Source organism: Vitis riparia, chromosome 9 (genome assembly GCF_004353265.1).
Source record: "Vitis riparia cultivar Riparia Gloire de Montpellier isolate 1030 chromosome 9, EGFV_Vit.rip_1.0, whole genome shotgun sequence".
Taxonomy (NCBI): domain Eukaryota; kingdom Viridiplantae; phylum Streptophyta; class Magnoliopsida; order Vitales; family Vitaceae; genus Vitis; species Vitis riparia.
Genome location: NC_048439.1, coordinates 9,323,509 through 9,395,597, shown reverse-complemented (window position 1 = coordinate 9,395,597; position 72,089 = coordinate 9,323,509). Strand labels below are relative to the sequence as shown.

The 72,089-nt window shown below is 35.3% G+C and overlaps 3 protein-coding genes and 1 non-coding gene across 7 annotated transcripts in view; 2 read left to right on the top strand and 2 right to left on the bottom strand.

Annotated features, from left to right (window-relative positions):
- Nucleotides 1-614, top strand: part of LOC117921983 (putative disease resistance protein RGA4) — a 3,439-nt gene extending 2,825 nt beyond the window's left edge. The window contains exons 1-2 of the mRNA XM_034839930.1: nt 1-67; nt 413-614. The exon at nt 1-67 is cut by the window's left edge and continues 2,825 nt beyond it. Of these exons, the coding sequence (XP_034695821.1) occupies nt 1-22 (22 nt within the window). The 3' untranslated portion in view covers nt 23-67; nt 413-614. The remainder of the gene's footprint in view (nt 68-412) is intronic.
- A 7,399-nt stretch (nt 615-8,013) lies between these two features.
- Nucleotides 8,014-8,120, bottom strand: LOC117922802. The gene has a single exon (XR_004652560.1). It is a non-coding gene; the product is annotated as a small nucleolar RNA R71 (small nucleolar RNA).
- Nucleotides 8,121-24,420: 16,300 nt separating this feature from the next.
- LOC117921456 (putative disease resistance protein RGA3) lies at nt 24,421-28,481 on the top strand. The gene is made up of 2 exons (XM_034839320.1): nt 24,421-27,282; nt 28,171-28,481. The coding sequence occupies exon 1, from the start codon at nt 24,487-24,489 to the stop codon at nt 27,241-27,243; it is 2,757 nt and encodes a 918-aa protein (XP_034695211.1). The 5' UTR covers nt 24,421-24,486; the 3' UTR covers nt 27,244-27,282; nt 28,171-28,481.
- A 4,109-nt stretch (nt 28,482-32,590) lies between these two features.
- LOC117921428 (F-box/LRR-repeat protein 14-like) lies at nt 32,591-71,197 on the bottom strand. Of its 4 annotated transcripts, XM_034839274.1 has the most exons (17): nt 71,122-71,136; nt 69,890-69,919; nt 68,935-69,167; nt 68,724-68,852; nt 68,398-68,605; nt 66,692-66,838; nt 62,899-62,973; nt 62,066-62,137; nt 53,284-53,355; nt 49,588-49,659; nt 49,330-49,401; nt 48,672-48,743; nt 46,241-46,312; nt 36,536-36,679; nt 34,980-35,051; nt 33,791-33,937; nt 32,591-33,111 (listed from the first exon to the last, which is right to left on the bottom strand). In XM_034839274.1, the coding sequence occupies exons 3-17, from the start codon at nt 69,130-69,132 to the stop codon at nt 32,927-32,929; spliced, it is 1,737 nt and encodes a 578-aa protein (XP_034695165.1). In that variant the 5' UTR covers nt 69,133-69,167; nt 69,890-69,919; nt 71,122-71,136; the 3' UTR covers nt 32,591-32,926. The 4 variants fall into 4 exon arrangements, with proteins under 4 accessions (XP_034695165.1, XP_034695163.1, XP_034695166.1 ...); XM_034839272.1 differs by lacking the exon at nt 69,890-69,919 and having other exon boundaries at nt 71,122-71,197; XM_034839275.1 differs by lacking the exon at nt 69,890-69,919 and having other exon boundaries at nt 68,724-68,771; nt 71,122-71,197.
- Nucleotides 71,198-72,089: the final 892 nt, after the last annotated feature.

Here is a 72,089-nt window from a genome sequence, read left to right as displayed (position 1 = left end):
AGTCAAATATGAAGGGGAGTGAAGATTGGTCATCACACTTCACTCTTGTCGCTCATGTTACATGCAGGTAATTCTATTTCTAACATAGCTTTCTCTTCTTTTCTATTGCATCCATAACCACACACATTAATCTATTGCAACAATTGCATGGTATTTTAATTCTCCTAATCATTTGTTTTTCTTTGTTCTACTCATTTACTTTTTTCCATTTCTCTTGCCTCCCACTATGCATTTGGTAAATTTGATCGATTACTTAATATACTAAATAGGTTAATTTAAATCCTAAACTTCAAAGTATATTCCATAAAATTATTATCTCCCATATATGTTCCACAATCAAACACAAGAATAACTCTTTATTACCATCCATAACTACAAGATTTATTCCTTTTGGCTTTGATAATTGGTGCAGTTTGATCATGCTTGGATTTATAGTAATGGGAAGCAAATTTTCTAGAACCAGAGCAAGTCTACCATCTCCGCCGGATTTTCTGCTGAATAAATGTAAGATGGTGATGTATGTATGTATAATAAGACTATTTTGACAATTGATTGTAATAAATGCTTTATGTAATCTTCTATGGCTGTCTAGAAATTTGAAGTTTTTCCCTTTATCTTGCATCTTTGTTTCATCACAAAATAATTCATGTTATGCAAGTTAATATGACTTAAAAACTTATTACTTGTTATGAATAGCTATTAATGGTGGATGACCACCACCATTAGTTTTGTAAATTAAAATATATACATTTACTTCATTATGAAGCAAAAAATTGTAACTTTAGGTTTAATTTGTGAATCTATAAATGATGGTTTCCCACCTTGCAAAAGAGAGATCAAATTTTGAAAAACATTCTTTCTTGTTACTCTCTCCTTTCTTCAGTACATGATTTATTTCTTTTATTGTTTGAATTTTATATTCTTTTATTATACATTATCAATATGAGTTGCTTTGAAGATAATTTGGTTTATTATTATGTCAAAGTTGTTAATATATATATATATATATATATATATATATATATATATATATATAATAGATGTCGCATATTTCTATTCATATTTACTTGGTTATATATATTCAAATGGTACAAGCAAATTATTTTACTTATTCATTTCCAGAAGCTATGCACAAATCTCATTTAATAATATCATTGCTAGATGTGTACAAGTTATTATATAGCCAAAAGCAATATAAAGATCACTTTTATAGCCAAAAAATATCTAGAAATAATTTTATATTTTTCTCATAACAAAAGCTTTGTAAAGAAAAAAAAATATAGCCTAAACTGCACAAAATTATTATTAGCTTAAGACTAAAGTAAAAAAAAAATGACAAATTAAGTCAATATCCCAATTACAAATACTCCAACATAGATTGATATCCCTACAAAATAATTAATAAATGAATCCAAGATATGCTTGAAATGTGATAAACTTATCAACTCAAAGAATCTAATTCCCCAAAAGAGGAAACTCATTTTGATCCTCATAGAAATCAATGTGAACTAAAAGTTTAAAGGATCATTTATTTGAAAAATCTTGCAAACTAATTTCCAAATGCATTCATTGATATAAAAAAAATGACAAATTAAGTCAATATCCCAATTACAAATACTCCAACATAGATTGATATCCCTACAAAATAATGAATAAATGAATCCAAGATATGCTTGAAATGTGATAAACTTATCAACTCAAAGAATCTAATTCCCCAAAAGAGGAAACTCATTTTGATCCTCATAGAAATCAATGTGAACTAAAAGTTTAAAAGATCATTTATTTGAAAAATCTTGCAAACCAATTTCCAAATGCATTCATTGATATAAAAAAAAATGACAAAGTCACATATCTCAATTGCAAATACTTCAATACAGATTGATATCCCCACAAATAATTAATAAATGAATCTAAGATATGCTTGAAAGTGACAAACATATCAGCTCAAGGAATGCAATTCCCTAGAAAAGGAAACATAAGGAAAAGTTGACACTCTCGAAGAGCCCAAAAAAAATGACACATTAATCTAAAATTAGTGAACTCATAGCCTCCCAAGAAGCACAAATAAATTAGATAACCCCTAAAAAGACACATTGAACAAGCCTTGAAGAGGTACAAATTGAATAAGTAGCCCCTAAAGAAGTATAGACACCTAAAAATAATGAGATCTCAATAAGTTATGTTCACATAGAGAAAAAAAAACAAAATCAAAATAATATTGTTATTAAATAATATTTTAGCTTTCCAATTGACATCATAAGAAATGATGAGGATCTTGAACAATAAAATGTAGAAGAATATTAACACAAAAATAATTGGTCAAAATGAAAAGAATTCATGTAGGCAAAATTAAACTCATTAATAAAACAAGAAGTGTGACTTGTAGTCCAAACACCTAAAGACATAAAGTTTATTAGGCACAAATGGGTATTAAAAGGAAAGCACAATAAGAAAAAAAATCATAAGATATAAGAACGATTAATAGCACAATGTTTCTCATAGAGATTTAGTATTAACTACAAGAAAACATATTATCCCATCATGAACGTAATCATACTTTAATTTTTAATTAATTTGACAGTAGGACTAGATATACATCTCATGGATATTTTTATAATATATTTATATAGATCTACTAAGAATGATGTATACATAACAATCCCTAAATGGTTTAAATTTCCTAAAGCCAATAATAGAAAGTCTTGTAGCATTTATTCAATCAACTTATAACAGTCCTTATATGAATTGAAGCAATCCAAATATATGTGGTATACAATCATCTTAGCAAATTACCTACTAAAAAAAGGGTATGTAAATAACTCTATATGTCATTATATTTTTATTAAAAAAAAATCAAAAATCATATTTGCAATTATTACAGTATATGTTGATAATTTAATCTTACTAGGATTCCTAAAGAGCTCACAAGAACTAAAAATTATTTAGAAAATGAATTTGAAGTAAAAGATCTTACAAAAACAAAATTTGTCTTGGCTTGCAGATTTAACATTCTTCAAATGGAGTTTTAGTACATCAATCAACATACATTGAGAAAATTCTAAAGCGTTTTCATATGGATGAAGCACATCCTTTAAGCTTTTCAATAGTTGTTTGATTACTTGAAGTGAAAAATAACCAATTTTGTCCTTGTGAAAATAATGAAGCATTACTTGGTCCTAAAGTATCATACCTTAGTAGTGCAAGTGGTACACTTATGTATCTTACCAATTGTACACACACATACTTTGTTTTTTCTTACAATTTACTAGCAAGACATAGTTTCCTTCAACTCAAAAACGTTAGAATGGTATCAAATATATATCACGCTATCTTTGGGGAACAATTAATACAAATCTATTTTATTTAAGAAAACCAAATCTACAATTACTTGGGTATGCATATGTAAGATACCTTTGAGAACCGCATAAAGGTAGGTTACAAATAGGGTATGTGTTTAATTGTGATGGTACTACTGTTTCATGGAGATTAGTCGAGCAAACAATGGTGGATATACCTTCAAAGAATTCAAAAATACTTGTAATTCATGAAGGAAGTTGTGAATATAACTGAAATTTATGATCCAATATATTTGGAAATTATGTGGGCTATCCTCGATCAAAGGCTACCCAATAATATTATATGAAGATAAATGTTATTTCTATTGCACAGACAAAGAGGGGTTAATGGATAGAACCAAGCACATTCTACAAAAGTTTTTTTTGTACATATAACTCCAAAACAATGGTGAAATTAATGTTCAATAAATTAGTTCAAGTGATAATATAGTAGATTTATTCATGAAGTCATTACCAACCTCAACATTCAAAAGATTAATACATAAAATTAAAATGTGTCAACTCAAGGATCTATCATTAGATTAGTATGAGGATATTAACATGAAAGGGAGCGTGTTTCTAAAAGAATGCCAATATATTATACTGTTTTTTTCTTTATTGAGATTTTATCTCATTAGTTTTTACTAACCAAGTTTTTAACTAGGTAATTCTAACAAACCAAGATCAACTTAAAAAAATTATAAAAATGTTGTACTCTTTTTCTTTTATTAGGTTTTTCTCAAAGAATTTTTTACTAATAAGGTTTTAATAGGCATATTCTTTTAATATGATGGACTGGTAAGAAAGAATACTATAAATGACCATTAATAGAGGATGATCGCCACCTTTAGTTTTGTAAATTAAAATATTTCCATTTACTTAATTTGTGAAGTGATAAAATTTTAATTCTAGGTTCCATTTGTGAAACTATAAAAGAGAGTATCTCACCCCATAAATGAGATATACCAATCTTGAGAAGCAATTTTCTTCCCTCTCTCTCCTTTATTCCTTTTATTATTCATTTCTTTTATTGTTTCAATTTTGTAATATACCAATCTATAAGGACTAGGAATGCTTTAAATTTAAAAAAAAATAATAATTTCTTTCATTTAATTGAAATATTAAGTTATTTTTTACTATACTTACAAAAAGTAATCCTAAGTGTCTCTTAACTTTCATTCTCTTCATTAAGAAGATTAGATCAAGATTAAATCCTTGATCTATCTCATCATTAAGTAAAATGTTAAAATGTTAAATTATCCTAGGAAACAGCAAAAGCTAGTAGATTGTAAATTTTCTTTGGTGGTGTAAGCTTGGAGCGTTTTTCAAAAAAAATTATATAATATTTATTTTAACAAAATTTTGTTTCTAAATTTGAAATATTCTCAATTTTTTTTTATGTTTTTTCATATTTTTTATAAATAAATTTTGTCTAAATGTTTTATTTTCAATCATTCTTTATATTTATATAATAATTTTTTAATAATCCCAAAAAAACAAATGAAATAAGATAAAAATAAAAACAATTAAAAATAATTAAAATATATTTTTAAAACCCTATTTTCAAAATAAGTTCTCAAAAAATAATTCTTTATAAAATAAAAATTATCAAAAGTATTTTTAAATTTAGAAAACTATTTTTTATTTTTAAAAATAAACAATCTATTTTAAAAAATAGTTGCTCCAACACATCTAAAGTGTAAGACTCTAGAAATGCCCCACAACATAAGGAACAATTGAACAACCTTATAACAAGGCTAAAACCACCATGAGCAGGCTGCAAAATCTAGCTCAATACATATAATAATTATAGTTGTTAACTCACAAAACGTATTATGTATCGTTTTTCTCTTTTTTCATACCATATATTGAAAGTTTTTTTATATAAAGAAAAATAAATAGAAAAATATGTACAGATGCAAATATCTAATAAAAATATGAAGTATAAAATATTATATATCCAATTTTATGCAAGATAATAGGATCTAAAGAGTTGATCTATATCATATTATATGAAAACACTGAATGTTAACGTTTTAATAAATTCAAATTAATGAACTATAATTTTAATATATAAATTCATCACATAATTCATAAAAATAAACTTTTTCAATTTTTAACTATGATTTTTAGTTCCAAATTCTAATATATATGTATGTATATATGTATTATGTATATATGTATATGTGTCATGTGTCTTTATTTGTTATCTACAAAGTTTCAACTTGTCTTACATGTTATCTTCAAATTCCTTTTCTACCAAAATAAAAAATAAAATAACACATTAATCACCATCATTTTTCATTGTCAACATTTTGATTACTACTCAAAAAGTGATATTTCATAGCTTTTAATTAACTCTTTTAAACACTTTTGAGTAGTAGTTATCACCTTTTAACTCAATTGGCATGTTAAGGACCCTTGCAATCAATTTTAATAAAAAATGTGTTAAGTTTTGGTGTTTTGATAGCTTTTTTATCACCAAAGCAATCTGAGATTGAGGAGAGTTCTTTGGAATCCATGCAAGGAGTATACCCGGACAGGGCATCCGGATACACCATCGGAGGGCATCCGGACAACATATCCGGATAAGATGCTATTGTTCATCCGGACAACATTCCACTCGGGTAGGATTTGTACCCGGCTATCGCCATTTACACCCGGATGCGCGCCGCCATTTTGCACTCGGCTGCCGCGCACTTTCCACCCAGATGTTCACATCCGAAATTCTGACGCCGGATGGGAGAGGAGGCGTTTCAACTTCTCCGGACGGACATATCCGGATCATCTGATAGCCGCTTACCCGGATGGGAGAGCAGCCATTCTACACAGTGCTGTTGTGTTCTCCTGAAGCTTCCTGATATTAGCCACCGATATTTTGGGATATTTTGAGATATTTTGTTTTAGATATTTGTTATCTAAGTTCCCAAAATCTCCTTGTAACCCGCCAATTATAGGATTCCTTAGCTATTAAGTTTGGAAAAAGGATAAATAACCTTTTTTATATTATTATTGTAATTTTTCCTTATATATATCTCCGGGGAGCCTGTTCTCAGGGGGAGAGAGGGGGGACGACGATCAATCTTTTGTACAGTTTTGCAAAGAAGTAAAATACAGAGCCTTTGCTCTACTTTACCTTCTCATTTTAATTATATTTTCTTGGAAGCTAAACAACCTCTGAGGATGTTTTCCCAGAGGATGAGAGGCTAAACCTTTGGTTTCCTGGAGTGAAGGAAGCTAGGTGAAAAGTCCAGATGCAAAAGTGGAAAACCCTCGTGCCTTAAATACAGGTAGTTGGAGTTCATAAATGACTTTTAAATCTAAAGTTTTGCTTTAAATCCCTTAGAATCACTTTGAATGGTCAATACATGGTAAGCTTTTAGGTCTCTATGGATACTTATTGTTAGATCCACATAAGACCATTAGTTATCATGTACGAGCCATTGGAAAGTGGCTCAAGGTGAAGACCCATAGTGTCTAAAGCCATTAATGGAACTTAACTACCATTTCTATTGACTTTTTATGGATTAAATCTTCATTGTTAAACCTATACCGGTTCGGGAAACAACCATCCTTTATGTTGTTGTCCCCAATACGAGGAGAAAAATCTGGAATTACCCATTTTGCATTCTGAACTTGATCCTAGCAACCTTTAGCTCCGGGAGACTTTCTTTCTTCCATTTTTACCTAGTTCTATGTTAGTTTAGTTTCAAACACCACTTTCAAAACAAATTTTATTTTCTTTTAAACTTTAAGTTTTTGACAAAGGAAATCACCAGATTCAATTTCTAATCTTGAGTCTATCACTGGTAGAGTGAAAACCCATCCCAGAGTTCGACCCTAGAGCTGCTATACTATAGTAGCTTTGCTACGCCAGTATAAGGTCATAGGAGTTATAAATATTTTTTATTAAAATACCCGACTGGGCACAAATCAAAATGGCGCCATTGCTGGGGATGGTGCCACGATACAGTGATACAACTTTTTAGAGGCTACTTGTGATTTCCATCACAAGTTTGGTGAATTCTTTTTTTACTAACTTCATTTCCTTTCTTTTAATTATAGAATTCCTTTTGTTAAGTTTACTTTCATTTTATTTTTTTTTCTAACCTTAACCTTCTTCTAGTTTTCTTTTGTTTTTGTTGTCTTTGTTTTGTTTTCAAGGAAGTTGTAACTTGTGCATGCCCTATTGGATTCGGGACCAAGAGGGAAGACTAGTAAGGATAGAGAATCCTCAAGACATAGAGTTGGATATCTGTGTAAACATCATGGACCCTCCACAAGAGGATCAGAATTCTCAACACGGTCAAGAGGATAATCCAAATGCATATCTATCCATGAGGGATAGAATTCACCCACCAAGGATGAGTGCACCCTCATGCATCGTACCTCCTCTTGAGCAGCTGATTATAAGGCCCCATATTGTGCCCCTCCTACCAATTTCCATGGAATGGAGAGTGAGAACCCATATGCCCACATCAAGGAGTTTGAGGAGGTGTGCAATACTTTTAGAGAGGGAGGAGCTTCAATAGACTTGATGAGACTCAAGCTATTCCCTTTTACTTTGAAGGACAAGGCAAAAATATGGCTTAACTCTTTAAGGCCAAGGAGCATAAGGAATTGGGTTGATCTTCAGGCCAAATTTTTGAAGAAATTTTTCCCCACCCATAGGACCAATGGGTTGAAGAGACAAATCTCAAACTTTTCTGCAAAAGAAAATGAGAAGTTCTATGAATGTTGGGAAAGGTATATGGAGGCCATCAATGCTTGTCCTCATCATGGCTTTGATACATGGCTCTTGGTGAGCTATTTTTATGATGGGATGTCTTCCTCCATGAAGCAAATTCTTGAAACCATGTGTGGGGGAGATTTTATGAGTAAGAATTCGGAAGAAGCCATGGACTTTTTAAGTTATGTATCTGAGGTATCAAGAGGATGGGATGAGCCCAACTCAAGAGAAATGGGAAGGATGAAATCTCCTGTAAATCCAAAGGGTGGAATGTACATGTTAAGTGAAGACACGGATATGAAATCTAAGGTGGCAACAATGGCAAGGAGGTTGGAAGAACTTGAGTTGAAAAAAATGCATGAAGTCCAAGCCATTTCCAAGACACAAGCCCATGTCATGCCATGCACCATTTGCCAATCATGTGATCATGTGGTAGATGAATGCCCAACCATCCCAGCTGTGAGGGAGATGTTAGGTGATCAAGCCAATGTTGTGGGGAAATTTAGGCCCAACAACAATGCACCTTATGGAAACACCTATAATTCAAGCTGGAGAAACCACCCAAATTTTTCTTGGAAACCAAGGCCACCTCCATACCAACCACAAGCCCAAACCCAAGCACCTCAACAAACCTCTTCAGTGGAGCAAGCCATTGTGAACCTAAGTAAAGTCATGGGTGACTTTATGGGTGAACAAAAGGCAATCAACTCCCAATTGCACAAAAAAATTGAAAATGTTGAGGGTTCTCAAATTAAGAGAATGGATAGGATGCAAAATGATCTATCTCAGAAGATAGATAATATTCAATACTCCATCTCTAGGCTTACCAACCTCAACACAGTGAATGAGAAAGGAAAGTTTCCCTCTCAATCAAGCCAAAATCCAAAGGGTATTCATGAAGTTGAAACCCAAGATGGGGAGTCTTCAAAGTTGAGGGAGGTCAAACCTGTGATCACCTTGAGGAGTGGGAAGGAGGTTGATCAACCCTTACCTAAGTTGAGGCAAGATGAAGAACTCATGTCAAGGAGAACCTTGGTTAAAGAGAGCAATAACCAAAAAGAAAAGAGTGGGAAGAAAAATGCATCTAATTCAAGCATTGAAGAAGAGTCACGGATAGTGATTAAAGAGGATATGATGAAGAAACATATGCCTCCCCCTTTTCCTCAAGCTTTACATGGAAAGAAGGGAATCAAGAATTCATCAGAAATTCTTGAAGTTTTGAGACAAGTGAAGGTGAATATACCCTTACTTGATATGATCAAGCAAGTCCCCACATATGCAAAATTTTTAAAGGACTTGTGCACGGGCAAGAGAGGGTTAATTGTGACAAAGAAGGCATTCCTCACTGAGCAAGTAAGTGCCATCATTCAGTGTAAGTCTCCAGTTAAGTACAAAGATCCAGGATGTCCCACCATTTCAGTCAACATTGGAAGGACACATGTGGAGAAGGCTTTACTAAACTTGGAGGCAAATGTGAATTTGCTTCCATACTCTGTGTATAAGCAACTGGGACTTGGAGAATTGAAGCCCACAGCCATCACTCTCTCCTTAGCTGATAGGTTAGTCAAAATCCCAAGGGGGGTGATAGAGGATGTTCTAGTTCAAGTGGACAAATTCTACTATCCCGTGGATTTTGTGGTGCTTGATATTGATCCCATTGTTATGGAAGCAAATTATGTGTCAATCATCCTTGGGAGACCTTTCTTAGCTACCTCCAATGCCATCATCAATTGTAGGAATGGGGTGATGCAGCTCACATTTGGAAACATGACCTTGGAACAAAACATATTCCACCTATGCAAGAGGCATCTTCACCCCGAAGAGGATGAAGGATTGGAGGAGGTGTGCTTGATCAACACTTTGGTTGAAGAGCATTGTGACAATAATTTAGAAGAGAACTTGAATGAAAGCCTTGGAGTGCTTGAAGAAGGGTTACCTGAACCCTCTGATGTGTTAGCCATCATGTCTCCTTGGAGGAGAAGGGAAGAGATCTTACTCTTGTTCAATGAGGAGGACTCACAAGGAGCAGCTAGGGAGGACCCTCCAAAGCTAGTTTTGAAGTCACTTCCTATTGATTTGAAGTATGCATATTTGGAGGAAGATGAGAAATGTCCAGTGGTGGTTTCTTCAACTCTCACAAGTGATCAAGAGGATAGTCTTTTGGGAGTCCTCAGAAAATGCAAAAAGGCCATTGGATGGCAAATTTCTGATCTGAAAGGGATTAGCCCTTTGGTATGCATCCATCATATCTACATGGAGGAAGATGCAAAACCAGTAAGGCAGCCCCAGAGAAGGTTGAATCCTCACATGCAAGAGGTGGTAAGGGGTGAAGTTCTGATGCTACTTCAAGCAGGGATCATATATCCCATTTCAGATAGCTTGTGAGTGAGCCCAACCCAAGTAGTCCCAAAGAAATCTGGAATTACTATGATCCAGAATGAGAAAGGGGAGGAAGTCTCTACACATCTTACCTCAGGATGGAGGGTGTGTATAGACTACAGGAGGTTGAATTCAGTGACTAGGAAGGACCATTTCCCATTGCCTTTCATGGACCAAGTCCTTGAGAGAGTCTCAGGGCATCCTTTCTACTGTTTTTTAGATGGTTACTCGGGGTACTTCCAAATAGAGATTGATTTGGAAGATCAAGAAAAGACAACCTTCACTTGCCCCTTTGGTACTTTTGCCTATAGGAGGATGCCCTTTGGTCTATGTAATGCACCAGCAACTTTCCAAAGATGTATGCTAAGCATCTTCAGTGATATGGTGGAGCGCATCATGGAAGTCTTCATGGATAACATCACTGTATATGGAGGTTCTTATAAGGAGTGTTTGTTGCATTTAGAAGTTGTTCTCCAAAGATGTATTGAGAAAGACCTAGTGCTAAATTGGGAAAAGTGTCATTTTATGGTACAACAAGGAATTGTCTTAGGACATATAATCTCCAAGAATGGCATTGAGGTAGATAAGGCAAATGTGGAGCTAATTGTTAAGTTGCCACCTCCCACAAATGTTAAAGGAATTAGGCAATTCCTAGGACATGTCGGGTTCTATAGGAGGTTTATTAAGGATTTCTCAAAAATCTCAAAACCTCTTTGTGAACTCTTGGTAAAGGATGCCAAGTTTGTGTGGGATGAGAAATGTCAGAAGAGTTTTGAGGAACTGAAGCAATTCCTCACAACTGCACCAATAGTGAGAGCCCCAAATTGGAAATTACCTTTTGAGGTAATGTGTGATGCAAGTGATTTTGCTATGGGGGCTGTTTTGGGGCAAAGAGAAGATGGAAAGCCCTATGTGATTTATTATGCAAGCAAAACTTTGAATGAGGCTCAAAGGAACTACACAACTACTGAGAAGGAATTGTTAGCAGTAGTTTTTGCCTTGGATAAGTTTCATGCCTATTTGGTAGGTCCTTTATAGTGGTGTTCACTGACCATTCTACTTTGAAGTACTTGCTAACCAAGCAAGATGCCAAGGCAAGATTGATAAGATGGATCCTTTTGCTTCAAGAATTCAATCTCCAAATCCAGGATAAAAAAGGAGTAGAAAATGTGGTAGCTGACCACTTGTCAAGACTTGTGATAGCACATGACTCACATGGTCTACCTATCAATGATGACTTCCCTGAGGATTTTCTCATGTCAATAGAGGTAGCTCCATGGTATTCTCACATTGCAAATTACTTGATTACTGGAGAAGTTCCAAGTGAGTGGAGTGCCCAAGACAAGAAGCATTTATTTGCTAAGATCCATGCCTATTATTGGGAGGAGCCTTTTCTCTTCAAATATTGTGCAGATCAAATCATAAGGAAATGTGTTCCTGAACAAGAGCAATCAGGAATTCTATCCCATTGTCATGATAGTGCATGTGGAGGTCATTTTGCTTCCCAGAAAACAGCCATGAGAGTGGTCCAATCAGGTTTTTGGTGGCCCTCTCTTTTCAAGGATGCCCACTCTATGCGCAAGGGATGTGATCGGTGTCAAAGGCTTGGGAAGCTAACACGCCGGAATATGATGCCCTTGAACCCCATCTTGATAGTGGATGTCTTTGATGTTTGGGGGATAGACTTCATGGGACCATTTCCAATGTCATTTGGACACTCCTACATTTTGGTGGGAGTGGATTATGTCTCTAAGTAGGTAGAAGCAATTCCATGTAGGAGCAATGATCATAAGGTGGTTCTCAAATTTCTCAAGGAGAACATCTTTTCAAGGTTTGGAGTGCCTAAGGCCATTATCAGTGATGGAGGAACCCACTTTTGCAACAAGCCTTTTGAGACTCTTCTAGCCAAATATGGGGTCAAGCACAAGGTAGATACACCTTATCACCCTCAAACAAGTGGCCAAGTTGAGTTAGCCAATCGGGAAATCAAGAATATACTGATGAAGGTGGTGAATGTGAATAGGAAGGATTGGTCTATTAAGCTCCTGGATTCATTATGGGCTTATAGGACCTCTTATAAGACCATTCTTGGAATATCTCCTAATCGCCTTGTTTATGGCAAAGCGTGCCATCTCCCAGTGGAGGTTGAATATAAAGCATGGTGGGCAATCAAGAAGCTCAACATGGATTTGACAAGAGCCGGGTTAAAGAGATGTTTGGATTTGAACGAATTGGAGGAAATGAGGAATGATGCTTACCTCAATTCAAAAATTGCAAAAAAGAGGTTGAAGAAATGGCATGATCAATTGGTAAATCAGAAGAATTTTACCAAGGGACAAAGAGTCTTGCTTTATGACTCTAAACTTCATCTTTTTCCGGAAAATTTGAAATCAAGGTGGACAGGTCCTTTCATAATTCATGACGTGCAATCAAATGGAGTAGTGGAACTACTCAACTTCAAGAGCACTCGAACTTTCAAAGTGAATGGGCATCGTCTCAAGCCCTATCTGGAATCATTTTCCCGAGACAAGGAGGAATTCATCCTCCTTAATCCACCTCTAACATGAAAACACTTAGTTCATGGTTGAACTTAGTCTCTTCAAAGACTAAACAGTTCATCCTCTTTTTGTTTCCTTTTGCATTGATTTTAGTTTAATCTAGTGTTTTTTCTTATGTATATGCATGTTTTGAATTTTATTTTTGACCTTAATTTCATTCTAATGTGGTTTGAATTGGTTTTTGTGTTAACATGCAGGTAGGAAAGCTTGAAGAATGAAGTCAAGGGGAAAACAGGAGATGTTAGCTATTCGTTCTCAGCAGGAGCAGATTTTGACCACCCAGACTCAGCACACTGCCATCCTGAGGCAGCTTCAGCACCATCTAGGTCTTCCATCAACTACTGAGCATCTCATTCCTACCACTACAGAGCCCCATGCCCTTCCTGAGCCGGCTAGTGAAGATGCAGAGACATCTGCCTGAGCCCTCAGCTTACCAACATCATCCTCCCCATTTCTGATCATTTACATACTTTACTTTATGTATTTCCTTTATGAAATCCCATCTTTTTGGTATTATTTAGTGGGATTGGTTGTATGTGAGCACACTTAGCATTATATTATTTTAATTCCTCTACTCATATCTTTTATTTTTTATTTTTAAACATGTGGTTTCTCCTACATGACTCAAACTCTATATCACTTAGGAGGTACCACTTCCTCCCTATTTTTCAATCGTTTTTGTCACATTGAGGACAATGTTCAGCTTGGTTGGGGGGAAAAGTTGAGGAAGGAAGTTTTTGTTATTAATGCTAAGTTATTTTGGTAAGCTAGTTGTTTTTTTTGCTTAATTTTATAATTTTCTACTCTCCATGGTTATTAAGAAAAAAAATTTCAGAAATGAAATGGGAGAAATTGAATTTTTGTCTTTTTACTTGACTTAGATTTTGTATTATGCTTACTAAAGTTAATGAATTGTTGAAATTTCTATTGAATTCAAGCTTATGTCTTCCACTTTAAGCTATTCACACACTGTGCACAATAGGTTCCGAGTATAAGATGAAAAACTATTTCCCTCTTGACTTAGGAAAAATTTAGACTTGGTACCTTTGACCTCATTTAATAATGTTGGGACACCTTGTAAAAGGCCAATGAGTCTTTTGAAAAAAAAAAAGAAAAAAAAAATGTTTGCTTGCCTTGAAACCCAAGCAAGGTCTGAGGGGTATATGGTGAAAATCTTTAAAACCTGGTGCCCTAAGCCTTCATTGGTTGGGAGTCACCGACCTCAATGCTCGTTACAAGGGTAAATAGGTGGAGTTTAACATACTGTAGGTGCTTGGGTATTAAAAATTCATTCTCAAAAGTCCGGGGTTAAATCTGAGGAGTTAGTGGTTGAAAAATCCTTAAAGCTTGATGCCCTAAACCTTAATTGGTTGGGAGTCATCGATGGACCCCCGTTACATGGACAATTTAGAAAATAATACCCTTAAGCCTTGTACTCCTACAATGAAAAAAAAAAAAAAACAAAAGAGGTGCATTCTTAGCCTATTGGAGGTTGACCAGTTTGCTAAGCTTTGAAAAAGAACTAGGTTGAGGGGAGAGATTAGTTCAACATACTATATTCGGAAGCTAATAAATAACACTTAGATTTTTGTGGAAGAGTAAGGTTTGGTCCTTTGGGAGTGGAAACTCTTTTAAAGCTTAAATTTGCATAATGTCTTCTCTTTAAGAATTGTGATTAGATAAGTTATTTGATAACTCTTGTTGAATTTTGAGTTCTATTTCTTTAATGTTCCATGTGAGAGTTAGATCATCATGCCACTTGGAAATTGTTTTTTGATCAAGCATGATCTTCCTTTACATCTTCTGGATTGACAGCACTCTCAATCCTAGCAAGGTTCCAACAGATGTTTGCTTACAACCCCAAATCACAAAAAGATGCCCAAAAAGCCAGAAAGATAGCAAAGTCTTCATGAAGCCAAACAATGAAGTACTCCATCTGTCAAGAGCATAGAACTGTTTCTTCTTTGTTGTTTCATTGTCTCTTTTTCATGGGCAGTAAATCCTAATGCAGAAGGTAAATAAAGGAGACCATAAGTAGACACAAAAAAGATAAACAAAACGAAAACAAGCACATAAACAAACAAACACTGACACCAGCAGAGGAACTAAAATAAAACAGTAAAATGTGAGGTCAAGCTACTTCTGCACAGAACAGACCAGAAATTAAAACCTACAAGGGAACTCTCTGGGCTACTGATGAGGATGAGATCCATAGAAATAAGGATTTGACTAGGCTATCCTTCTGCTTTGGTACTCGGTAGACTTCTCGGTCATGTTAACTCCTCAAAGCACTAAAACAAACATAAGAGAGAAACTCTCCAACCTTTTTTTTGGTTTTTCATTTTTTGATAGGCACTCTCCAATATTTACTCTCATTCTTTTTCAGGAACTTTCTTTGCCACCAACCAAGAACATTGTTACCAAGTCATGTTACACTCATATGGCCTGCTTCAATTGGCCATGGTAAGGATTTTAACCCAAGCTGCCTCTCACTCAAAAAATATTAATTTGGAAGGAACAGCTGCCAACCAAACCCTAAATAACATATTCCTGAAAAGCATACTAACAGAATCTTCTATCTATATTGAGCTTCCAACTGATAATATCTTTTCTGGCTCTGTAGTATCTTTTCTGGCTCTGCCCACCAACATCTCATATAGCAGACTCATAGACTCAACCAACTACTCTAGCTACCTGTCCTTAAAGCTCCAAATGATAACAAGGGACTAGTGATCACCAGTCCAGCCCTCACCAAATAATCACACATCATGTGTCCTCATTCGGCACAATACTAAACAAGTCCTGAAAAATATACATCAAGGTAGTATCCCCACATGAAAAATTACAACAGTATCTTGCTCTTCTCTCATCAACTATTCTGAACTGATTGAAACTGATATCTATCTACCTGCTCCTAATGCCCAGCCATCAAGAGGATAGAATATCAACTAAAACATCACTTCTATTCAAAACGTTAGGGAACAAGATAAAATAGAAGCTTATGTTCCAAGGGAACTTAATAAGGCCACGGAATAGAGTTCTTTCAAGCATCAACAAGCTACTAAAACTCTATAGAGGACAGAAAACAAAAACCAAATAATAAACAAGGTAGATCCCTTGTTTAGCCAAAATGGGATACCGCCGAAAAATATCCAAAATTGTTATGACATCCTACCAAATTCTTGAAAGAAGCTCCACCTTGGAGACACAAGTGAGCCCATTGGATGTAGTTGTCCAAGAGAGACGTGTTTTTGTTCCTTTCAAGCTCCCACCCCTGCCCAACAGCTTTTACCTTCTAGAGATCGGCACAAAACTATTCTGAGGAACAGAGTAACTAGAGTCTGCATCCATCTGCCAAATACATTGTAGATGAAAACGGCGTTAACCAACCTCACTTCTCACCATAATGCACAAATTTTAGATGACAAGCATCCCTTTTACCTTGTAGAAGGTTTGGTCAGCATCAACTATAAAATCAAAGTGACAAGATGATGCAATACCTTGAACCCTAATTTCTGGATTTCACGGTAAATTAATTACTTTGGGTTATGCTAATAATGAAGAATGTGCGTACTATGTAACTACGGGGCCATAAAGAAGGGGTTATTTCTACCCTGAATTATTCAACTTTATTACAGAAATTCTCTTAGATCAAGGCTAAGAATAAATTAAATAAAACTCAAGAGGTACTTTGGCAAATTTGTAGGAACGTATAGAAAACCTAAAATGAGCTTAAGCAAAAATAGGGTCTTTAACCTCCTTAAAGACAATTGTTCTGTGGAGAGAGAGAGAGAGAGAGAGCGAGAGACAGACAGACAGACAGACAGAGAGAACGCTTTCATAAATCTGTTCAGAAAAAGAGAACTCAATTTCCTTGAGCATTCCCAAAGGAATTTGAGACATGGTAAGTAAACTAATTCCTTTTTCATAATCCAGAGATCTAGAGGTCTTGGGTGGATGAAAGCAACCATAGAAAAAGGTAGGAAACTCATATGTCTAAAATGTAAGAAAATAAGTTGTATTCAGTCCCTAGACATAGGCCTCAAATCATTTATTCAGTGTTAATCCATGTTAATAAGACACCAAAATCTTTAGATATATATGTGAGATGAAAATAACTTGATTTTGGACACATGGGACAAGAAATCAGATACTTGGAATTGTAATTTGTTTGGTGATCTAGAATCTTGTCCAGTTCGATTGAATGGGATGATGACCTGATATCAAGGAAGAATTTCAATAGATTGAACCAATGCCTCGATCAATCGACATGGAAAAAATCCACCATTACCAAAATGAGTACCTGAGATCAGAAATTGTGAAAGCATTTGTGAACTAAATTAATTGTGTCTAACTTTAAGGGAAGGGTCGCCCAGAGATAAAAGAAAAGTTGCAACTACAGTGAAGGGTAAGGGGTTATAGTATAGCTTGTTATTTTGGTAAGAACTTTTCTCTGAGAACCCTGTGAAGGAAATCATATAGTTTAGCCCATTTTATTACATATGGACTTTTAATAACACTGAAAATGTACAACAAACTACTTCTTTGAGTATGCATTCTTGGTTTCTGAAAATATGTTTATTTGAACAAATAGTGTCAGAATCACTTGAATGTGCTGTGTGGATTACTTGTTTCACTTTAATGGGCGAGGGGAGAAAGGGGCGAGCTACCGACCTTTACATCTCTTAATGGGGGTTACCATACATTGTGCCTAACCAATAGGTGTAAATTATTGACCTAAGGCACCATGCCATGATCCGTTCAGGCACCATTTGTTATCAAACACTAAGCTAGTTACACTATTTGGTCCTAGCCAACAAGATGCTATTTTCTTGGCCTTTTACATCTGTTAGGACTCGATGAATTGTAGTTAAGACCTTTTTATGGGTATCTGTCTTAAAAACTCGAGAATTTGAGAAAACATGATTTTTGGAATTATATGAACTTTAAACTCACTAAGAATTTGTTAAATTGCCAAAATGCCTGTGACATATGTTTTGAAAATCCATATCTGGCTAACAAGTTCTACTTCTACAAAAGGGCGTGTCTTACTTTAGACACAATCTTTTTTTGATAGGTAATCAAAATCAATTAATAAAAAGTAACACCAGATAAAGCACTTCAAAGTACATAGGAAGTATACTAAGAAACACCTCAAAGTAACACAAAAACATAAAGAAATATCAACAACAACCCCCTTAACCCGAACCCATACACTCCACAAAATCTACAAAGGAATGATACCTAAGAACTATGTGCATCTTGCACCAAGCCTAAAGATTACAAGCAAATGAGGATTTCAACCCTTGAATTGACCAACCCTCATTATCAAACATCCTACTAAATTAAGGGTTTAGTAATTAAATTTTAAGTGAATAAAATAAGAGAGAGGAAAGGAAAAATTAGAAAAAGAAGAAAAAGAGAGAGAAGATAGAAATGTAGAACAAGATACACCTCCGAAGTTTGATTTGAAGGGTAGAAAGGGTGTGGCTGAAGCTCTGGATATTTTTTTTGGTGGATCAAAAGTCAATCTTCATCCAGTCAGCTAGAAAAGCCCACGCCCAAGCCCACTTTACTAACTTTGATAGTGGATCGATGGAGTCACCATCATGAAATAAGGCTTTGCTTTCTCTCAAACTAAGATGTGGGATTGCCTTCATGTACCACTCGAACATTGAACACAAAAGAGCAAGGCCCAAACCCGAGTGCTTGAATTTGCCGTAGGTTGCCTAGCCTATTGAATCATCTATAGATTTGTGTTAGATGTGCACTTAGTGTTATATCTATATATATATATATATATATAAATTAGTTGAAATAAAGTTATTGTAAATAATTAAATTTTAATTATCTTATTATATAGTGTGTAAACTAATTAAATACAAACCAAATATAAATTTATAAATAAAATATTAATATTTTTAAATAAAAAATACTTATATAAATATCATTATTTCTTTTTTATCTTACAATATATTCAAATTAAACATATTATCATTTTAATATTAATATGTTTTTGAATTAGCATGTTATTGACTAATGTTACGAATATATATATATATATATATATATATATATATATATATATATATTATTACTTATTTTATCATTTGCTTAAGTCTTTTTTCGATATTTTATAAGTTTTGATTAATTTTCATTTCACTGATATTTTGTATTTAAATATTCATAGATATTTCTCGATATATCCTAATATATCTAAAAAATTAAGTTATCGATATATTCGACGAAACCAATATTTTCATCCTTCTCTACAACACATCCAAAGTTGAAATCTCTAAAAAATAAATTGTATTGTGATGACGCAAAGTAGCCTAGTTGGATAACGAGGTCATCATTAATCCAATTGAAAAATCTTGTACTTAAGAATTGTGACAATTGTTTGTGTATGTCTTCATCGGGGGAATTACCTCTTGATGGGTGGTGAGTTTTTTGGAATCATTGTCAACAATTTTATTCACAAAGTTGAAGAGACTCGGGTTTCATCATATAAAAGTGTTGGAAAAGTGGAAGTAAAAGATATGGGAGTAAGAGGGTTGATGGAGAAACACAAACAATTACAAAGAATATAAAATTGGGAAGAATTAAAAATTTATTATATTCCGCCACTCTTTTTTTTTTTTTTTAGTTATCACATAATCTTTTATTTATATATACTCACACTTAATTAAATAGAAACTCCTAACAATAAAATATAGAAGCATTCTTAGTTTGATAATTCAAAAATAGAAACTAAAATAATAACTCAAAATAAAATATTTTCCCTTGACTTTTAGAGACTATATTTAATTCTAATAATTAGAAAGTTTCTAAATCAAGTTTAATTTTCCAACATGCTCCCTTAAACTTGACTTGTGACTCCAAGTAGCATCCTCAACTTTCTAAAATTTTCAAACTTAAGAGGCTTGATAAAAATATCCACAATTTGATCTTGAGATTTTGTAAAATTTTAATTACATTTCCTTATTCACAATGCACTATCTAATAAAATGATATATTAAATCGATGTGTTTGCTTTGATCATGGAAAACTAGATTTTTTTATAAATCAATTGTGATTTGTTATTCACCTAGTGGATGCTTTGTTGTTGCTTGTAGCCCTTAGCCACCAATCTTGTTTTATATTCCTCTACCTCCCCTCTTGCATTCTTCTTTAACACTCATTTTACTTCAACTGCGTTTTCTTTTGGAAGAGATTTGAATTTCCATATGTCATTCTTCCTTATTACTTTTATTTCCTCTTCCATGGTATCTTTTCATCTTTGGTCTTGAATTGCTTCTTCAAAACTTATTTTTCATCATGTGCAAAAAAAAAGAGGGTTAGATCATTTTGATTTTCTGTTACTTCATAGATATCTTGTAGACTTCTAAGACATGGTGTCCTTTTCACTTGAGCTTCCAAAAGAGGATGATGTTGTGGGAACTTCATAAGTTGATGGGGGTAGTGATGAAAGTGGAGTAGCAATCTCTTGCAAACTTTCTCTTGTTTGTTCTCCTTCTTCATAAAGGGGAGGAGTATTATAGTTACCTTGAGCATTCCAATCTCATGCTTCTTCTTCATTAAACTTGACACCTATATTAATAATGGGCTTTCCATTTTTTGGATTGTATAATTGTAACCTTTGGAGCTTGAGTCATGATTAATGAAAATATATTTTCCACTTTTGTCATCTAACTTTGATTACTTTTGATTTGGCATATGAGCATATATAATGCTTCCAAATACCCTCAAATGTGAAACTACCTAACTTTATTCCATTCTAAAATTCTTGTGATGTTTTATTCCATACACTTCAATTAGGAGAGTGATTTTACAAATAAATCAACAATCAACTGCTTCGGCCCAAAATTCTTTAGCCATCTTCTTACTTTTCAACATGTTTGAATCATGTCAAGAATAACTCTATTTTTTCTTTTAACTACACCATTTTTGTAATGAGAATATGGAGTTGTTAAAGGCGAATGAATCCCATAATTTTCACAATATTTTTCAAATTCTTTTGATGTGAATTCACGTCTTCTATTGAATCTCATTTCTTATATATTGTGGTCACTTTCCTCTTTAACCAATGCTTTAAACTTCTTAAAAGCACTAAATACTTTAGATTTTTCCTTCAAAAAATACACTCAACTTTTTCTACTAAAATCATCAATGAAAAGCAAAAAATATTTATTTTTACCAAAAGAGTTTGGATGAATTGGACTACATGTTAAGATGTGTGGAGCCTAATTATTATCCTAATACTAAGAGTATTTTAAGTTGGGAAATTTTGGGGATTTTACACATGTGATTTGGTTTAGGGTAGCCAACTTCATGGATGCTTAATCAAACATGGCTATTGGCAAAACTACTAAAAGGGAAAAAAAAACTTTGTAAAATAAATGGGTATATCGAATAAAGGAAGAACATGATGGTAGCAAGAGGTACAAAGCAAGACTTGTAGTAAAAGACTTTCAGCAAAAAGGAGGCATTATACAGAGATTTTCTCTCAAGTGGTCAAACTAACCATTATCAGAAGAGTACTTAGGTTAATGGAAAAAGAAGATCTACACTTACAGTAGATGGATGTAAAAATGACATTTCTTCATGGTGATTTAGAAGAAGAAATTCACATGCATAAGCTACAAGGGTTTCAAGTTTAGGGGAAAAAGAAAATGGTGTGTAAGTTACAAAAGAGTCTATATGACTCGAAAGAGGCTCCAAGACAATGGTATAAGAAGTTCGACAACTTCATGAGCAATAATAGTTTTTTGAGGTGTCAAGTAGATCATTGTTGCTATATCAAGAGGTTTGATGGCTCCCATATTATTTTATTGTTATATGTTGATGCTATGTTGATTTTGGGGGCTAGCATACATGAGATTAACAAACTAAAAAAGAAGTTATCAGATGAGTTTGCAATGAAGGATCTATGTGCTGCAAAATAAATCCTTAGGATGAGGATTACTAGGGATAAAGAGGTCTTGAAACTATCGCAGGAAGAGTATGTGAAGAAGGTCCTTAACATATTCAATATAATTGGAGTGAAGCTTGTGAGTACCCCTTTAGCTAGTCACTTCCGACTATTTAAAGATCAATCGCACTTAATTGAACAAGAATGGATTTACATGGCCAAAGTGTCTTATGTATTAGTAGTCTTATGTATGCTATTGTTTGTACTAGACTGAATATAGCACATGTAGTGGGATTTGTGAGTATATATATGAGTAGTTCGGGAAAATAACTCTAGGAGAGAGTGAAGTGGATTATCAAGTATTTGAGAGGCACTACAGAGTTGACTTTGTGTTTTAGGAAGTCAGATTTAGGTTTGTAGGGGTACGTAGATGTTGATATGACTGGTGATATAGATAGCAGAAAAAGTACTATAGGATATGTTTATACTCTAGGTGGTACTACAATCATTTGGGTATCAAAGTTGTAGAAGATAGTTGCACTTTCTACTATTAAGGTAGAGTATGTTGCAATGACAGAGGCTAGCAAAGACCTAATGTGGTTGTAGCCTTTCTTAGAAGAATTGGGTCACAAGTATAAGCGAAGTGTGTTACATTGTGACAGTCAAAGTGCCATCCATCTAGCAAAGAATCTTGTTTATCATGCTAGGACAAAGCACATACAGGTTTAGTATCACTTCATAAGATCAGCTTTGGAAGATACAGTTTTAACACTCGAGAAGATTTAGGGGAATTGAAATCTAGTTGATATGTTGACGAAGACCATAACAATTGAGAAACTAGAGTTGTGCGCAATTTCAATTGGACTTCTTAGCTGAGATAGAGAAGTCGTAGCCACTACAGGTGAAGACAGTTGATGATGGATTAGTCTCCAAGTGGGAGATTGTTGAGACGTGTGGAGCCTAATTATTATCCCAATAGTAATGGCATTTTAAGTTTGGGTATTTTGGGATTTTACATATTTGATTTGGTTATCTTATTTATATTATGTTTAGGGTAGCCAACTTAGAAAGAGTTTTATTTCTTTTAGGGTATTGAAGGAAATAGAAAAACGTAGAGAGAAAAACCTAGAGGGTGAAGTGTTTTAGGATTCTCTTGTACTCTATTTTTATCATAATGAAAATCTACAACAGCTACAAGTGGACGTAACTCTCAAATTGAGAGTGAACCACTATAAATTTCGTGTGTTTTTGTACTTTATTTTTCGCATTGGTTTATTATTGCTTTCAGAAAATAAGATTAGAGTGTTTTAATCCTAACACTAATGCATCCACATGAATAAGCTCTAGAGACTTCTTTTCTCTTGTAATGGTTTCTTTTGGAAAATTATTTCGGCATGTTTTCCAAGTAGGCATCATTCACATAATTGATCTGAATGATCTATAGAAAACAATCCTCTCACTATATTTTCCTTGTTCAATAATTTCAATCCTCCAAAATTAAGATGTTCAAATCTAAAGTGTCAAATCCATGACGAATCATTGATATAAGATTTTAGACATTTTACAACATTTTGAATGTTCAACAACAACATTCTATTTCTTATCATAGGCATATTATCAATTAAATTGACATATTGATCTTTTATTGAGAAACCTTAATTTTGCATATGAATATAATAGATTTTTTCAAAGAGTTGACTCAAACTTAACATATATATTATTTTTCATGTTGGGTAACTTAATTATTATGTAAAATAAAATAATGTTTAATTATTTTAGATTAAAATTTTGAAAAGTCAGTCACACTTTACAATATTTTAAGCTTATTGCATGTTATTCTAATTCTTTTTTATTTTGTCTTTTTATTAATTCTTGAAAGTTAAAAAAAAAAAAAGGAATAATTATTTAGATATACTTTTACTTTCTATAAATATTAAATAGGTTTGAGAAGTCTAATTTTATTTCTTAAAAATAAAAATATATTTTGTAATTATATAATAAGAAGAAAAAAAAGTATTTTTACAATATTCTTTATAATTATTTGCTAATTTTGAATAATTTTTTAATGTTTAGACAAGATAGGATTATTGTTAGTTTTGTGATGAGGTATGAAATAATAGTTTTGAATGAGTATTAATTTTCAAAATCATTTTAAAAATCTTAATTATGAAAACAAAAAAATAAAAATAAATAAAACTGGAACCAAACATGGTTAAGTAACAAAAATAGGTTGGCCCACAACTCCTTTTCCTTCATTTCCATTAGTCTTTATTTCACTAGAATTCTTAGTCTTTATGCGTTTTCTTACAATGTGATATTTGTCATAAAATTCCAAGCTTTTACGGGGAAGAAGACATCAATCTGACGGTGAAACCGAAGAGATCGACTAAAGCTCCAATGAGAATAACAAATGGAAAAAATAAGGTGGGCCTCATTTCCTCCGCACATAGTTGATAAGCCAAGGCTAAATAGTTGATATAGATGAAGTCAACTATTGGTGTTGTATGGCTGCGCCTCTTTACCAGTGAAATTAGATTACTAGCTCTCTCACTTGCCTTCATTCATCACCCCCTTATGGCTGACGCTCTCCTTTCTATCGTCTTGGAGCGCTTGGCTTCCGTTGTTGAGCAACAGATTCGTGATGAACTTACTCTGGTTCTGGGTGTTGAAGCAGAAATCCAAAGCCTCACAGATACACTCCGATCCGTCCGAGATGTTCTTGAGGATGCAGAGCGCAGACAAGTGAAGGAAAAATCCGTCCAAGGTTGGTTGGAGAGGCTGAAAGACATGGCTTACCAAATGGACGACGTGGTGGATGAGTGGAGCACTGCTATTCTCCAATTACAGATCAAGGGAGCTGAAAGTGCTTCCATGTCTAAGAAGAAGGTAAGCTCCTGCATTCCCTCCCCTTGCTTTTGTCTCAAGCAAGTTGCTTCTCGTCGTGATACTGCTCTTAAGATTAAGGGCATTAAACAACAACTAGATGTCATTGCTAGTCAAAGAAGCCAGTTCAATTTTATCTCCAGTTTGAGTGAGGAACCACAGCGATTTATAACTACCTCTCAACTTGATATTCCGGAGGTATATGGTCGGGATATGGATAAAAACACCATATTAGGCCATCTGTTGGGTGAGACTTGTCAAGAGACCGAATCTGGGCCCCACATCATCTCCATAGTTGGGACTGGAGGCATGGGCAAAACAACGCTTGCTCAACTAGCCTACAACCACCCGGAGGTGAAGGCCCATTTTGATGAAAGAATTTGGGTCTGTGTCTCCGATCCCTTTGACCCAAGCAGAATTTTTAGGGAGATTGTTGAAATCCTCCAAGGAGAATCTCCTAGTGTCCATAGTTTGGAAGCTTTACAACAAAAAATTCAAACACGTATTGCTGGAAAGAAGTTCCTTATTGTGCTAGATGATGTGTGGACTGAAAACCATCAATTGTGGGGACAACTGAAGAGCACTCTCAATTGCGGAGGTGTAGGGAGTAGAATTCTGGCGACCACACGTAAGGAGAGTGTTGTTAAGATGGTGGGAACTAAATACACGCATTCCTTAGAGGAATTGCCCCGGGAGCAAGCTCGGGCATTATTCCATCAAATAGCTTTCTTTGAAAAGAGCAGGGAGAAAGTGGAAGAATTGAAAGAAATTGGTGAGAAAATAGCAGACAAATGCAAGGGCTTGCCACTCGCTATAAAAACTTTAGGGAATCTCATGCGTTCAAAACATAATAGGGAAGAATGGGAGAATGTTTCGTGTAGTGAAGTATGGCAGCTGGATGAGTTTGAGAGAGATATTTCCCCTGCTTTGTTGTTGAGTTATTATGATCTGCCCCCTGCAATTAAACGCTGCTTCTCATTTTGTGCTGTTTTTCCAAAAGACTCGGTTATTGTGAGAGATGAGCTGATCAAGTTGTGGATGGCACAAAGCTATCTCAAATCTGATGGGAGTAAAGAGATGGAGATGGTTGGTAGAGAGTACTTCGAATATTTAGCTGCTCGGTCTTTCTTCCAAGATTTTGAAAAAGATGATGATGGTAATATAATAGGTTGTAAGATGCATGATATAGTGCATGATTTTGCTCAATTTTTGACTCAGAATGAATGCTTTATTGTGGAGGTTGACAACCAAAAAAAGGGGAGTATGGACTTATTCTTCCAAAAGATTCGTCATGCCACCTTAGTTGTCCGAGAGAGTGCCTCCACTTGTAACATGAAGAATCTTCACACCCTCTTGGCTAAGAAAGCATTCGATTCAAGAGTTCTTGAAGCCTTAGGGCATTTGACATGTCTCAGGGCATTGGATTTGAGCAGCAATCGGTTGATTGAGGAACTTCCTAAGGAGGTAGGAAAATTGATACATTTAAGATACCTTAATCTATCATGGAGTTATCGTTTGAGAGAGTTGCCTGAAACAATTTGTGGTTTATATAATTTGCAAACCTTAAATATTAAAAATTGTTCCGGTCTTCAGAAACTACCACAGGCAATGGGTAAACTAATTAATTTGAGGCATCTTGAAAATTATAATACTCAGAGTCTAAAGGGCTTGCCAAAAGGAATTGGAAGATTAAGCTCTCTTCAGACATTGGATGTTTTCATCGTGAGTAGTCATGGCAATGATGAATGCCAAATAGGAGACCTGAGAAACTTGAACAACCTAAGAGGAGATCTTTCCATTCAAGGGTTGGATGAAGTGAAAGATGCAAGGGAGGCAGAAAAAGTAGAATTGAAGAATAAGGTACACCTCCAAGATTTGTCATTGGAATTTGGTAGACAGAAGGGGACAAAGGGTGTGGCTGAAGCTCTACAACCCCATCCAAACTTGAAATCTCTAGATATATTCACTTACGGTGATAGAGAGTGGCCCAATTGGATGATGGGTTCATCATTAGCTCAACTGAAAATACTTCACCTCCGGTTTTGCATAAGATGTCCATGTTTGCCTCCTTTGGGGCAACTGCCTGTCCTTGAGAAGCTGTGGATACGGCGTATGGATGGTGTGCAATACATAGGTAGTGAGTTTTTGGGATCATCATCAATAGTATTCCCAAAGCTGAAGGAATTGGCTATTTCTGGTTTGGATGAATTGAAGCAATGGGAAATAAAAGAAAAAGAAGAGAGGTCAATAATGCCATGTCTCAATGACTTGACTATGCAAGACTGCTCAAAGCTGGAGGGACTGCCGGACCACGTGCTCCAGAGGACACCATTGCAGAAATTGGACATCAAATATTCTCGTATTCTGGAACGACGCTATCGAAAGGATATTGGAGAGGATGGGCACAAAATATCTCATATCCCAGAAGTCGCATATTCACAGGACTGAATGGTCATCACGCTTCACCTCATGTCGCTCTTGTTACAGGTAATTTGAATTTATCTTAGTTTTCATTTCCATTGCATCCATAATCGCACACATTAATGTATTTCATGAATATTCTTTTTCTGAAGCTTTCCATTTTGCATAACATTATTATCTTGTATCCATAGGTCCATTTTGGCACATCTACACTGTTACTAAAGTGTTTATCCTATAATATCTACACCTTGCAAAATAAGAGAAATAAAAATGAAAACCTTTTGTACAAAAAAACTTGAAACCTTTTCTATTCTAAAAGTGTTTTGTTACATGATCAAATACCTTGAAAAAGCTCCAACAACCGTGTAGAAGAGATTTTATGTGATCTTTAGACTCTATATGTACTATATAATGTTATATATTATCAAATTCCATTTTAGGGTACACTTTTCTTGGGCATGGGCCTAGCGTTCCCTCTTTTCTGGTGGAGCTGGGGGTTTTCGGCTTAGAGTAGACTTTTGTTGGGCCATGGGCCTAGTGTTTCCCCTTTTCTGGTGGTATGGGCGCAATGATTGATCAGGTTTCAGGCCCATGGGTATATATATAAATTGTAAAAATAATATTTCAAATACATTAATGAATGAGAAATGAAACAAATGAAAAACATGATCTAAATGTTAACTAATTAATATTTTAATAGCCTAACCTATTAGATTATTTGCTCAAAATATTGCAAAGAAAATTTCAAAACTTATCAATAAAAACCATCTTGATTCTTGTCTCAAAATTATATCCAAAGGCATCATTTATTATTATTATTTGTCATTTTTACTTGCAAGCTTTGATCTTTATTTTTGTCTTGACTTATTTTATTTGCTTCCTTATCTTTTTTCCATCTTAATTTTATTGGTTATGGGATGTGAAGGAGATTAACACTATTGTTTTTCGTTTCAGAGAAGCAAGTTCAAATAAAGAGGAGAAAATTCCCAGCACCTATGTATTGTGAAGTTGTCTATGAATCAATTTCAAATTGGTGATTTGTAAATTCTTTTTCTCTTTTTCTTTTCCCCTTTTATTGGTTTGCCTATATATGTAAGAATGTGTAAACTTCAACTTTATTGTTTGGATTTATTTCCTACAACATAAATGGTTTGCGAATGATGGGAACTTGCATGCATGCATGCATGATGTTTCTTCTGATTTGTTGTAAGGACATATCTATTGTTAACCTAATGGATGAAGTGGGTTACTTCTGATTTGTTTTAGCGGCTCGGTCTTTCTTCCAAGATTTTGAAAAAGATGGTGATGATGATATAATAAGATGTAAGATGCATGACATTGTGCATGATTTTGCTCAATTTTTGACTAAGAATGAATGCTTTATTATGAACGTTGAAAATGCAGAAGAAGGGAGAACAAAGACATCCTTCCAAAAAATTCGTCATGCCACCTTAATTGGCCAGCAGAGGTACCCGAATTTTGTCTCCACTTATAAAATGAAGAATCTACACACCCTCTTGCTTAAGTTTACATTCAGTTCAACCAGTGATGAAGCCCTGCCTAATTTATTCCAGCATTTGACATGCCTCAGGGCATTGAATTTGGCGCGGAATCCTTTGATTATGGAACTTCCAAAGGCAATAGGGAAATTGATACATTTAAAATACCTTAGTCTATCAGATTGTCATAAGTTGAGAGAATTACCTGAAACAATTTGTGATTTATATAATTTACAATCCTTAAATATTAGTCGGTGTTTTTCTCTCTGTAAAATTGTGGTGCTCTTGATCTAAAGTGCTTGCCAAAAGGAATTGCAAGATTAAACTCTCTTCAGACATTGGAGGAATTTGTTGTAAGCAGTGATGGTGATGCTGAATGCACAATAGGAGATTTGAGAAACTTGAACAACCTTAGGGGGGAACTTGAAATAAGAGGGTTACGGAAAGTGGAAGATGCAAAGGAGGTACAAAAAGCAGAATTGAAGAATAAGATACACATTCATCATTTGACATTGGTGTTTGATCTAAAGGAGGGGACCAAGGGTGTGGCTGAAGCTCTACATCCCCATCCAAACTTGAAATCTTTATGCATATGGGGTTATGGTGATATAGAATGGCATGATTGGATGATGAGATCATCATTAACTCAACTGAAAAATCTTGAACTCTCACACTGCATTGGTTGTCGGTGTCTGCCTCCGTTGGGGGAACTTCCTGTCCTAGAGAAGCTGAAAATAAAGGATATGGAGAGTGTGAAACACATTGGTGGCGAGTTTTTGGGATCATCATCAACAATTGCATTCCCAAATCTAAAGAAACTCACTTTTCACAATATGAAAGAGTGGGAAAAGTGGGAAATAAAAGAAGAAGAAGAAGAAGAGAGGTCAATAATGCCGTGTCTTAGTTACTTGGAAATCCAGAAATGCCCAAAGCTGGAGGGACTACCCGACCATGTCCTCAACTGGACACCGTTGCAGGAATTTCATCACAAATTATGATATTCTACAATAGCGCTACCAACAGGATATTGGAGAGGATGGACAAAAAGAATCTCATATCCCAAAAGTCATATATGGAGGGGAGTGAAAGATTGATCATCACACTTCACTCTTGCTGCTCACGTTACAGGTAATTCTATTTCTAATACAGCCTTCCCTTCTTTTCCATTGTATCCATAACCACACACATTAATCTACTTATTTCCATTCCTCTACTCTCTCACTATATTTGGTCAATTTGATGACTTAATATACTAAACAGGTTAATTTAAATCCTTCAACTGTGAAGTATATTCCATAAAATTATCATCTCTCACATGTTTCCCAATCAAAGTCAAGAATAACTCTTTATTACCATCCTCAACTTGGATCTCTACCTTTTGTCTCTTCTCATTACTAAGGTTGTGTGTATAAACATTATATTAGGATAAAATTTTCAATAAGAAAACAATGATCTTTTGACTGACTGGTATGTATAGAGATATATAGAATGTTGCTTTGAACATAAAAATAATGAAAGAATTCATAGCAAAATTCAATGTTATTCCATCCATGACTACAAGATTTATTCCTTTTGGCTTTGATGATTGGTGCAGTTTGGTCATGCTTGGATTTATGGTCATGGGAAGCAAATTTTCTAGAACCAGAGCAAGTCTACGATCTCCACTGGATTTTCTGCTCAATAAATGTAAAATGGAAATGCATGTATGTATAATAAGACTATTTTTGACAATTGATGGTAATAAATACTTTATGTAATCTTCTATGGTTGTCTAGAAATTTGAAGTTTTTCCCTTTATCTTGCATCTTTGTTTCATCACAAAAGAATTCATATTGTGCAAGTTAATATGACTTAAAAACTTATTACTAGTTATGAATCGATATTAATGGTGGATGACCACCACCATTAGTTTTGCGGGTTCAAATATATGCATTTACTTCATTATGAAGTAATAAATTGTAACTTTAGGTTCAATTTGTGAATCTATAAATGGTGGCTTCGCATCTTGCAAAAGAGAAAGATCAATTTTGAGAAACATGTTTTCTTCTTACTCTCTCCCTTTTTCCAATCATGATTCATTTATTTTGTTATATGTTATCAACATAAGTTGCTTCGAAGATAAATTTTTTATTGTTAAGTCAAAGTTGTTAATATAAAATAGATGTTGCATATTTCTATTTGTATTTACTTAGTTATATATAGTCAGAAGTTATAAGCAAATTATTTTACTTATTCATTGTTAGCTATGCACAAATCTCATTTAATAACATCATTGTTAGATGTTATGGACAAATTATTATATAGTCAGAAGTATTGTGAAAATCATTCTTATAGCCAGAAACTATCTAAAAATAAATTTATATTTTTCTCATAACAAAAACTCTATAAAGAAAAAAAATTATAGCCTGCAAAAATTACTATTAGCTTAAGATTGAAGTCAAAATATATGTGAAACGAATGTAATGTTATTCCTTAAGATAAAGGCAAATCTTTTTCTTTGATTATTAATATTAAAGTGAATTTGGCATAACAAAAGTTTAAATAATCACTCATTTGCAAAATCCTGCAAACCAATTATCAAATGCATTCATTGATATAAAAAAAAGTGACAAACTCATTTGCAAATACTCTAACACGGATTGATATCCCTACAAGGCAGTTAATAAATGAATATACAATATGCTTGAAACATAATAAACTTATCAACTCAAAGAATGTAATTCCTCGAGGAAGCACAAGGAAAAGTTGGCACTCTCAAAGAGCCCAAAAAATTGACTCATTAATCTAAAATTAGTGAACTCATAACCCCCTAAGAGGCACAAACAAATTAATTAGATAACCCCTAAAAAGACATATTGAACAAATAGGCCTTAAAGAAGTACAAATTGAATGAGTAACCCCTAAAGAAGCATAAGACCTAAAATTAATGAAATCTCAATAAGTTATGTTTAATAAAACAATTAAAATAATGAAGATCTCAAACAAGAAAATGTGAAAAAATATCAACACAAAAATAACTGGTCAAAATAAAAAGAAGTTATGTAGGCAAAGTTAAACTCATTAATAAAACGAGAAGAATTTGACTTATGATCCAAACACCTAAAGACGTAAAATTTACTAGATATAAATGGGTATTCATACAAATGCACAATAAGAAAAAAAAAATTATAAGATAGAAAGATCGATTAGTAGGACAGGGTTTATGATAGAAATTTAGTATTAATTACGAGAAAACATAATATCCCATCACGAACGTAATCGTAGTTTAATTTTTAATTAATATGACAATAGGATTAGATATACATTATGTTGTTATAAAATTTCTCTGGTGGTGCAAGCTTGGAACATTTTTTCAAAAACAATTCTATAACACTCAATTTAACAAATTTTTTTTTTTAAATTTGAAATATTCTCATACTTGTTTCCCATGTTTTTGAATTTTTTTAATAAATAACTTTTATCTAAATGTTTTATGTTCAATCATTCTTTATTTTTATATAATTTTTTAAATAATCTAAAAAATGAAATAAGATAGAAATAACTAAAAACAATTAAAATATATAATTAGAAAAACACCCTATTTTCTAAAAAAGGTTCTCAAAAATACGTTCTTTACTAAAAAAAAAAATATCCAAAATACTTTAAATTTAGGAAACTATTTTTGAAAATAGACAATTTATTTTAAAAACAGTTAACAATGGACCCTAAGTTGCTCCCAACACATCTGAACCTAAAGTGCAAAACTATAGAAATGCCCAACAAAACAAGTAACAATTGAAAAACCTTATACCTCACAAGACTAAGACCACCATGAGCAGGCAGCAAAAGCTAGCTGAATACATATAATAATACCTTAAAGGATCAGCAGCAGCACATGTAAAACCATGCCAAGGAAGCTTATCTACATTTCCATTTTCTTTCAGTGTATCTGTACACATTCAATACAAAGCTTTGCACAAAGGAGCAACAATCAAACATGCAGCAGAAGCTTGTCTACATTTTCTTCCACATCTACACAAGTTCGAGGAATGCTTTGTATAAAATATTCATAACATCCCATCAGAACCTTGGATTCTCAGCATGCTAAAACCCGCATTCAGATCCACCCATATGTACAGTTTATTCAATGTTTCTGTTTTATTCTTCTTATTTACACTGCTGCTCCCTGCTGACCAGGAGCTACTCACAGAATATCTAATAAATCACGAGAACTACTCGGGCCGGAAGCTTACCAGATTAGGGAGGTCTTTTGATTGGAGCTTCTTAATGTCGTTCACAGTCACCTTGCACGAATCCAGTGTCAGTGACTTCAAATTCTTCAGTTGCTTCAGATGCTGCAACCCTGCATTGGTTATACGAGAGTTGGAAACACTCAAAGAGACCAGCGCAGTCAACCCTGCATCACATGGGAGAGTATGAGAAAAAAAGGGAACATTGGAAGGATAGTTAGCATGTATGGTTACGAGAATACAGAAACCCAAGCCACAGGGTAAAAATATAGAAAGAGATCATCAACATCATCATGGCAATTGCAATTTTATTCTAGAATCTATACAGAACTGCAGACTCCCAAGTTCGAAGCTTGTTCCAGTATATGATTGGAGTGAAGTAACCCAATAACCATTATTTCCAGTTCAGGCATTGCTCCTAATGCAAAGGGTTCTCAAGCTCAAACGAAATTTAGCATTCAATTCTAGGACAGCCAAAAGATGAAACCATGGACAAGCATGTTCTACCAACTTTTGGTGGTGCACTCTCTAAGTTCAAGAATTTGGAAGAGGAAGAAAACGCTTCAAGGTTATAATGCATGAAATGGGTTTCCCACTGAGAATTAGATTCTGTGAAGCCATTCCCATGCACAGAAGTCAGGATTGACCAAATGATGTCACATTTATCTTTACAGAAATCCTCACCTAACATAAATTAAAAAAAGTTTAACAGAAAAACAAAAAATGGAAAAAATTCTGCATGCTTTCCAAGACAGCTATATGGTATGATATTCTTCGATCCAGAAAATTGAGTTTTACTATAAGCAATTATCGATTCTTCAAATAAAGAGAAGTAAAGGCAAATACCAGAAATCAATTCCAAGCTTTTGTCAGTCAGGTTGCAATTCTGTGATAAGTTTAGCACTGTGAGGCACGTAAGATCTTTAATGTTCTTCACACCAGCATCAGTTAATCCTCCCCCACATATCTCCAATGACTGCAGATTCTTAAAGTCTGATTTGACACCCAAGAAAAAAAAAATAGGGGAAAAATTAGTACAAAGCAAAAGTTTACAGTGCACAGGCAGTAGTTTTTTTTATTCGTTCTCACATTCCTAAAGGATAGGTCAGAAACAAGTAGAACTTAAGGGTGCAAATCATTCCCACGAAAGCAAAATACCAGCACCAGCACAGAAATAGAACTTTAATATGCTGTATAAGAGTAATTAATATGTGATTAACAGTTGCACTATGGTTCTTCAAACAGGAAGAAACATGATAAAACTACAGAACAAATTTAGGCTCCCTGCTCAAAACATATCAATCACAGAAAATAAAGGAATAAAGATGGAAAAACAGAATGCAGGAAACAAGAGCTTAATGCAGAACTCAAGGCAAAAGGTTTTTCCTTGTCATGGAGCTCAATGGTTTTGTTAAATCAAGCCCAATGTGAAGTTTGTCTCTATTTTTCTCTATTTCCTTCTCTCCTGATAGTATAATGTTAGATGATAATCCACCAACCTTTGCATATTTTCATGGAGGTAGTGAGGGCAGCAAATGGGCTTTTACTCCCATATACGCTCTCTATGCACATGGAAGCAGCTAACATATTTCTAAAACATTGCTTTGTACTTAACCCACCATAAGTAGTAAGTTTAGAAAATGTTGTGGCAGAGGTCTGGAATAGAACTGTTTGCTATTCAATGCATTATGCTATTCATGACTTGTTCCAGGCATAACCAATCCAGGATTAAAAGGAATTCAATAACATATCCATAATACAAGTGCAAACCAGCATACAGAATAACAGCCAGTAAAACAGTACCCTTGGATGTGATATATCAATCAGATACCCTTATCAAAGAATTCCTTTTAAAGAAAGAACAATTTCTCACTTATAAACACAGAAGCTCATGGCAGAACTCTAAACCGTAATAAATAAAACTGCATTTATAAGATATTATTTTATCAGCACATGATATCAGGGGACCAAACATTTGGTCTTAAGGAAGTACAAGATTGCAGCATTACAAACAAAAGAATCAATCTTTGCATACTTCTTAAATAGCTTGTGCCTGAATCTGTAATTCGAGCTCCAAAAAGATCCAAATGAGTCAGTCCAGTCAAACCTGCATCAGCAGAAGCAGAAATATGCAATTAATTGCATGCATCTATGGCATCAGCTTGAAATAATCACATCTCCCAAAGAAAGCAGATGGTAACTTCCCAAGGTGCCAGGACTCAGATTTTTGTTCAGCAGGTTTTAGCATTTAATTCTCATCATCAAATTTTTTTAATATGATGTCTTATTATTAAAACTTAAAATAAAAAAGTTTCAATAATTTTCAATACCATCATTCCCACACCACATTCCTAACGATTAACAGGGCAAACATGAAACAACCAAGGACACCTCAAAAATAGGCATCCATGAAATGCAGCAAGACTCTGTAAAATATGTAACTGAACTTGGCAAGTATGTTAAAATTTCACTGGAAAAAAATAAAACTAAATAAAACCAGTTGCCATAGATGATATTCAGGTTCATGATACTCTTCATGGAAATATCTTACATTCTCCCTTTCCTAAGAAGCAGTGCGTTTAGGCTGGCACTAAAGACCTGTGATGTACCGCTAAATGGTAATTCTTAAAGGACCCATAATGTCATTCCATACTAGTCTATCAAAAAAAAAATTGTTCCATACTGCCATTTCAGCCTATCTGCCTTATGATGAGAAAGACCTCTCCTAGATAAACTACAGAAGAGCAAAGGACTTATGAAACAAACCATAAAATATTAGTCAAGTACAGAAGAAAATAGCGATCCCAAAATAATTTAGAGAAGACAATGAACACTTGGTCAGAATATCCTCATTAATTGTCCAAAAAATAACGGACAGATTGATTAAATGTGATTGAATAGAGATATAGAGAGAATTGATCCGGTAAAAAACACAGTAGTACACATGCTTGTATCCAAAATGAATTGGGCAAAGTACTTTAATGCATCTTGAAATACAAAGCAAGTGCCTGATACTTGCTAGCCCATTTTTCTCGGTAAAGAAGTTCATTTGTCTGATCATGCCATATATCTTTCTCTTTTTTATATACCAAGTGTGTCACCATGTAACCACCTTAGTTTTATTTGAAGGACATGACTTGCAGTTATATGGGTATACCTACTTAACTCCCCTAAACACTTGTGTCAACTCAGCAAGAATACAATGACAGATTACATTTAACATCAATTTGTGAGTCATAAGATAACCATATGCTACATATGACAATACAAAACTCCAATTCCAAAGCATTTGTGACATATGTGACTTATTCTGTTTTAAGTACAAGGAACAAGAATTTGATGCCAGCAGATTATCAAAATCCAATGTCAACACTGATCCTTCACCCTTCTATAAGAATTCAGAACATAGCAATAAAGCTAATGCTATCTCATATGGAACAATTAGACAGCTCTCAATGTGGAAATGCCTAAAAACCTAAATGATCAAAGCATCTACACCAAATAAGAAAGCATGTTTACAAATCATGCATTTGAAGGCTTCACATGCATTATCAGATAATGAGAATGCAACATCCACCAAAATACACCTACTTGTAAGAGCTGCAAGGCCAGCATCTGTAATCTGGCGAGCATCCAGATTAAGTGATTTAAGAGATGATAGAGCAGATAATTTTCTTAAACCACTGTCTGAAACTGCAGTGAAAGACAGATTTATACTCTCCAGATTTGCCAAACCTGCAAGAAAAGATGAAAGCAAAATTTAGTTAACTCAGAATATACATCCTCTAATTACTGACTACTTTTTGTGTTCATAGTAAGCATATTGACGATAAAGTTGTCATTTCATCTCAAACCTGCTGATTAATACCTTCCATATTAACAAACAAGAGTATGGTATAGAAGAATGGAATTAGGGAAGTTGTGATTTTGTAGAAGAGAATTAGGTAATCCTGTAATCAAAGGGATTTGTTGTAATTGACGTAGGAAAGATTCTAATTTAGGTGTTAGGATTTTTTTTTTTTCTTTTTTTTTCTTTTTTTTTTTTTTTTTTTTGTGTGTGAGAAATTTTTCAAAAAAAGAATTTTTCACCCTTTATTCTTCCATCTCTCTTCTACATGGTATTAGAGACCTAAGCTAGTGAAATTGGGAGAAGAATTATCTTCGGCCTTCATTGCCGAGTTCAATGTCAACCTTCATTGTCGACTTTCAAAGGTTTCCTTTACCTGAATCACGCCCCTTCTGCAATAGCAAGTGTGTTGAAGCAAACACGAGTCCTTTTCAATGTTGCGACCCTCATCTCTACCTCACCCTACCGTCGCGCCACTAAGGTCGCACCGTTGCCTTCTAGCCATCACAACAAGCACAGGTTGAACAGTCTTAGCCTCTCACAGTGCCTTCGCCTTTGCGTCATCTTTAAGCCATCAATCACCTTGTGCCGACAAAAATCATTGTCGTCATCACTGATTGCAAGACAAACCCTCCTCATTGTTGCAAACAAAGTTCGCGAACACGTCATGAGCGCAATAGAGCCTTCGTCAGGACTTCAATTGTTCCTGTGCTATTGATATCGTCAAAAATCGTGGTCCGACGTTACTTTCGTGGTCACCGAGAGAACCAGACCTCTAACGCACTGTTGCGGCTGTCTCCATCTCACATCCATAAGCTCTACGAGTGGTTTCTATAGGTTACCCCCATAAGAGCCTTTTATATTTCCAATAACAGGTTTCTATAAGTTACCAATTACCCTCCTGTAAGATTTTATATTTCACCCCAAAAAAAAAAAAAATGTCTAAGATATGAGAAACCACCCCTATCACTCCTTAATCTGAAGGAGTGATTACCAATCACAACACAAGAGAATTGCATAATATTCAAGCAACATACAGGCTTAATGAGAAGAATTATTTAAAATAATCACAGCTTGTTCATACCTTTCTAAAAGGAAAAGGGAAATTAAGTCATCTCTTGGAAACTGGACCAAGAAGAGGAGACCCTCGGTTTGATGCCTGGGATGAGCAAGACTCAATGATCACGGCATGGTTGTGAAACTCAATGACGCTCGAAATTAGTGACACTAGTATGTTCTTGACAACTGCTAAAGACATCTAGGATACAGTTCACCGGACATACTCAAAGGCACTAGATTCAGCATGTGTACAAAATTAAAGTCAAGACCAGAGCAGTGAAATAGGAAAACAAGACCATCACAGAGTATGATAACATGTTAAAAAACCTATGACAAGAATTTGATCACTATCGATGCATTGAGAGAAAATGCTCTGAAGATGTCGCAATCCTAAAGAATTATATCGAAAAAGATCGAGTCTATAATTTCTTAGTTAGTCTCGATGCTAAGTTTGACCCAGTTAGATTTCCAATTCTAATCAAAGAGCTTCCAACTTTGAATGAGACAATCTCTATTATTCAAGCAGAAGAAAGCAAGAGAAGTGTCATGCTTAAACCCCAAAATATGGAAGGCTCAGCTATGGTTGCTAACAAAGGGAGTGATCAAAAGGCTAGCAATACTGATAACAAAAAGACTGATCGATCAAGAGCTTCAAACCGTGAAAAAAGGGATAACTTATGGTGCACTTACTACCAAAAGCCTAGACATACATGGGAGAAATGCTAGAAACTTCATGGTAAGCCAACTACATCCAAGAAAGAATGGGATTATAATGGAGGGCAACAAAGGGATAATGGGCAAGCCAACTTATCCTCTGCTCAACCAGTTGAAGAAAAATCCCCAGAACAAAGTGGATTCAATCAAACAGAGATTGAAAAATTAAAAGCTTTGTTGGGAACTCTTGATAAACCTTCAAGTAAGAAATCTTTAGGTACCTACTCATTGGCACTTTCAGGTAAGTTTCTTATTTCCATTGGATTAAAAGTCTCATATGAAACCTTTGCCAATTCTTAGGTTTTAGATTCATGCGCCACAAATCACATGACTCATTCATCACACCAATTTAACAACTATAACTCTTGTCCAACTAGTAGAAAAATAGTCATAGCCAATGGTTACATTAACCACTATCGCGGGTGTGGGAGATGTTCAAATTAGTCCTACACTCGCACTTAGAAATGTGCTTTGTGTTCCCAAATTGTCCACTAATCTTGTCTCTATACAAAAGCTTACACAAGATTTAGGTTGCAATGTGACTTTTTACCTAGCCGCTGTGCATTTCAAGACCAGGACTTGGGGAAGATGATTGAACATGTTAAAGAATGAAACGGGCTATACTACCTTGAGACATCAAGCAAGTTATCGATATCTTTTCTTTTTTAGCACCACCTTGTTAATAAAGAAAAAATCTAGCTTCATCATTGTAGACTTGGACATCCGTCATCTAGAACTCTTACGATTGTGTTTCCTTCTTTATTTAGGAAATTAGATGTTAAGAGTTTCCATTGTGACCTATGTGAACTTTCCAAACAAGCATTCAACCTTCCCCACCAATAATAATAAAAGAAGTTCAAAGCCCTTTCATCTAATTCAAAGTGATATTTAGGGTCTTTCCCTTGTTTCTAATATATCTAGGGCACGTTGGTTTGTGTCTTTTATTGATGATTGTACTAGGGTCTCTTGGATTTTTTTACAAACACAAATCTAATGTAAATTTTGTTCTTCCAAACTTTCATAACATGATAAAAAACCAATTTTGTGTCACTATCAAGAGGTTTTAGTCCAACAATGCCAGAGATTATTTCAATCAAGTCCTCACTCCATACTTTCAACATGAGGTAATAATTCATGAGTCATCATGTGTCAACAAACCATAGCAAAATGGAGTTATTGAGAGAAAAAACGGTCACCTTCTTAATACAACACGAGCTTTTTTGTTTCAAAAACATGTGCCTAAAACTTACTGGGGGGAAGTCATCCTAACCACTACACATCTCATAACCGATTACCTTCCAGAGTCTTAAGTTCCAAAAGTCCCATGGATATACTTTCATTGTTTTATCCTAATATAAGGACCACAAACCATCTCAGTCCTAAGATATTTGGGTATGTCTCCTTTGTGCATGTTCACAATCCAAACAAGGGAAAATTGGACCCAAAAGCAATCAAACAGTCAAATGTATTTTTGTAGGATATTCCTCAACTCAAAAGGGGTACAAGTGTTACCATCCACCTTCCAAAAGGGTTGTTGTCTCAGTAGATGTCCCTTTCAATGAGAGTGAGTCCTATTTTCCTATTCCTTATCTTCAAGGTGGAAATTCCATCAAGGAAGACAAGGATTGGGATTCCTATCTCATCAATCTCTTTCTCATTGACCCTCTTATAATCTTTAGTCTAGTGTCTTATCAAGTATCCGTACTCGTACCGCAATTCTCTGAACCTCCAATATCCATACCCCACTTCTCTAAACCTGAGTCATGGCCACTTGAGCCTGCTCCTAAGAATCGAATGACTGGCCAAGTGTACTCAAGGAAGAAAGTTGCAATTCCTAAACTTATACAAGTCCGAGAATTTGAAGCAGCTTCTAGAAATGAGGTAATAATTTCTCATCCTTCCTCACAAACCAAGTCAACTTTAATCTGAAAAATCTATTGATCAAAATCTCCCTATTGCCATCAACAAGGGAACGAGAGAATGCACTAAACACCCTTTGTATCCATTTTCCCATGTTGTGTCATTTGAAAAGTACAGAGCAAATGGGACATTACAAAGGTAGAAGGCAAGACTGGTGGCTAAAGGATACACTCAAACATATGGTGTGGACTATCTAGAGACATTTGCTCCGATTGCCAAAATGAACACAGTCATAATTTTGTTATCCTTGGCAGCAAATTATAACTAGGATCTACAACAATTTGATGTCAAAAATGCATTTCTGAACGGAGATCTTGAAGAAGAGATTTATATGGAAGTCCCTCTTGGATTTAGTAGTGACCTAGCCACAAAAAAGGTGTGCAAACTGAAGAAAGCTTTAAACGAGCTGAAACAGTCTCCAAGGGCATTTTGGAAGGTTTGCAAAAGTGATAAACATATAATACAAACAAAGTCAAAAAGATCATACGTTGTTCATCAAGTATTCAGTGTCAAGGGGATTTATAGCTCTTTTGGTATATGTAGACAATATCATCATTATGGGAAACGATGAACTAGAGAGGCAGACTTAGACAATGCTTGACTAAGGAATTTAAGATTAAAGAGTTAGGAAGGTTAAAATACTTCCAAGGAATTGAGGTTGCACATTCTAAGCGGCGAATTTTTATTTCTCAACAGAAATATGTAACAAAACTTCTTAAAGAAACGGGAAAGTTGGTGTGTAAACCAATAAGCACATCAATAGATCCCAAACATAAACTTGGAGAGGTTGAGGAAGACATTGTGGTAGATAGAGAGATATATGAACCTCTAGTAGGAAGACTCATTTATCTCTCTCACACAAGACTGGATATAGCATATGTTGTGAGTGTGATTAGTCAATTCATGCACAGTCCAAAGGAGGCTCATCTGCAAGCTACTAACCAAGTACTACAATACCTTAAGAGGTCTCCAAGAAAGGGCACCCTATTTAAACAAAGCTCAGGATTAGTCATATGCAAATTATGTTGGATCTGTGATCGATAGAAGATCAACTACTGGGTATTGCACCTTTCTTGGTGGGATTCTAATGACATGGAGAAGAAACAGAGTTTTGTGGCAAATTCCAGTACAGAAGCAGAATTTCGAGCAAATAACCCAAGGAGTTTGTGAACTACTATGGTTTAAGATTATTTTGGAGGATTTGAAGATTAAATGGGATTGTCCAATGAGACTTACTACAACAATAAATCTAAAATCAGTATTGCACATAATTCAATGCAACATGATTGAACGAAACACAGAAATTGATAGGCATTTTATCAAGGAGAACTAGATAGTGGATTGATCTGTACTCCTTATGTATCTACTAACCGTCAATTGGCAGATATACTCACAAAAGGTTAAAACAATACAAAGTTTCAAGAAGGTGTATCCAAGCTGGGTATGGCAGATATATGTATTTACCTTTTCAAGTGCATCTTGAAGTAGCTTATAGAATTTTAAGATACTTGAAGAATACACCAGGAAAAGGACTACTTTTTAAGAAAAATGAGTAACGGGGAGTTGAAGTATACATGGATGCAAACTGGGTTGTCTTTGTAACTGATAAGAGATCGACCTCAGGGTATTGCACGTTTATCTGGGGAAAATTGGTTACTTGGAGAAGTAAAAAAACAAAGTGTAGTAGCGAAAACTAGTGCATAGGCAGAATTTAGAGCGATGGCACATGGGGTTTGTGAAGTGTTGTGGCTTAAGCAAGTCCTAAAAGAGCCAAGACAACCAACAATCTACCCTTTGAAGCTTTATTGCGATAATATAGCTACAACTAGCATTGCACATAATCCAGTTCAGCATGATAGGACTAAACATGTGGAGATTGATAGACATTTCATAAAGAAAAAACTTGAAGCTGGTATTATATGCGCACCCCATTTGTTCCAACTACCCAACAACTGGTTGACATCCTAACCAAGCGACTTCATAGACCAGTTTTTGAACATCTAACAAGCAAGTTGGATATGATAGATATACATGCACCAACTTAAGGGGGGGCGTCAAGAATCTACGAATATTGTTATTTAAATGTTTATCCTTAATTTAAATTTTAATATTTATCTACTTATTATTAGTTTGAATTAGAGTAGAATATAGAGTTTGAATTAGAGCAAAAGTCTAACATTACTCTAAATTAGAGTAGGAGATAGAGTTTGAATTAAAGTAGAGGTCTACTTTTCTGAATTAGAGTGGAAGATAAGGTTTGAATTATAGTACAACTCAAATGTGTTTGTATATAAATATTCATCATCATCCATAAGAATGAGATGTCATATTTTTCTCTTATCTTCTTCTTTCTCAATAAAACCCATCACCTCATTTTTCACCAAATCATAACTCAATTGCCAAAAATCCAAAGAGAAACCATCCAGTCCAACAGCCTTGTTCCCATTCAACTCTAACAGTGAACTATACACCTCTAAAACGGTTCCAGTTATATCCTTCCCTCAATCCTTAATTCAAGGATCCAGCTTCTACTCAATGATTTTGATAAATTCAATGTTCCTAGTCCCCCAAATCAAAATTACAATTTTCTACTCAATTGCCTTCCATCTTGACAAATTTAAGCAAGTATATATATTAAAAACATCAAAAGGAGGCAAACCCAATAAAACACGGGTTGGGGATGGGTGTGGGTATCCTAGGAAGCACAAAAGAACAAGAGAACCAAAGGAGAAGACCAAGAGCAATAAAAATCCCCAAGCATAGTCGATCCAATAACAGCCTATTCAAAACATTTTAAGGAAAAAAAAATCCACCTCCCTAAAAAATCATTGAACAATTAAACCAAAGACCTGAGGAATATACTTTTCAACATTTAGACAGCAGCTTTCCAGATTTCTGCTTCCTCTTTCAAATAAAGCTAGCATATAACTAAAAAGGGAATCTTTCACTTGATGAAGCAAAGCATAAATAGTCTCCCAAAGATGGAGAGCAATGAAGTAAGTTACAGCTAGTAGAACACTGGCATTAACAGCATAAACACCACCATTTTCAGGACATGCCCTTTTTTCATCAACCGGTCAATGATAAGGATTTTAACCAAGAATGTCTTCCATAAGAAACACACATTAGATGAAAAGCTTGAAAACCAAACCATCATAGTCGGAAAAGCAGCAAAATTCCTGGGAGGAACACCTCAAAGAAAGATTTGACCAAAACGAAAACCCTTTAGTCAAATTCCATGAAGGAAGGTCCTCCTCTTACTCCCTAATGCAATAGCTATTGATGCATCCATAAAAGAAACCACTGCCTTGAACTCCCAATTACAAAGATCTCTAACAGAACATGGAATCTAGTGCCATCATCACTCCTTTCTAGACTCCAGTGCTCGACTTAGCCTCCTTATTGATTGCAAAATAAAATGGAGCTGAAAATTGATCCTTCAGAGATGCCTCCTGCACCATATGCATATTACCAGAAACTAGTCCACCAAGTATTTCCTGCAACCATCAACAATACAAGTGAGGGCTTGAAAACCATCCTAAGTCTCCCTTGTATCTCACTAAAGCCCCCTCTCATGCCTCCAAAACCATCTCCCAATCAAAGTCCTCTAGAGATCAAGCTGGCTGTGATCCTAAATTCTCCAAACACCATAGGAGAACACAAACAAAACTACTTAACCAAATGGACTTTTTCCTCTTCTTTTCTGTCCACCAATAGGAAGTCTCTCAAGTGTTTTTCTAGTCTAATGCAGGTCAAAACCAGAAGAACAAGGGAAGACATGAAGGAAACTGGCAAGGTCAAGAGGTTGTTTTAATCAGGGCAAGCTTACAACCCTTTGCTTTTTATAGGCTTTTAAAAAGGGGGTGCAACACAAGGACTTCCAAAGGGATCACCCATCCTAATACTACTCTCACCCACACATGCTTAACTGCAGAGTTCTGTTGTCAATCAGTGCATTAGAAGCTTACAACCCTTGAAAAGCGTTCTCTTTGAACAAGCAAGAAACTTCTCAGTTCCCACCACTAGGTCCCAAACCACAGTAGATCTGAACAATGCAACTAATAGTAACCCCAAACTTGAAGCAGGTGCATTTTACACCTAAAAAGAAGCCAATAGCTCCACATTTAACATATTTACTTCAGGATGTCTCAATCTTTTCCAACCTAACTTATAAGTTCATATTACCTCAAAGCAGAAAAAAAATGCAGCTAAGATCCAACTGCAGCTCATATATATATATATATATATATATAGCAAATAATAAATGAGATGTTTCCATTCCCCTACCCACCATGTTCATCCACATGGTAGCCTCTAATGGATAAAACTCCACCTATGCCAGAGGATGCCCCAAAAAGGTTATATTGTGCATCTTCCTGCTAATTTTTTTTTTTTTTTTTTTTTTGATAGATGAACATTCAAATATATAAGAAAAGGCTAAGAAGCCGCATGTATACAGGGGGTATACTGAACAGCCCCAAACAAGGCTGGAAAAACAAAAAAAGGGGAAAAGCCTCACCCACCCTCAAGTGGTCCCAAGCCACTCCAAAAAGCCTAACAGAGAGTAGGTTTCCTCACCAATGTACACCCTAGCCCAACTCCACAAGTTACATACAAAAAAATTCTTAAATTTCTGAATATCTAATGACCCTACCCTGAAAGCTATCCTATTCCTTTCCTTCCAAACCGTCCAAAAAATGCACAACGGGATGTAATTCCATATCTTTTTTCTTTTTTTCCCCACAAAAGAACCCCTCCAGCTAAGTAACACCTCTATAACTGACTCTGGGAACACCCATTGAATTCCATATCTTTTTTCTTTTTTTCCCCACAAAAGAACCCCTCCAGCTAAGTAACACCTCTATAACCGACTCTGGGAACAACGGGTGCATCTTCCTGCTAATTAAAACCATATTCTTTTAGGAATCCTTAAAAAATCATTTTTATTCACCCTTTATCATATCAAAGACAATGATAAGGTAATTATCTCTCAGAACAAGAAAATGTGCAAGCTCGCTAAAAAGTCAAAACATTTGTGATTCTAAGCTAAAAGAAATCCCATATACATATTTTTGGCAAGCAGTGAGTCAGTTTAAATGAAACAAAATCTAGGAATACTTGCCTATAAAGAAAATGAAAACAAGACGTAGGAAAGCAAAATTAGCAACGAAAAATATACATAAGCACAAAAGGAACCACTCAATCATACAACATAAAAAGCCATATATTTGGATGCAGGGCAGAGATGCAATCACTAATCAAGGATCCTCTATGCCACATGATCATGGCCTTGTGGAAAGTATGAACTATGCCTTCCTCAATTTGGCATTTAAAACTTGATTGCCTACCAAGATGACTCAATGGGAATGTAGATGCAACTGTGGCCTATAACCAGCTGCCTTACCATAAAACCTTCCACTACAAGTCACAGCTTCTTTACCAACATCCCTGCCCCATCAAAAAAAACTCAGCTGTACCTACTAGATCTTCAGCAACTTACATGGCATTATCATGTTACTCTTAGACACAAATAAACTTAATTTTAGGCACCAGGTGCAACCACAAATACATATCTACTTAAGTACATATATTCATATATATGGACAGCAAAAACTAGTTTGGTGAACTATCAAATTAATAAAAAAGTGGCAACCTTCAGTGCCAGAAAAGAAATTCCCATCAATAAATTATATTATATAACTTTCATCAAAAATGGACATAATTCTATAGATTGCATGCAGAAGACAATGTCTAACCAGAAAGATGACGAAGCCCATTGCTTCCAACTTCAGTATCAGACAACTCCAAACATTTCAGATGTCGAAGGCCTGAGCTTCCGAAACAAAACAATAGAACCATAAGAATTAGCACAAACCACGAAAACATAAAAGTGACTACTATAGGCATACAAAAGGGACAACCACATAGGAAAAGTTAAGATTATCCTATCATTTAAATAACACTCATAATGCTTTTCAAAAATAATCAATCAGCGGTTGATTGTCATATATTGAGGGAAAAAGCATCACCAGGTTTCTTACACTAAAACCTAACTAAAAAATAAAGAGTCAAATAGCCAAATAAACAAAAACCAAAATCTACATAAAGAGAATTCTGAAACACATCAACAAGAGGTTAAAGAAACAGAAAAACTTAACTATCTAGCCTAGAAATTGTTTGGAAAAAATACAACAAATCAGAATAATGTAGGACAACCCTTGGATGGTTGCCTACAATCCAATAGGTGGGCTAGGGTTTTTTATTTTTTAGAGTTTAAGGAGAGGAACAATGGATAAAGTTTATGGTAGACAAAAATAAAATAAAAAATATAGAGAAAGAAGATATTGGGATGAAGAGATAGAAACTTTAGAATCTCGCTAAGGTCTTGTAGGAGTCTCACCTAGAAGAAAATCAATAAAGTCTCACCATTGAAAATTAAAAAGTATGCAAGAAAACATGATATTATTAATAATCAATTCATTATTTTGATTTACATCAATTAGCCTTATTTATAAATTTCTCTGAGAAATTCAAAGTCTACTAGGATTCTAGCAAGTCATTATGACTTTAATTCTAATTGTCTTATAACCCAATTAATTAATCCTAATTTGACTCCAACAAATGCTAATTCTAATTTAATTCCAATTAATACTAATCCTAATTTCAATTGTAATTAATATCAATTCCCTTCTTGGTGTATATCTTGGAGATTCATCCTCATCGCATACTCATTTTACCCTGTAATACTCCCCCAAACATAAGTTCAAACATGAATCCAATTTTGTACTTCCATTTTCCTAAATAAAGAAAACAAAGACCCCGATTCCTAATAAATACAATTTGACCCATCAACTTCACAAATGCAATTTCGAAGAAAAAATGTCTTTGATCCAATAGAAATCAACTAATTCCATAGTATTTTATCTGGAATTTTGTTAGGACAATGAGTCTTCTTTGTAAATTGGCAATTTTGTTCCTTTTTATTTTCAAGAGGTGGAAACAGTGTTCAAGTGTTGTGACTGCTCAAGCTTAACTAGCGCTCAAGCGACAGGTAAGTGCACTCAAGCATTCATGCAAAATCTAGAAGAATTTTTTCAGATTATTCACGCAAATCAAGTTTAAAAACTTTAGGATACCGATCCCCTAGGGCTTGAGGGCCTATATAAACCCTGTTATGACCAATTTTAGGGAGAGAAACTTAGAGAGATTCACCGAGAGGTTTAGCCTAACTTGCCATACCATTTTCAATCTCTCAAGAAGGATTCAAAGTGTTGAATCTTCAATTGTTGGATGACCTGCATCCCTTCAATGAGGCTCAAATATATTCACTGGAGCAATTGGAGATTGTTGGGTCACGCACATGGATCAAGTTGTAGGTTCTAGAGAATAAGTCTTTAGGGTAAAGCAGTTAGGTAATTTTGTATCTCATATAGTGAATTTAGATTTGAAACCTTAGACCCCATGGTTTTTTATCTCCACAGTTAGTGTGGGGTTTTTCACGTAAAGATTCTTGTGTCTCTTGATCTTGTATTTGATTTTGGATATTTTGTTTATCCTTGTTATCTCACAGGTTAAAATTGGGTTAAACACCCACCCCCCACCCCCACCCCCTCCCCCTCCTTCCCTTCTGGGTGTTGCCCTACTGGACATTGGTTTTTCACATTTGAAATGATTCCATTTCTTTAATTCCATTGCATAGGTAAGGTTATTCTTAGGACTCCATGAATGATATCGTTGGAATTTGTAAGCCTTTCCAGTGATTTGTTGTGATGACTTCATTTTGCATTTATGTAATGCATTTGGGCCTTCAAAGATATTAAGAAACCAAGTAAAAGAAAGTCTATTTACATAGCATGTCAACAATATCTGAATTTTATTTTGACTGTGCAATTGAAATTTTATTTTAAGAGAACTCTTTACATAATGTAGTGATCCGTAGTCTAGAACAAAGCTACAATGTTAAATCACCAAGAGAATAAAAGTGGGCTTCCATGGAAACCAGAATGGAAGGCCATCCATTTGTTACTGTCTAACTCTTAAACTCTTATGCTTTCAAAGAAATATACAAAAGGACATGTTTCAATATGATATGACTGCTTCACCTGATATTTGAGAATAGAACTCCCCTACACAACAAAAACAATGTAAGACAAATAAACAAAATTGAAGGAAACTATAATATCTAACCTGTCAAGTTTGCAAGCCCTTCATCACAAATTCTACATGAATCCAGGTTCAGGCTCTCCAAATTTGTTAAACCTGCAGCAAGCGCAATAATCAGATCTTATAACTAATTTCCAAGAAGTAAAGCAAATTATGCATTAATAAATGACGGGCCTATATAGAGCCAAAAGCTAGAAATAAATAAACAAATAAATATAAATATAAATAAATAAAAATTGAAATGAAGCTTTGTATAGCTGACCTAGTAGCTAGAGATATAAACATGTTTGACAATCAAAAAAGATAACTTTTAAGATATATCAACTAGCCAGGAAAGTCCTGTAAGGTAAAATAATTTATGTATGGGAACCCACTACCAAGCATGGCACATATGGACCTTTTAGAAACACTATAGTGACTTTTTTCAATAAAACCTTACTACTATGTAGTCCCACAGTCAACAACACCTTTTCTTAGACGTCAATTGTTAATAAATGAAACCAACTATGACAAAAAGCAGTAACATATCTGTGTGCATATCAGCTAGAGGAAGATCTCCCTCCCAAATTAATTATGAGAGTTCTAAAAGATATATGTTTGATTGTCCATACCATCTCTAGCATAAAATTGAAGGAAAAAGAACAACAATTTCAGTCACTTCCACAAGAGGAGTAGAAACCACCTTTCAAATGTACCAAACATGCATCCGTCAAGTCATTGTACCCCAAGTTTAACACTCTCAAATTCTCTTGTCCTACAAAAGAATGAAGATGATATAAATAATAATCCAAAGCTGCTTTCAAAGTTTTTCTAGTAAAAAATAGAAATGAAAATAAAAAGCATCTTGCAATTAAAGCAAAAAAAAAAAAACTCCACGGTTCTACACCCAACCCAAGGTCCCAAAGCAATAAGGGTAAAATAAATTTTCAATGCAACATACGTGCAAAGTTCTCACATCCATCATCAGATAGCATAGATCTGCTAAGATTTAAAGACAACAGGGAAGGAAGATCTGCAAGGAAGCGAGCCAAGTTAGCTTTCAAGTTAAAACTCAAACATGAATAACATATTGAATTGACAAAATTCAGAAATATGCATTTTTTTTATATTTGCAAAGAGTTGAACATTAAAAATAAATGATGTGCCCATGATCAAACTGATCATCATGTGGGAACAAGGCTCAAGTGTACTGATCTATTAGGATGATAATGTCTCAGCTGCATATTTTCACTAAACCAAAGAACACCTGACAGAAATAGCTAAAGTATAGGAAGTTTAGGCACAAATCCTAAACTCACTCTCCAGCATCTCAGCATCGCCACAGATTAAAGTACCATATTTTTGCATGTGCACCTTAAATCCAAATTCAAGTACCTGGATTCACTCTGATAGAATTTGTAACAGGAAGGAATAAGAAGGTAGATGATCCAAAAAGTGAACTTTGGAGGAGATTTCAATCTTAACATTTAAAAACCTTTTTAATATCCTATGTTACCTTCATTTTTTCCTGACATTAACAGCCTGTTTGGAATAGTTTTTAACTTCTACTTTTAGCAATAAAAGTAGTAGAAGCAAAAAAACCATCACTATGCGCAATTGATTTAATGTTTCAGAACTATAACTTAAAAAGGTTTTTATTAAAAATAAGATTGTTTTTTCCATTTTCAAAATTTTAATTAAATAAAAAACAACTTCCCTCATGCTTGAGGAGCAGGGATCTCCATGCTTTCTCAAGATATAGATAAAATCATGTTGGGACTTCTGAGGCCCATAGTTGAGTACTTCATTGAACATCCTTAAAAGTTGTGTTTGACATTCAAAGAGTTGATTTTAGGGTTTAAAACGCTCTTACAAACAATGCCTAATAGTAAAAATGCCAATATGCTATTCCTCTACAGTCAAACTCTCCCAATCATTACCTAAAAAAAACAAAAAACTCTTCCTATAATCAGACACAAAAAATAATATGATTTTTTCATTTTAAATCATTAAAAATTGGCATCTATTGATAGTTGCGGAGAGGTTATAGCCCTTTGTTTCATTCTTTCCTTTCTTCTCTTTTTTCTCACCTTTGACACTTTATATTTTCTTCCCATGCACTTGGGATGTGCCCCTTTTTGTTGGGATATATTAACAAATCATATTTTACCTTTAAAAAAAAAAAAGAAAGAAAGAAAGAAAGAAAAGCGAAGGAAAAATAGAATCTCCGCTGATTCAGCATTACATGTATTTTCCTTTATCATTGTTGTTTCCATACACTTTTCTTTTCTTAAGGTATTACAATACTAGAATACATATGCCCACTCCTAACTAGATATTGGAAACCAGAGATTCCAACAATGTGAATATCAGCCCATGGCTGATGCCTAAGGGGTTTACTTATTTCATCTCCTGGTGAAGGAGATGCCGTGTGGATTTAGGGTATACTACCACATCTCCATCACCAAGATGGGGATCCATGTCCCTACAAATCAGGTGATCTACTACACTCCTCACAGGCATATGATGTAGGACAACCCTAGGATGATTGCCTACAATCAAAAAAGGGTTTTAGGAGAGGACCAAGGGATAAAGTTAATTGCAGTAAAACAAAATAAAATAGAGAAAAAGAAGATAAGAAGAGGAGGATAGAACCCTTAAAGTGTCACCATTGAGAATTGCAAAGTATGCAAGAAAACATAATATTATTATCCATCAATCAATTACTTTGATTTACATTAATTAGCCTTATTTATAGACTTTTCTAAAAAATCCAAAGTCTACAACCAATTCTAATTGTCTTATAACCTAATTAGCTAATCCTAATTTGACTCCAACAAATACTAATCCTAATTTAATTCCAATCAATATTAATCCTACTTAAAGTTTATTTGTGTCTTTCATTTCCTTTCTTGAATACAGTTTTCATAAGGCTTTCCCCATCAGCATCCCTCTCATCACAAAACCCTTATATAAATATGTGTACTGAAGTCAAAAGCAAGAGATGGGAAGGGAAAGTGTCATAAAAGAACTAACCTCTGAAAAAGTGGGGAAAAAAAAAATAACAGGTCCCACTTTTAAACAAATTTTAAACCGCTTAAAATCAAAAATTACTTATTCCATTTAGCAATAAAGACCTAGCTAATCACTTGTAGCAAAACAAGATCAATGAATTATAAATTTTATTTCATCCTTATCCTTTTTTTTGTAGAGTAATGATTTTTATTTTTTAATCATTTTAATTGAAAATTTTACTTCTTTAAAATCAAAACATTCTTTTAAATTAAAATTCTTCTTTTAAATTAAAACACTTCTTTTAAATTAAAATATTTTATCACTAATTCCTTAATATAATAAAATCAAATTCTAAAAAATATGTATTTTAATTGATTTATGAAATACACTTCTAATTAATTTCATTTGAAATACAACCTTTCATTTATTTTTAATTATTTAATAAAATAAAAATAAAATCCTAAATAATCTCAATTTAATTGATTTATGAGAATTAATTTTTCCTGTTATTTATTCTTTGAATTTTTGTATCATTATGTATATGTCATAATAATTATTTTTATTCATTTTAATTCCTTAAGATAATAAAATTAAAATTCTAAATAAACTTTATTTAATTGATTTATAAGAATTACTTTTTCATTAAAAGGTTCAAAAAAAAAAAGAAGAAAAAAAATTAAAAGATTGAATATAAGAACCTTTTTATGTTTTTTATTTATTTTCTATCCTAATGCCTATATTGTGATAATTATTTTTATACTACTACTACTATTACTATTTTATGTTATTTATTTATTTTTTGTATATTCTATCCTAATGCCTATATTGTGATAATTATTTTTACACTACTACTACTACTACTATTATTATTATTTATTTTTAATTCTTTATTATAATAAAATTAGAATTCTAATTAATCTAGATTTCATTGCTTTATAAGAATACATTAAAGAGATTTCTTTAAAGGGTTCCAAAATTTCTCATTGGCATAGTTTCAAAGATGACAAGAGAAGGAAAAAAAATTACAAGGTACAATAAAAAAACTTTTTCATACTATTACTATTTCATATCTGAAATTATCAGCAATAATAATGAGATTTAACATCTATTAAATTTAGAGGATTTGAAAAACACTCATCAAATTTATATGCTTACTTTACATGACCAAATTGCAAGTGAATTATTTAGTAGTCATGCAAATTGCAATGCACATGGTATTTTAAGTCAAATTTTATTGATTAATATATTAGTTATATAAAATTTGGAATGAATATTTAAAATTGTCATACAATGAATATAAGGTTAATTGTAAATTAATCATTTTCAGTCTTCCGTTGTTTTTGTTATCAAATAAGTAAATTAAATTAAAATACTTAAAACTAAGATGATACCAAACACTTTTCAATTTGATTAATTCAGTCGTTATAATATGTAGCTCTTAATTTTCAGTGCTAAAGTCTTTCGGTACTTAATATTCAGTTCTATCAAACACCCCTGAAGTCAACTTGGCCAGGATCATTAACATGATATCCAATTCTAATATAGGATTAAAAGATTACAAACTTTAGTTCTGTTATGAAAATGACAGACCAAGGCTTTACAATAATCAGTATAAAGGCCAAGCATTTTTAAAGAATGTAACCTGAAAGAGACTCTAAGCATGCAGCAGTAACAGGGCAACCCTCCATGTTTAACAAAGCAAGCTTGTGCAGACCTGCAAGGGACATGAAAAGATTCAGCACTTATTTATAAAGGGGAAAAAAATAAATGATCAATGATCAACAGAAAACAAACCAAAAATAAAATAAAAAGTGTTGTTAGCAGGGAAGGTATCTAGGAAATTGAGGACAGTTGAAATGCTTTGCAGGGAAGGTAAAAGAATATCATAAACAGAAAAGCTAGAAATCAAGGAAGATGTATCAAATTTAATTATTTCCACCAGGCAAATGGTGAAAGTAATCATAGAGAGGATGAAAAGGAATAAAGCCTCCATCCAAATGGTATTCCTAATGGAAGAATGTAAATGCATGGCAGGAACAGGTACTCCCATATTAGTTACAAACATGCAGAGTCAACATATTGCTATGTTTCCAGATTCATGATATCAATTTTAAAAGGAAAACCTTTATTCACCTTCCCCTCCCTTTTGCCCCAACCCCCCATCTTGACCCAATGCCAACTAAAACCAAAAATAAGGAAGATCTATTCTTAAGATTCAGAAAATGTCAATAAGCATTAAACTATACAGAAAAATATCTGGTTATTCCTTTGAAGCATTATTTCCCAGGATTCACATGAACCACACATTCCAAGATCAATAATGCATTCATCAATGGTTGAAAATGTCACTCTCATCTTTGTTTGATCATCATATTACCACATCCTTTTGATACAAACCATCCTAGAAGAAGAGTCTTGATGGTGTGCACAAGCTAGAAAGATATAATGGATAGATAGATAGACGGACAGACAGAGAGATTAGTGAAGATATTACGTTCAGATAAATAAATGGATAGAGAGAGACAAACATTATTGAAGATTTTAGGCTTTCGATAGAAAGATAGGTAGAGAGAGAGAGAGATTGTGAAGAAACTAGGATCTAGAGAGGAAGAGAGATTAGTGAAGATGCTAAGCTTTAGAAAAGACACAAACTTATACCAATCACTATATATATATATATATATATATATATAGAGAGAGAGAGAGAGAGAGAGAGAGAGAGAGAGAGAGAGAGAAAGAAACTAGGATCTAATTCAAAAAAGGCTGAAATTTAACCAATCAATTTTTCAAGGACTTTTGAAATTTTTCTACCAATCTCAAAATAAAGACATAGAGGATGCTTGATATCGATGATAAATTCTTAAAACTAAACAAATCAAGTAGGTACTAATTAAAAGAGCACTTAGAATTTAATTCAAAGTGACCAAACTAAATAGGTGAAGCAAAATAGGCTCATACGTCTTGAGAATTTTATGACACTTAACTGCCTTAAATTTGTCTCAATGCTAAGCTCTATATTCTTTGCCATTTTATTGATTGCACAAATGTGTTTTCTTGTTTGCAGATACACAATAGTGTTCAATAGGAAGAAGTTATTTTATTATTGAGAGCCTTTTAGAGATTGACAAAAAAAATATATCAAGGTAACATTTTGAATTGATACAATGAGAAGACATGGAAAGTTCATGCATACACATTTGTATTTTCCATTTTATTTATCGCACAAATGTGCTTTCTTGTTTGCACAGACACAACAGTGTTCAATAGGAAGATGCTATTTTATTATCGAAAGCCTTTTAGAGATTGACAAAAAAAATATATCTAGGTAACATTTTGAATCGATAAAATGAGAAGACATGGAAAATTCATATGTACACATTTGTATTTTCCAATGAAGAAAAGAATGATAATATATGAAAACTTACTAGCTTTTCTAAATTTAATTTATCTATAAGTTCCAAAACTCAAATTTCATATTCTAGGAAAGGAATTCTGTCTATAGAATGCTTCAAATGGCCTGATGCTCTTATATGTTCCATAAACACTCTAGTATTGAATCTGGATAGATTTGTAAAATAACAGACTTCAGACTTCAAGTTTTGTACTTATCAAACGGTTTAACTGAATTCAGTACCCAAATTTCAGAAGATAGCAATAAAGGCATAGAAACCCAATAAGAATCATCATGTTCTCCTCAAGAAAAGAATGTGATTCCTTAAGGCATCAAACCAAGTAAGTTGCAGATTTATCTGCCCACAGAAAGCATCTCATGTAATATTTATCAGCAGAATGACTCTTCCTATCATGCACTGGATTCTCAACTTAGATATGTTTCTTTAAGAGCAACAGCTTGCTTGGCTTTCTCAGAAGTTGCTTTCCTCTTCTCAAAATTCAATACTCATTTTCAATATTGAAGCTTCTAATACTTTTTTTTTTTTGATAGATAAACATCAGAATATATTAATAAAGAGGCGGAAAGTTACAAGTATACAGGGGGTATACAAAGCAACAACCCCTCTCAAAACCAAAAAAAACAACAAGGCTCACCACCCCTTAGTTGGACGCCAACCATTCCAAAAACCCTATAAGGGACCTACGCTCCTCACCAATATACAATCTAGCCCAACTCCACAAACTACAAACAAAAGAATTCTTAAGCTTTTGTATATCTAACATTCCCCCCCTAAAAGCTAGCCTATTTCTTTCCTTCCAGACCGTCCAAAAAATACATAACGGAATGGATTTCCATATCTTGTTTCTTTTCTTTCCCACAAAAGGACCCCTCCAGCTAGTTAAGACCTCCTTTACAGTTTCTGGAAAGACCCACTGCACACCTGATAACCCAAGAACAATATGCCACAGAACTCTGACCACTATACAATGAATAAGAATGTGATTTACAGTTTCTTCTTCACAACCACATAGAAAGCAACGATTGGGTAGCTGCCATCCTCTTTTCTGAAGTCTATCAAGAGTAAGCACCCTCCCCCAAGTAGCCTCCCAAGCATAGAAAGAGACCTTGGTTGGAACTGTATCCACCCAAATGCATCTAGAAGGAAAGACAAAATCATTGGGTCTTGCCACCAATCTATAGGCTTCTTTGACCCTAAATTTGCCATTCCTTCCTCCCTTCCAACAGACTGCATCTTCCTCCATAGAAGGCTTGTAATCCCTCAGCACATGCAACAAGTTCCCTATCATATCCATCTCCCAATCATTAAAGGCCCTCAAAAATCTTAGATTCCACCCCCCTTGACCAAAATTTTGATCCCACATCTCCTCCACCGTCGCATTCCTATGAGCAGCCATAGCAAATAAATGGGGGAAATTTTGGGACAGCCTTGTACCCTTACACCACACATCAGTCCAAAAATTGATTTTGCTTCCCTTGCCAACTATGAACTCCATGTTATCCCAACACCAATCGGCTTCCTTCCATATTTCCTTCCATACCCCCACACCAAAAGCCCCGTAAGCCCTCTTTGCTCTCCAACCATGACCCTCTTGCCCATATTTCACTGTTATCACTTGCTTCCAAAGATCATCTTTATCATAAGCGAATCTCCAAATCCATTTACCAAGCAAAGCTTTGTTCAAAAGCACTAGCTTCCTTAAGCCTAGCCCTCCTTTGCTCTTATCCTCACAAATCGCCTCCCACTTGATTAGATGAGCTTTCCTTTCCATACTTCCCCCTCCCCAAAGAAATTCTCTTTGCACTTTATCTAATCTCCTAGCCACTGACTTAGGCATTCGGAACAAAGACATGTGATAGATTGGCATGCTAGCCAAAACGCTTCTTATGAGAGTGATTCTTCCCCCTTTTGATATATATTGCCGTTTCCATCGCGCTAGTCTTCTTCTCACTTTCTCTTCCACCCCATCCCAAACTGAGGTGGCTTTGTTAGGAGCCCCTAAAGGCAAGCCCAAGTACTGAGAGGGTAGAGAGCCCACCCTACATCCTAATTCCACTGCCATCTCCTCAATCTCCTCCACCACACCAACTGGGATAATTTCACTTTTGTCCAAGTTAATCCTTAAGCCTGAAGCTGCTTCAAACCACAATAGAATCCAGCTCAAATATGTTAAGTGCTCTTTGTTAGCCTCACAGAACACGATTGTATCATCAGCAAAGAATAGATGGGAAATTTTTAGATTGTGTCTCCTATCCCCCTGAATAGTGCACCCTGAAAGGTAGCCCCCCGTGACCGCCCTCCTAATTAAGGCATCTAGCACTTCCATTCCCAAAACGAATAGGTAAGGAGATAATGGATCCCCTTGACGAAGCCCTTTAGAACTCGGGAAGAATCCAACTGGAACCCCATTAACTAGAACTGAAAACTTGGCTGAAGATATACAGCTCCACATCCACCCCACCCACTTTGAGCCAAATCCCATTTTGTGAAGAGTCTTCAGCAAGAACTGCCAATTGATGCTGTCATACGCTTTCTCAATATCCAACTTACAAATGAGCCCTTTCTCTTTTCTTTTCTGCCATGAGTCTATCACCTCATTCGCAATTAAAGAAGCATCAAGGATTTGCCTACCCATCACAAATGCATTCTGAGTTGGGGCTACCACTTTGTTTAACACTCTCTTGAGTCTATTAGCTAACACTTTAGCCAACAATTTGTATAGCCCCCCAGGAGACTAATGGGTCTAAAATCTCCCAAGTCAGCCGCTCCCCCTTTCTTAGGAATCAGAACCAGGAAAGTATGATTGAGGCTTTTGAGAAAGGAGCTTTGCTCATGAAACTCCTTAAACATCTCCAAGATCTCCCCTTTCACAAAATCCCAACAACTCTGCCAAAACGCCATAGTAAAGCCATCCGGCCCAGGGGCTTTATCCCCACTCATCTCCATTAAGGCTGAATGAATCTCATTTTCAGAGAACGGGATCTCAAGGCCCTCTGCTTCTTGCTGACTAATTTGATCTAAATGGATCCTCTCAATATCCGCCTTCCACCCCAAATCTTCTGAGAGCCTCTGTTGATAAGCATTTGCAATCCCCTCCCTTACCTCCTGCTCCTCTTCCAACCAAACCCCATCAATTTTAATTCTGTCCAAAGAGTTGTTGTTACGGTGAGCATTCGCCATCCGATGAAAGAATCCCGTATTTTTATCCCCTTCCTTAAGCCAAACCTCCCTTGAGAGCTGTCTCCAATGACTTTCTTCCAAAAGGACCCATTTTTTATAGCTTTCCTTTGCTTCCTTTTTCAATTCCGTCTCTTCCAAAGACAAACTTCTTTCGCTTTCCACACGATCCCAATAATCCACTTGCTGCAGGGCTGCTCTTTTGTTAACTTCCAGATTTCCAAAAACCTCTCTATTCCAAGCTTTCAGTTTCTGTTTGAGCTCCTTCATCTTTGCTGCCAGTCTATAACTAGCAGTGCCTCTGACCTCAATTTCCTCCCACCAATTCCGGATAAGGTCTAGAAAGCCCTCAACTTTTAACCACATATTTTCGAACCTGAAGGGAGATGGGCCTCTCCTCATCCCACCTCCTTCAAGCTGAATGGGAAAGTGGTCCGAAGCAGGGCGAGACAGCCTTCTTTGATTCACCCCGCTGAACTGATCTAGCCAGCTAGGAGAAACCAAAAACCTGTCTAATCTTGCCCAGGACTGATTATTCAGGCCCCCGCTCCAAGTAAACACTCCCCCTTGCAACGGGAGATCTACCAGCCCTAATTCATCAATAATATGAGCAAACCTCCTCATGGTTGGGGTTATTCTCCCTTGGCGACTTCTTTCACTTTGGAAGAGGGTACTATTGAAGTCACCCCCTAGGCACCAGGGCTCGTCCCAGATTCCTCTAACAGCCCCAAGCTCTTCCCACAGGCATTCTCTTTCCTCTTTAGTGAATGGGCCATAGACTCCCGTAAATACCCAAACAGCCCCATCTTCCACATTCTTGAATCTACACGACAGGGAGTGCTGTCCCTCCTCCCAATCCACAATTTCCAACGATCTTTTATCCCAGCAAATCAACAGACCTCCCGCCGCCCCATCCGCATCCAAAGCCCTCCAATCTAAAAATCTTCCTGTGCCTAAACTTCTCACCACCCCCTCTGACATTGGCTGGATTTTTGTCTCCTGAATACACAGTAAGTCAACTTTTTGATTCCTTATAAAAGTCTTGATAATCTTCCTCTTGGCCCTGTCATTCGCCCCCCTCACATTCCAGCTTAACAGCTTTAGCTTCATTAATCTACTGCAAGCTGATCCCTTTGCCCTGTGAAAGGCTTTTTTGCTTACACCCTTTCTCATAATTAATTGAGCACTCCAGTCTCTTCAATTCCCTTTCAAATTTTGACTTCTCCATCACTTCTTTGCTGTGAATTCTCTCCCGCCTCTTTCTTATTTTGATCAAGAAGTTCAAAATTTCCCTTTCCAACCCTTCTGTCGAAAAACCCAAAAAGTGACTGAACTTGGCCAAACTGCTTTCTTCCCATCTATCCTCTTTCTCAGTTCTGACCTCTTGAAGTTCTGTTCTCTCTGCAATCCCCTCCACCCCCCTAGCCAAAATGGGTTCCTTATTGAATTCTACCAAGTCCCAGCATCCATTGCCCTCCATTCCGAGACCAACTTCATTACTTTCCTTTTGCAACCCAGAGTGATCGAAAGGCTCCCCCCCGGAGTCCGATCAAAAGAATACAAGATGAGATGAGAAGACCCATATCCCCTTTCCCTCTCTATCCTTAACCCAGAAACATACCTCATAGCTTCCTCTGCCAACGCCTTGTCTGTTGCTGAAAGTATGGCTTTCTCCCTTGTCTTCCTTGCTTCCTCTGGCTCCCATATGACTAGGTGCTCTCCCTCTGAGGAGCTTCCGTTACTGGCAATTCTACAGTCCAGAAGATTTCCTCTCTCCAGGGATCTTTTACCTTTGTTTTGGACCATGGACTGACTTGATCTGGCCTCTTCCAACTCAGCCACTGGGCCTCTCCCGACATGAGCCCATCTTTTGGGCTGGTTGGTCTCTGGTCCACCAGGACTGGCCATCCCTTCCTTTAATATCAGGCCCCTCGCTACACTCAGCCCACATGGGCTTTTCTTCTTCTCTTCCCCCCTTATCATTGGCTCCTGGGCCTGATCTACTTTTCCTTTCCAGCCCAAATAACTTTCCTGCCAGCCCAGCCTTTTATTTGACCCTTCCAACTCCTCGGGCCGTTCAAGGAATGACTCTTGGATCGTGGGCTGAATTGAACTGGCCCCATCCAAAAGGCAGCCTTCCTTGTCAAAAGCCCAGCTCTTGGACGGCCCAGCCTCTATCCCCGCCCCCTCTTGCATCACTCCTTTTAGCTTTAGGCCCAAATGTTTCGGCCCACAGACCCTTCCTTCATAACCCATGGGCGCTGATTGTTGGGCCCGGTCAGCCCTCCCTTCCCAGCCCCTGACCCTCTTCTGTCTCCCTGTCCCCTCATCTGACGGTAGCAGCTCTTCGGTCTTTTCAGCGTCCGATTCTACCTCCACGCGCGAGCCGGAGCGTGATATATTGTCATCCCTGACCTCCCCCCATCTTCGGCTATCAGCCCTAAATTTCTTGACTGACGGCCTGAACTCCCACCAGAGGGCAAGAGTGAAAACATCCTCCTCGATCCCAATCTCCAACGTACTCGGTTTGTCTCCGCCGTCCGTCCTAACCAAAATCCTGGCCCATTGAAGCTCTTCCATATTCTTCGTCTTCGAATCGGTGTCAATGTAACCACCGCATTCATCCCCCACCCTTCTCAGCACAGTCGGGTTCCACAACGACACAGGCAGTCCAAAGATTCTAACCCAAACCTCGTTACTTTCGTTCTCCTCCTCCCTGCATCCACTCCATTGGCTCCATTTCTCGACCTTCAGCCTTATCTCTCCCATCATTTTTTCACCTGATAGGGAAACCCTTTGCGCTTCTTCCAAATATTCAAATTCCAGCAATATTCTGCTTCTCTCCAGTTTTGCCAGCCCTAGGCTTCCTTTCAACCCCCAAGATCTCGCCAGGAATCTCCCCAATTTTTCCAAATCTTCTTCCTCTCCAGACCTAGGGTTCCAACTCCCGACAACACAATACTCCAATTTTTCCAGATTTCCTTGGATTTCCTCCCTCCTTACCATCACCTGAGCTGAGTGAGTAACCCTACAGATCGGTCTCTTTACCACTTCCGCGAAACTTCTCTTCAGATCCAGGTTTCTACCTACTTTTTCTTCTTGCGTAATATTCTTTTTATCGATTGACCTGCGCAGAATCTGAAGATTTTCCGCCATTGCAGTCCATCCCTTTTTTTCCCCTCTACCCTTTGGTATGTAGATACAATATTGTTTTCGTTCCAAATCCGTTACTCCTAGTCGGATGAAGCACCCCGCTCTATTTACACTTCGCAGCAGAGAGAAGGATCTCCCCTGTTCCTTCCATTCCGTCACCCATCTGTCTTCCTTCTCATCCCTTATACAGTGGTTTAGGCCTTCCATCAGGAACCCTAAACTCTCCACTCCCATTCTGACCCAAGACGAGACTCCCCCTTTGCTTTCCTCAATAAAAATTTGGGGTTTTCCTCTTCTCTCTAAAAGCTCCAGCTCAAACACCTTTGATTCAACTGCGAACCTGCTCCCCCTTCTCCTTCTTCGAGACTCCTCCCTATCTTCATCACCCTCGCCGGCGTAGTCTCGCCTATTTCCTTCCTCACGAGCTCGCTCACTGACGCGCTCACTCTCTCTCACTCGCTCTCTCTCTCGCTCTCTCTCACCCATGAAGCTTCTAATACTTAACTTTTAATTTTATCAAACACCCCTTACTCCACATAAAAGTTCCAATCTCATCTCATATGATATACTTCTTACAATTACAAACACGAAACAAGCATGGACCATGCTCCAAAGCTACTATATGTTTTACCATTATAACATAAACGTGTAAAAGATAGTAAACAGATAAATACCAAATACCTTTCAAATAAGCAACACCATCATCTGTGACCTTACTGCGGGAAATTTCTAATCCTTTCAAGTTTGTAAGCCCTGAAACATGATTGAATGAGAAATTTCTTAGCTGGGAAAAGACAGCATTTTAAGTTTCAAAAGGAACATAATCATATACACATGCTTTACAATGAATTTAAAGCTCATTACAATTTCACATGTTTCATTTTCGTGAATAACAATTGGAAACACTTCTCATAGTTTCTGACTCCAGAAATACCAATTCCATCACCTCTCACCCATAGATTATCTAACAGTGCTGGAGAACTTATTCTGTGCTTCTAGAACAAAAAATAAACTAGCGTTTCAGCAAGAACATGGGATTGAAGGCATTCTTGTTGTACCCTTGAGTCTTAGACAATGCAATCATAGTGTACAACTTCCTTCAAACAGTAGGCTAATCACATAAAATAATGAAATGGATATGTTTGAATAGTTCAATGTTTACAGAAGATGAGAAGTAAGGGAAGTCCATGGGTAAAACCTATTAGCAGTAGTAGTATAAACATAGGTGCATGTATCCTGACTTAGCATAACCCAAAAGGAACCCAGTTGAGCAGAAAGCTCACATGGCAAGGGACAAAAAGAAGGGGAAAAAAGATACACCCCCCCACAATATGCTCAAAACAATTATAAACCAGGAACATGTCAGTTCAATCAATCAAAGTTCTCAACAAGAACCAGATAACTGAACTATAAGGTGAACAATCAATCCCTTCTCACCCATTCCTCTCTTCCCAAGCAAACACCAAGGATGATAATACAAGAAATCAAAATAAGAAAGAAAACAGAAAAGTTACCTGAGAGAGGCTTCAGATCAGCATCTGTTATGCAATGACACATATTGATGTTAAGAGACTCAAGCTTTGTTAACCCTGTCAAAAAAGGGTTCACATAAGCCGCATAAATCATGGTCAGAATAGGGCATTAACATTGAAGCAAATAAAATGCTGTCTGCAAAGGGGTCCCAGAAGGCCATTGTTATGGCTCAGTCTATAAGGTATAAAGCCTCACCGGATTGCCAAAAAAGCTTAAGCCTTATACCCTAAGAGTTAGCCTTTACTCATGAATCTGTTAGGCATATAGCTTATACTACGATAGCAAAAAAAAATTTTAATTAATTTCTTAAGCTATAAATAATGCTGATTAAAAACCAACCATACTTAAACAATAGAGACAGAGCACAGAGCAGGAAGGAGAACGATATAAATTGATTTGATTTGATTTTTCTTTTATTTTTCTTTATCTTCATTTTTTTTCTTTTTCATAAACAAAGACTAAAATTAAATTATGAAGAGCCGCCAAAAGAGTAACCCAAGGTATTCAAGAAACAAACCTCTCTTCACCACCAAGCAAACAAGAGAAAACAAAGGAAAAACCTCAACAAGTGCCCAACCATTTAAAAAAACTTACTAAAGTCACTGAACAATCATCTATAAACAACTTTGACAATAGAAAGCAAACAAAATCCCTTGTCAGCTTTTGGACAGAAAAAACCTCGTTATCAAACGCAATTTTGTTCATTGCCTTCCAAACCGTCCAGAACAAACATAAAGGGCTAGAGTTGAAAATGGGCTTAGGTATTAAGAGTCTTTCAATTATGGAGTTGAAAAAACCTCATCTTGTCAAACACATGTAGCATGAAATGATAATTCTAGTTCTAATAACATACGAAAATTGTGCATTTTGGAACAATTTGCATGCATAAAAGGAAGAGGAACAACCAAGGGCTGACAAAGTCAATCAAGCTCAACCTAACCACCCCAACCCCATCGATATGTTTGGTTTAGTTTCATTTGGATGGTCTACTCCTAGATTGATTATAGAGAACCAATACACTTCAATTTGGTTCCAATTTGCTAGTTGGTAAACTCACCCATCTCAAGAACCCACTAAGAATGTGATCACATATGTGCATCTCAAATTATCATTTTTCATATTAATTTTATAAAGTAAAAGATATGGCTTTTCCTACATTTCATAATGGATATAAAAGGAAACTCTAGACTCAAGTTCCCATTTGTCAAATCATTCATTTGCCATTTTTTATATCAGATTATTCATGTCTCATTTTAATTTAATGAAGTATAATAATGTGGGTTTTCCTACACTTCATAATACATATAAGAGGAGACTCCATACTCACAATCCCCATTCATTCATTTCCTTCATCCTCGGCCTCGGGTGAGGGATTTGGAAGCCATCATATTTCCACGATCTGACCCTTCCTTATTCCTTCAAGTTATTGGATCTAAAGAATCATACAAATCCAGCCTTCCTCTCTCATTTCCTGTTCTCCATTTTTTTTTTCCCCTTTTCTCCTCTACAAACATCTTACATAAGCTCATCAAATGAAACACTAATTTCCATCTCTCCTTTATGCATGTTATGTTCATGGCAAACAGAGGAAACACTGCCTGCAGCATTGGTAAACGTCTCAAACAGCCAAGCATAAATGTGCAAGTTTAAGCCTGGATGTGACAATTGCTCGAACAAAGGTCAAAGGTTAGAATCATACTCAATTTATTCCACCAATATCCGGCTTCCTAGAACATTGGATATTCCCCCCCCCCTATTAATCAGAAACAGAATATATAATATATATTGATAATAATAAAGTTGAAAAGAAGGATGAGAGGACCTTCCCTCAATGTACAAAACCTAATCAAAGCAAAAGTATACCCTCCACTGTACAAGGAGAAATACTTATAAAAGCATGTACAAAAACTCTCAAAAAATCAAAACCAAATTCTCCCAAAAGTTATCTACCCCTTACTAATTACAAACCGAAAGCCAACTAAGTAGAATAACATTAAGAGGAATTCCTCTAAAAGTGACAGTACAAGAAGCCGAAAAAGAGGAGTAAAAATGAATAAGATCCCATAACATCCCTTCCGTTCTACACTTTTCCTAAAAAATCCTAGTATTTCTCTCTTGCCACACAACCTACAATACAGTAATACATGCAATATGTCAAAGCGTCTAGCCTCTAATTGAATTCCCCAAGCTTCTAAATGAAATAATCATCATATCTCCAATACTCCTTGGTGGAACCCAACCCAAATTAGCTACATTGAAGAGCTTATGCCAAAACCCCAATGTTATTGGGCAATGCAGAAAAAGACGATCAATTGATTCTCCACTCTCTTTGCATAAAATGCACCAATGAGGACAAAGAGATTTGTAAGGTCTTCTCACTTGTAGCATGTCATTGATATTAACCTTCTTATGCACCACTAACACGCAAAGGCCTTGACCTTTGATGGGGCTTTTGATTTCCAAACAAAATTAGTCGGAAGGCATGAAATTGGATTAAAGGGCTTCAACAAGACCATGAAAAAAAAATTTACTAAAAATGAGCCAATGGAGGATAAGGACCACACTCTTAATCTATGGTAGAAAAATACAAGTGCACTGCATTAAGTGAAGACATGAGTCTTTCGAGGAGTTCAATATCTAAATCAATGAGATTGCATCAGAAATTAAGATTCCAAGAAGAAAGGTAGGAATTTCCCAGGATGCCAGAGATGGAAATATTTCTCACTGAAACAACTTTATAAAGGCCTGCAAATTGTGAGCTCAAAGGTTGATCTCCCCACCATAAATCTTCCCAGAATTGGATTTTTTCCCCATTCCCTACCACAAGACGGATGAAAGGGGAAAAGTCCTAAAAGACTTGAACAATGGCCTTCCAAGGACATCTGTGTGATCATCTAATCATAATGTTAGCATCCCATCCATTAGCATGTGTCCTATAAATGCTCGAAATCACCTGATGCCACAAACCAAAACTTTCCCTAGGGAACCTTCAAAGCCACTTCCCTAAGAGAGCACGATTTCTCAAGGTCGTCTTCCCTATTCCCAACCCTCCAAATTCCCTTGTTCTACTTATACCTCCAAATAACAAACTGGATTTGCAACAAGATCAATTCTACTTATACCTCAGTTTGAGCCATAGTTCAAATCTTGACAACCAACCTTGGTCAGTTCAGTTCTGAGTTGGCACCAACTTGGAACTACCCAGACCTTGAATATCCTTTTAAAATTAAATAATTATAGTACCAACTCCTTATTAATCTTTTCTAACAAATAATGAAGTCTCCACTTTGACCATTACTATTTAAAGGGACAATCATAACAAAACAGAGGCATTTGACTCCAGTCAACAATACTGATCACTTCCTTGAACATATAAGCAATCTGCTAATGCATTGGCTTAGACAAAAGCAACATGGAGTGAGAATCTAATAGTTCCAACAACGACATGAGGTCAAAATGAAACACATATGTCAAACAATAATTTAATGAACCCACTCCATGTGACTGAGCTTTATCATCATGTTCACACACATTCAGACATGAGATTAGCAGGTTTATATGAATAGAACCGAAGGAGTTATTGCAGTTCCTAAAAGACACCGTGCAGGTGAAGAAGAGAAAGTATATGCTCCCTCTAATAAACCAAGTACTTTGAGAAAGCCAAAAACCTAAATTATATCTGACAGATGAAACTGGAGCAAAATTTATGGTCTAAGTGCATGAAAAGGAAGTTCATTTCTTCAGGTCAAGTATTATTGGGATAAACAAACTAACCTTTAAGATGAATAAGTCCACCATGGATTCCTGGGCATCTCTCTAGATCCAACTTTACCAAGTTAACTAAGCTGGAAAAAGCACTCATTCCTTGAGCAGTAATGGCATTGTTTCTTCTGAAACTCAAAGTTGTCAGGTTTGAGAGACCTGAAAGATTCAATCACAACCACAAAACCATGGAAGAAGTTACTCCAAGAAAATGCCAGAGACTAAAATCCTGATTCAACAGTATATTGAGAATTATAAAACAAAGAGTGAAAATGAGGAAATATATGCCATACTAATCCCAGTGATGCTTCCCACATCTTCTCAAAGCTCAGTACACCAAACATAAAAACCAAATATCATTATGAAACATAAGTGATGGAAATTTCTGGTGATTCTGGTGAATAGTGCACAATTGCTTACTACCTATTTAATTAACTGGATAAATGGAGAAAAATCTTTAAAATGTAGTGACTTACAGAAGAACAAAATGATACATGGTGTTTCCAGTAATAAGATGGTTCAAATACTAAATTAAATCGAGGAAAATTTAAACAAAAAATAAAGATTAATTACAAATAACGAAAAAAACTTAAAATAAAAATTACTATAATCAATGCTTTAACAATCATTATTGTAGCCAGCACAAGTAGATTTTGTCATATGATAAAAAGTTGAAAGCTCGAAAAGTTGTTTCTATGAGTTGGTTAATAAATTTCAAGCAAAAACTAACTTGATTCCTTTTTTACATAATTTCTATATAGCCACATGATTTGATTGACAAAAAAATCCCACAGAAATACCACTAGATTCAACTTTCTGTAACACTTAAAAGAAGGTTAAATATGTAACTGTAATAAAGATTAAAAAAATGCCAAATCAGAAGGAACAGCATGAAAAATACCTGGAAAAATAAATCCAGAACTTGGAAGATATCCAAAGCATCTTAACATATTGGATGCTCAAAAGAAGTTTAATCTTAAAATACATTTAGCCAGCAACAAATCGCATGTATTATAAAATGTGTAGTTCTCTATGGTCAGATTATCAGTCTGCAATATCTGCGTCTTCAATTACATATAGACCAAATCGACCCCAACAACATTACAATTATGAAAGAGAGAGAGAGAGCGCAATAATTCTGATGACCATACTCAAAATCAAAATGTTATAAGCACATACTCAAAAGGTCAGAAAGTAACTTTAATTCATAGGATGAATAAGTTTGAAATTTTGATTTCCCTCCAACATTTCCTAACTTCACCCCCATTTTATAACTTGAAGGCTTGGAAATGTAGATATTATTGGCATTCGCAGATATCATGGATCAGACAACAAAACATAGAAACCCATGCTTGTCCAAGTAGCTTGCCCACAACAAGGCCTCAAAGGAACCTTATCTAGAACCTATCTAGGAAATTCACATGGACTCCGCATAAAACCAATTGAGAGCTGAATGCCATAATACCCCCAACCCTGAAACCAACCCAAACTCTCTTAGGCCTGGAATTTTTGCATGGATTTCTCTTGCCTCTCCATTTCACTTTTTTAAAATAAAAAAAAAACGTATAACTCCTTCACTTTTACTTGTTTCTCTCTCCAATGGTTATTAAAAAAATGGATAGACATTCTTATCAAAATATTTAAAAAGTAGTAAAAATAAAATGAGGGCATACTAGTTAAGAATACAAAAAGAGATTAAGACAACATTGAGAAAGTACCACTGATGTGTTTTAGCCCATGGTCTGAAATCTGATCACAATAATTAAAATTTAAGGCTTGGAGGTTTGTGCAATCTTTAAGATGAATCAGCCCGGAGTTCGTAATTTCTGAACCAGAGAGATCCACAGAAAGTAAAGATACCCCCTGTGAAGAGATGACATCCATCCAACTGTCATTCACTCCAGGGTATTCTCCCAAATAAATATCCTGTCAAAGCCAAGAGAAAACCTTAAGGGAATGGCTTACTGAGCATTAATAGCAAAATTAGAACAAAACAGTTATCAATTTTGAAAGTCAACTTGATAAATTATTTACTGGGAGTTACCTGGAGAGCACAATCTTGAAAAGCTTTAAGGGAAACATCAGTTAGACACTGGGAAAACACCAATTCATTAAAGATCTGCTGGCTAATATCCCTTGGGAGCATAGAAAAAGTAGTATATTTATCTATGTCCTGTAACAGGAAGGAATCGAGAAGATCGGTCCATTTATCAGAAGCTGTCATATTGACAAAGCATGATAAGAAATTAAGATACCTCACGTATTTTATAAATGCACAATTCCATGAGGGAAGGGCATTGCCCTTTTCCCTGTAAAATATCTAAGGCGGGTCGAGAAATTGAGGTTCCCAACCACTTAGAACTCCCAATTCTGCAATACTTTCCAGAAACACCCCTTTGTAGACTGTCCTCATTGACCTGTGGATCTCTCTTCCTAGAACAAGCTCCCCCCATTGAGCAATGGCCTTGTAATCAATAATTGTAAAGTACTGTGCACAAAGAAGTAGCAAAATCCATTAGATCAGCAAAAGCAGGCATATGCATTTTTTTATGAACCCACAAGAATAAAATGAGAAAGTATAGCAAAAGAGGTATTTAGCACATATAATCATCCATACATAGTTGGAAAGGAAAAAAGAATTATTTGGAGAAAAGAAGTTTAATTTAAGACATTGCAACCATCTTTAGGGCTATAACCTCCCACAAACTTTCATGACAATTGACTCTATTCCCCCTCTCTAAGATTTTCCATCTCCTCAAAAAATAAACTTCTCTTCCTATCAAAAAGGAAAGAAAGCTGGAAAGAAAGGACAAGAGCAATAGAATTGTTATGACTAACACAGATACAACTTGCCCGATTAAGCAACCATAAAACCCCAGAATTACAAGTAACAATTGCCATGATGACATTTAAAATAAAAATAATAATAAAAACATGCATATATATATATATAGATATGCCCAGTCACACATACACGCTCCTGCATGATACACACTAGTTAACCCACCATGAAGACAACAATAACTGCTGCTGCAGCTAGCAGATGTAGTGTGCATATTTTGACAATCATGAGTCTTTGTCAAACTAATAGGCATAAATCATGGTAAAATAAGAGTAAACAACCTTGAGCATCTAATTTACCCCAACATTATTCACAGAAAAACAGATTATCAGATGCAAATTTTTCAAGGATGCATTTTGAGTCCTTACCAGGGAGTCAAATCCATGACTCTCTGCAGTCTGCAACACTCCATGAAGACAAGAGAACTCCACAAAAATTCATATAAATGCCAAAGAAACTGAATGTAGGTTCAATAACTTTGATTCGCTAAATCAAGGAAGGATGGATGAACATATATCTGTTGCCCACCAATAACCTCAATGTCCTCACTGACTGAAGCAAGCTAACAGACTTATCATGTAATAAAATCATCTTTTAAAATTCAGATTCTGAGTTTTAAACTTGCTTTTCAAGGATTGCTGTAAAAAAGCTACAACAATATCAGGCATTATTTATCATCAAGGGCGAATTATTCTCCAAAAAAACCAAGTATGGGAAATGTTTCCTCTAATCATCTTCTCATCCACCCTTTGAAGCCTTGATCCCATGGAAGCGTCATTTTCCCTTACGGAGGACACAGAGTTGATGCCCAGAAGTTCAAGTACAAGTCCATATTTTATAATTACTCAAGTTTTTCTATTTAAGTACTAGTAAACATTAAGAACCAGGAACCATCAAACCACCTGCATTTAAAACCGCTGTTTGGGTTCTTTATTAGGTTCTTATTCCATAATCCCTGTTTGGTTTCTGAGAGAATATTCAAAATGATTTTAGAAAAAAAAAAAAATGAAGTTCTATGTTTAATTTAAGCCATGCTCTTCCTTCACTCAGGTCGCCAATCATGAAAACTTGAGAGTATTCAATGATTTGGTTTCTTTTATTTATGCAGCATCCAAACAGAGAACAACCATGCATAAACAAAAAAAAAAAAAAAAAAAGGAAACAATAGTTCCATCCAAAAAGAAGGAAATCAATCCAACATACTGCACTAGAACAGAATACAGTAGAAAAAAGAGGGGAAAAAAACAAAGAATTTCCCAAGAACAAATCACGCGATGAAACTTAGCAATCAGAGGAGCGACGATCGCCAAGTACCAACCCTTCATTTGGTTCCGGAGAAACATGGTAAAAAGATAAAAAAAAAAAAATTAAAGAAAATTCCAAAGCTAACTTCCCACAAGAAACCCAAGAACCTCCCCTAAAAAAAAGCAAGCATGGCTCGAACAACTTTTCATTCCCTTTTCCGATTTTATTGAAATCAAAACAACACAAAACAAATTATTCAAAACCTCGTTTTTCTCCCCTTCTCCTCCATTTTCTCGCCAACCAAACAAAACAACAAAAAAAAGGAAAAAAAATATATTTCCGATCAAAGAAATACCTCTCAAGGCTTCATCGGAAGAATTCAAGAGAGAGAAAGCGAAGAAAAAAATGAAAAACCAGAGAAGAGTGTAGAGAGGGAAGGAGAAAAGGACTCTATGTACCACTGCGAGGTGGCTGATGTCCGAGCCTGGGTCCGAACCGACAGATCCTCGCCACGTGGAGAATGGAATCAGCTTAAGAGTTAGGTGGGGTTGGAGAGATGAGATAGGAGCGGGAAGGTGGGCCCATAATCGGGTTCTTTTTCTTTGCTTTATCCATTAGTCGCTAGTGGGCCCACCACTCTGTGCTTGGGGAGATTATGCACGCTACGTTAAGTACAATTAAAATATCTGCTATGCCCACCTCAGCCCATTTCAATTTACTGAATTTCTTGTGAACGTTTAAAAATCAATTTTAATTATTAAATTTTTAATAATGCCCGACACTAATAGAATTATTATTATTATTATTATTATTATTAGTTAACTAAAAGAAAACTTTATTTTTCTATTTGAAATGCCTCAAACATATTAATTAAATTTCTATAATATCCATACAAACTGATATTACTTTCCATCAACTAAGCAAATACTTATTATAGCTTCATTCAAAATAATTTTTCAAATATAGGAGGAACATTTATCGAGATTTATAACTTTTCTCAAACATAATACAAGAAATATATTCTAATTTAATTGAGTTTTTAAAATATATTATAATTATTCTATTTTTTATTTAAAAAAAAGTATCCAAAATATTAAATTTAATGATGTTATAACTTAATTTGAAATGTTTAATAAGAGTCGATTTGTCAATGTTTTTTAAAAATCTTTTTAGTCCTAAAAATGCTTTAAAGTGTTTTTAAGATAAAAAATAAGAATCCGTTTAATAGTAATTTTAAGAATGTTTTTAATATTTATAATACTTGAAAAATTTTATAATTCAAATATTAAAAATGCTATAAATACTTTTTTAAACCATTTCCAA

Bases quoted from the DNA above. Each gene is read 5' to 3' on its own strand.
- LOC117921456 (XM_034839320.1), top strand. From the start codon at position 24,487: ATGGCTGACGCTCTCCTTTCTATCGTCTTGGAGCGCTTGGCTTCCGTT.
- LOC117921428 (XM_034839272.1), bottom strand. From the start codon at position 69,132: ATGGGGGGAGCTTGTTCTAGGAAGAGAGATCCACAGGTCAATGAGGAC. The intron at 66,839-68,397 runs GTACTTTCTCAA...TGAATCTTTCAG, and splicing joins TGGGCTAAAACACATCAGTG to GTCTCTCAAACCTGACAACT. The intron at 33,112-33,790 runs GTATTTGCCTTT...CATGTGATGCAG, and splicing joins AAGCTTGGAATTGATTTCTG to GGTTGACTGCGCTGGTCTCT.